We start from the raw sequence: 72,089 nt of genomic DNA, 5'->3' as shown, positions 1-72,089 counted from the left end.
TGAACTTCAAAATAACTGTTGAGTGAAAAAAGTCATACCAAAAAGAGTACATACTGTTTGATTCCACTTATATGAAATTCTAAAAAATGCAAACTGATTTACAGTAACAGAAAAAAGGATCAAAGGTTGCCTGGGAAGAGGACCTGGGAGGGGGTGGAAAAGCAGGATGACAAAGGAGCATGGGGAAACTTGGGGGCAATGGATATGTTTATTATCTTGATTCTGGTGATCGTTTCATTGGTGTATACACATGTTAAAACCTACCAAAATGTATACTTTAAACATGACCAGCTTACTGTATGTGAATTTACCTCAATAAAGCTATTGAAAAAAAATTTTATTACCAGAAAAATTAAATTTTTATATGAAAAAGATATTAAAAAATACGGACTGGAATTTTTTACTTTTTCTAAGAAATTAAGAAAAGAGAATAAAAAAACATATTTATGAAACTCTAGAACTAAAATTGTAGATACTACAACAGCAGTGGAGAGAAGGGACCCAAGGCACGGGAGAGAGTTTATCTCAGTCAGGGTCCAGTCAGAAGACAGAATTGGTTAATAGAGAGAACTTAACAGCACTGTTAAAGAATCATTAACCAAGTTTTAAAGAACTGAAAACTCAAAAAAAATGAAACACTACCAGCCCAGTAACCCTTCTTCTCCCTGCTAGTAGCAGTTTGTTCCAGTAGCAATAGTTGTTTACAGTGTTTCCAACATTTCCAGAACCAGCCTCAACACTTCTTTCAAAGAGCAATGCCCCCTCCTCGGAAGTCTGAATCCCAGCTCTACAAGGCTCCTCCTCTAAGCTTATAAATTTTAATAATTTCAATCTTGTCTAATATTCGGCATCAATGTTGGGGAAATGTGAACACCATGTATTTAAGGGACAATTCGGGAATTTTCATTAATTTTTTAAGCGAGATAAGAGCACTGTTATGTTTTCAAAAAAGAGTCTATCTTTTAAAGATACATACTGAAATCTTTACAGAGTGAATTACATGATGTCAGTGATTTGCTTCAAAATAATGAGAAGGCAACACTGCTGAAGACGGTGGGCTATAGACAAAACAAGATTAGACTATGAGTCAGAATTGACTTGATGGCACTGGGTTTTTTTTTTGAGACATAAATCAAACATTACTACAACTGCAAAATGAATACGTGGGGGGAGCTCATTATATTCTCACTATTTTTTTATGTTTGAATTTTTCATTAAAAAATTTTTAAAGGACATACACAAAATAATATTTATTACATAATAAAAATACACACAAAGAAAAGTATAAATATCAAGCATATTAGAATGGTTGCCATTGAGGGGAGGTGAAGGTTGGTAGTGGAGTGAACGAATGAATGAGAATAAGGAGCTCAGCACAGATGAATAGCCAAAGTATTACGAACTAATTACGAACTATTACGAACTAATGGGCACAATTAGCTCAACCTTCGGGATCTGAAAGGAAAAAGCAAATAAAGTCCTAAGTCTTCAGAATGGCATTTAAGACCTTCTAATTTTTTTTTTAAACTAGACTTAGTCTACCTTTTTAAACTTATTTTTTATCATTCACCTTCAAAATCTAATATCCTATCCAAATGAAATACTTCCTGTTAACCATGTATAGCCTACTATTCTCTAATCCTATGTTCCAGTTCACAATAGTTTTGTTGCCCCAAACCCTGTGTCCACACCCCGCTCTGCACAACTTTTCATACGTCCTTCAAGGTCTAACCTATATTTTGCCTCCTCATGATGCCTTCATTAATGCCCTGCTCTCTCGTCTCCCAGTGAAACATAATCTATGTATAAAAATATGCATATACAGCACTTTAACAGAATTTTGCTAAAATGTTTATCCTTTTCTTATTTGTACTAGAGTTGTGTTTCTCGTCCATTCTAAAGATGCAGTTCTTTGCAATGCAGTGCCACAGGAAGGGTAACAGCTGTATTCACCTCTGTATTTGTATAATGCTTAGAATTCTTAGTTACCTAGTGCTGCCATAACAGAAATACCACAAGTGGATGGTTTTAACAAAAAGAAATTTATTCTCTCACAGTCTAGTAGGTTACAAGTCCAAATTCAGGGCATCAGCTTCAGGGAAAGGCTTTCTCTCTGTCGGCTCTGCGGGAAGGTCCTTGTTCTCAATCTTCCCCTGATCAAGGAGATTCTCAGGCGCAGGGACCCCATGCCCAAAGGACGTGCTCTGCTCCTGGTGCTGCTTTCTTGGTGGTATGAGGTCCCCAATTCTCTGCTTGTTTCCCTTTCCTTTTATCTCTTCAGAAATAAAAGATGGTGCAGGCCACACCTCAGGGAAACTCCCTTTACCTTGGACCAGGGAGGTGACCTGAGTGAGGGTGGTGTTACAATTACACCCTAATCCTCTCAACATAAAATTACAATCACAAAATGGAGGACAATCACAAATCCTGGGAATCATGGCCTAATCAAGTTGATACACACATTTTTAGGGGGGATATAGTTCAATCCATGACACACTGTGTTTCAAATACTGCAAGTATTTCCTAAATGATAAATGAGGGAAGAAAGAATAGACAGGAATGAATGATCTGGATTTCAGTATGTTGAGTCTTTCAAGGGTGAAAATTGATTAACAAAATACTGGAAGTCATTTAAAAACGTAAAAATTATTTAATAACAAAAGATGCCATGAAGTTTATAACTTTTCTCAGCTGCCTGGAGCTTCCTTTTTTTAAGCATTTAAATGCAAGCATCAAATGATAGAAAAGTAAAAGCTGAAAAATAAGTTCAGAAGCCTTTTGATGGGCTTCTCTGCCTTGTCCAGAGACTTTAATAATCTTTAGAAGACATTTAAATTGAATAAATGAGTGATAAAGCAGTTCAACATCCATCAACGGCAGTATGGGAATATGTTAAGAGTTTTGGGAGACAAGAAGATGAATTTCCTTTTCCGGGCTCATTATATAATTGAGAAGTTAAGTAGTCAAGTCTCCAATAGGAGAGTGAGAGAAAAACCCAAGGTCAACTTGGAAGATCTGAGTGGAGTCCCAAGCCAGAAAAAACAGAACCAAAGTAATGAAAATTATTTGATCATCCAGCCTGGGCTTTGGCCTGCAACAAGCAAAGGGTAGATAGGACAGAAAGCTGTCTGCTCTGCTTGATTTTCTACAGAAAAAAAAAAAAAAAAAAAGACTCCAAAATCTATCTCCAGGAGTCCATTCTAGCATGTAATCCTCCCTAAAGTCAAAAATCATTAAGCCCATTTGTGTTGGCTCCTTAAGACAAGCTAGTACGTTGAGAATGTGACATTAACTTTTTCCTCAAATAAACATATTCTAAATTTAAAGAAATTAGCAATGCCTTCATTTGGCATTCTCTCTACTCCAGAATTTGGAAAGAAAAAAAAAGTTCTTATTTTCTTAGGGCCAATTTTTTTCATCATCTTGATCTCTTTTCTCTGACCCCTCTATAGTTTCTTCAAATTATTCTTCAACCAAATACATTACTGGAGCAAAAATTACATCCTTTAATTGTATTCGGATTACATCCTTTAATTGTATTCCTTTGGACAAACCCTAGAATCAGCCACACTCCCATTTTGCATTGGGTACCAGGTGTTATTCTTCATGAGTTAGGCTCTTCAGAAAGTAAAGCAGTTGAAATGTTGTACTGTACTGTCTAAAAGGGCAAGGGAAGAAAAGTGGGAGATACTGATTCAACTAAAGCAAGTTGGGGGTGAGATTGACGTCTTAGTGAAATACATAAAGGAAGCAGCACGTGTGCATTAATATGACTTCTGTTATGATTTGGATTGTGTTCCCCCAAAAGATATGTTGAAGTCCTAACTCCACAAACCTCAGAATTTGATCTTATTTGGAAATAGCAGTTTTGCAGATGTAATTAGGTTACCCTGAGGTCATACTGGACCTAATCTAACTGGTGTCCTTACGAGAGACACAGAGGCCATGTGAAGACAGAGGCAGATATTGGAGTTACACTGCCACGAGTCAAGGAAAGCCTGAGGCTACCAGAAGCTGTAAGAGACAAGGAAAGATCTTGCCCTGGAGATTTCAGAGGGAGCATGGCCTGGCCAAGGTCTCTGGGTGGCACAAATGGTTAAGCACTCAACTACTACCCAAGAGGCGCCTTGGAACACAGGACTGGAAATCTGCTTCTGAAAGGTCATGGCCTTAAAAACCCTATGACGCACAGTTCTACTCTGCACATGTGGGGTTGCCATAAATAAGAATCAACTCGTTGGCAATGAAAAATGATATGGCCTGGCCAATACATTGATTTGTACTTCTAGCCTCCAGTACTGTGAGAGGATAAATTTCTGTTGTTTTAAGCCATCTACTTTATTGTACTTCGTTAGGGCAGCACCAGGAAACTAATACATCCCCTATTGTGGCAGCTCTGGAAATAATACTGCCACTCTTTTGCCCCTGCTGCAACAACAGCAGTAACATGGAAGGAGTTTTTCAATGCGTGCATTTAGCAAAGGGGTGTGTTCCCACAGTCCTTTTTCTGCTTAATTCAACTGACAGATTCAGAAAGAGGCTGAAATACCCACAAGAACAGAAGACAACTCAGGTGTTTTATAGGTGGTGTCTTTGAAGACAGGCAGCCGTAGGTTCAAATCTTAAGCCTGGTTTTCCTAGGTCTGTCACCTTGGGCAAGTTATTCGATCTCTTTGATTTTCCTGTTGAGTTTCATAATTTAAAAATGGGAGTAACAGCTACTGTGACTGCCACTGTTATTACTGATTGTCCTCATTTAGCCTTTTTTTAACCGACTTGATGCCTTTTTTGGAAAAGGAAGGCGGTGGCTATATTAGTTTAGAGTGAAGTGGGTTGGAACCACCATTGAATTCTGTGGAGACTGGCACCTGGAAGGGAAGGTCTACAAGAAAATTTGAGCAGTCCAGGCAGGCGATAAGGCAGGGAGGTAGTGGCAGAAGCTTCCCTGAAACTTGGAGAGAATCTGATTCCAGCAGGGCTATTTCCAATCCCTAGAAGAGCAACTGTAATTCTGAGTTGTGAACACAGACCTTCTTACCTTTCCACACTGCAGCCTTCACACCGTACTCTTCCCACCTCTGGACAACCGAGCAACGGTGGGAGGGAGTGTCTTGACAGCGCCCGCCTCCCGCCCCCCGCCTCTCCCCCTCCACCAGACTCCGGAAGTCTTACATGATATTCCTTCAGGCCACCGGAAGTGCAGTGGACACCATGGGGAAGCTGAAGGACAGACATAACACATGGGTGCACCACTGACTTAAATAAGTTTTAGAGGTGGGGAAATGTTTACCCATAATGTTAATCATAAAATGATCATAAAACACATCCTGATTTCAGATATCATAAACTGTAATAAGAAAAAGCATCAGAACTGAGGAAATACTATTATACCACTTGACAAACTTCCCCGTTATTCACCAAATAAAAAATTAATGATGTTTTTAATGCTTTGATAATTGTAAGGCAACCTACACACCTTACTTTTACATTTTGAAATAACCATACACGTTTTTACATAAAATTTTGCACAGCGGTAGAGATGTTAAGAGGTAAAATGTTTTGATCAACCTTCTTCCCACTTTATTTTTAATGTAAGCTATTTAAAGAGTAATTTTAATTAGAAAACAAGTAATAATTCATACCCAAAATGTCGGGAGAAAAGTGCATATTTTATTAAAAAAAAAAAGTTGCTAGTTGTTTCATTCAGCACTATTAATGGTTGCCAAAACACCAATTTTTTCTCTTAAAAAGTAGGTGTGTCCTAAACCAAGTATCTATATAGCAGTTTTTGGATACAAACACTATGTGGTTACATAAACAGGCTTCAGAAATGAGAAGCAGTCTACATACTGTGGAATATTAATATTAAAAACACAGATATATGAAATGGTGAGAAGATAATTCCTATTCCTATACGTATAGAAATAGTTCAACCTTGGTTAACGGAGGAATGTGAGAAAAAGAAAAACTCCTTAACAAAACAATAGTTATTTTATCTATAAAGACTGGTGATTATTACGGTTTTGTCCAGGTAACATGAAGATAATGTGACAACAGTTTCTTAAATTTGATAATTCAAGCATATGTATCACTTACAGTTCCAATTTATTTTTTAAAACTCTCGTTAAAAGATGTGTATGTAATAAAGGTAAATGCATTTCCTACTAAATGTTACCTATAGCTTCCATCAAAGGTTAATAGTTGTGTTATTCTAGAATTATCAATATACAGGTATTTCAATACTCATAGTTTACAAACTTGTCATTTTAAACATCAGTTTCTCAGAGAACCCTTGTCTGAAACGATGCCCTCCACCAATCTAAACTATATCCTCCCTCCCTTAGTCTTTGTCGTAACACTCTTTTGCTGTCATAAAATAGTTTTAAATTCTGCATTAATTCATGTAGCTGTTTATTTAACACCAGTCTCCTCCCACCCAACTAGGCTGTAAATTCTGTGAGAGCGCTACCATGCCTTTTGTTAACTATTTTGTCTCAGCACTTAACATAGTGCCTGACACTTAGGCACTTAAGATTCATTAAATCTATTCGTATTACCAGGGGTGGATTACCCAATAAGCAAGTACAGGCTTACTTGTGCTTATTTACTAATCTGTGGTGAAAATTCTGCTATAGATTGGTAAGTGATGTGGTGAAAAGCATGGAACTGGTCACTACAGATTGGTAAGTAAGCACAAATAAACCCATGCTTATCTTGCTGACTGTGTAGTCCGTCCCTGTTGGGGCTGTAAATTTGAAAAGAGGCTTTGATTCTGTAGGAAGGAGCTGTGGATTGGGAAAGAAACAGATGCCAGCCATACCTAAAGGCAGAATCTTTGATGTGGTGAAAAAATGTGAAATTGTTCACTGCAGATGATCTGGTAAACAAGGTAAGCACTGCGCTTACCTTGCCTATGGGATAGCCTGCTCACGTATATTCCCCTGGTACTCTTGCTTTATTCCTTTTCCTGTCACTTTCCCTTTATTGAACACTCACACTTCCCAGCTCCTCCAGTTTTTGTTATTTTTAGCTGCCATCAAGTTGATTTGGACTCATAGCAACCCCAGGAGATAGAGTTAGAATTGCTCAATAGGGTTTTCTAGGCTGTAATCTTTACAGAAGCTGATTGCCAGGTCTTTCTTTCATGGAGCTGCTGGGTGGGTTCAAACCACCAACCTTTTGGTTGTAAGTCCAGGGCCCAGTAACTCCTCCATTAACCCCTGCAAAGTATTCACTGAAACTGGAACCAGGAGAGCATCACAGGCAAGCAGAAGGCGATCAACCTAACTAGACCAAGAGCTACCCTCCATAAGAGCTGAGGAGGAACACCAAGCTGTCTGGAAATGCTACAGGTAATAGGCAAGAGAAGGTTCTGTGTCCTCAGAGCCAAGAGCTAACTTCAGAAAAGCCTTGTGCCCACGCAGGGCAGGGCAGAGGGATACCAGGAGAGCTGGAAGTAAAGAAACAAGGTAATGAAGACCTGGGTTTGAATTCAGATTCTGCCATTTACTAGACATGTGACTTTTAAAAATATGCTTAAATCCTCAAAAGGTTAGATTTTCAACCACAAAATGGGAATATTATTGCCCACCTCATATGGCAGTTGTGAAAATTAAATGAAAGGATGTGTAAGAGTTTGAGCACAGTGTAGGACACACACTAAGGCCTCCATCAATGAAATGTAGCCACCATAATTGTTTGACCCAGGACTGTAAGCATTTGAAAATAGCTTTGCATAAGTTTTGAATTAGATGAACCAGTCTCCTTGATCATTTCCTGTCTTGTAGAATGAATCATCTACCCAACTTCTCCCCAATGAGATAACATATCTTAAATATTCAAAACTATAGTTTCTGTTATTTTACCATAAGCAAATATCAAAGAGTTACTGTTCCACTCCTACTGCTTCATACACCAAACTGGAGAACTGAGACAAGCTTTCCCACAAGATAAAGGGTGTTTGCTCATTTTGCTCTCTGTGCCATTTGGCCTGAGCTTTACAAGGAGGCCACTTGGAATACCTCAAATGTGGTTTTAGAAATAAGGCGGTAAATGGGTCCGTGCCTTTTATCAATAGTCTTGGCACCTTTCTTCTGTTGAGAACTTTTTCAAAGCACTTTCATATATGTTATGTTGTTTAAGTGAGACAGGGCAGGAATTATTATCTTCTCCAGTAACTTTTCTTCCTTTTTTTTTTTTTTAAATCTTTTTCTCTCCAGAAATAGAAACTAAGGCTGAGAGGTTAACTTATTTGCCCAGTCTTATGATTAGCACTGTATATATTTTGAAAGAAAAATTAATGACTTAATGAGCTAGTAAGCATGGATTCCAGGCTACCAATCCACGATGTCCTTCCTTTCTTCTTTCCTCCTTTCCTTCCTTTGTCTTTACTTCCCTTCCCTTCTGTTCTCTTTCATTTTTTCTCCCTCTATCCTTTCTCCTTGTCTTCCTCTCATTCCTCCTTTCTTTTTCTTTTAATTTCCCATAATCTCTACACCAGTTTTTATATCCTCCCTCTGTGACTCTGGAATGTAACACTAATACGATTACTAAACTATAAGCCTCAGAGGAAATAAAACATAATAGCCATTGTTTTATTATTATTATTACTTCAACAGTCTTCTTTCTAAAAACATTTTTTATAAACCCAGCTTTCATTAATCATGTGGCAACTCGTTGCCTGGATTGAGCTGTTAAGAAACCTTAAATGTTGAAGTAAATATTTGTAGGCTTACCTTGGCATTTCTTTTTGCCTTTTAAATAAACCACCTTATAATCACCTGAATGTAACAGCCCTGAAACTGTATAAACTAGCCATAACTTGAAAACTAAAACTTGTAAACCTCGAAATATATCACCCATACCTGTTGCCATGGAGTCGCTCCCAACTCATAGGATCCTATAGGACAGAGTAGAACTCTGCCACATAGGGTTTCCAAGGCTGGAATCTTTATGGAAGCAGACCGCTACATCTTTCTCCCACAGAGCAGCGGGCGGGTTCGAACCGCTGACCTTTCACTTAGCAGCTGAGCAGTTACCCACTGCACCACCAAGGGTCCTTCAAAATATATTACTTCAGTTAAAATATAATGACCCTGAATCTCCTTTTTATATCTAGAAAATACAACAGAAGAGAGGAAAACCTTGGTTTAGGATTCCATCCTCATATAGAATTTATGTTGTTTCCTTATGAGAAAAAAATAAAACTACTTACACGCAACCTTGGGTATAATACAAGAAATATGGATTGTATTACTTATTTCCTACAAATATGACACAATCAAACTTGTCAGATTTCTGAAAAGCAAGACTATTTGTACTTTTTCCCTCTTCTTTATCATTCTAGATGCCTTTTGCCACCCTGTGTCAGAAGCCTTATATCAATATCGTCTGCCTGCAGATATTATAGTATAATATTAGCAAAAGTGTGCCATTATTGTTTCATCTGAAGTAAATTTTGATAAAAAGAAAAGAAAAAAAATCTTTACCATTTAACAACGTGTGGATTTAATCAACAAATTTAAAATATCAAATTAAATATTCATTGACATTTAACAATGTTTTGGCTTACTGAATAAATCCCATCATAACTCTCTCATAAACCCTAAAGATCTATAAATCCATAATAAATTAGAGAATGTCAAACAGAACAAAACCATCTGTCCTTGAATAGCAATTCAGACTGGGTATCCCCTTTGTGTTTAAGAAGGAAGCAATATGCCCTACCTAGAATAAAATGGAAAAAAAAAAAGTATCTTTTTTTAACTGTCAGATTTTATCCTCAGCTGGAGCAGAGGACAATTCCCTAAGAGATGGCAGATTTTTTGGCCTGCAAAATCACAGCACTCGTAGCTAAATCCTTAGCAAACCTACTACAAGACAGCCTGACACATACAAATTGACACAATAACAATAGGTGCCCTCTATTATTTTCTCCAAAATGCAATCTAAAATTATCAAATTTATTTTCTTGTTTATTTTCTGTCTTATTCTAGAAGAAAAGCTCTATGAGAGTAGAAATGTTCTCCTCATCCACCCAGTATCTCCAGCACTGAGAACGAAGGTGGATGGTTAGCAAATATTTGTTAAGTAAATGACCACAAATTTAATTCAACTGGCAGAGAATTTCCTTAGTTACGTAATCATAATACTTTATATATTCTCCAAACTTCCAAGCTAAGTTCTCTGTAGGACTAACACTGGTACTAATTTCACATGCAGTTTAAAAAAAAAAAAAAATTTTTTTTATGGACATATTTAACCCAAGTTATTTTATCTATTTAGTGACATCTATAAAAGAATTTCTTAATTATTTGCTACAAAGAAAACAAAAAGATAGTGCCTAAATGTAATCTCTACAATAAGCTTACCTTCAAGGACAAATTCTCATTTTATTGCTATCGCTTTCAAGGTTTTAACTACTGCTATCCCCACTGCAATCAAATGACTTAGAAAACCCACAAAATGTTCTTCTCATGACACATGCTTGTGACTACACAACTGTGCCCCTGATTATGAAGCCATCTTGAAACTAAACAACAGATTAGCTCATTTAATAAAGAATGTTTGCCTAGGACATTGTGCTCTTTAAAAGAATTATCTATAGGAGATTAAATTCACAACAGGAGCTCCAAAGCACAGATGAGAACCTAAAGGGGCAGAGAGTCTAAGTTAACGGTGGTAAAACAGTATGCGTAGAGATCTGGAGATTGGTGACACAATGTGAGGTATGTAACCATTATCACTGACCTCTACATGCAAACGTTGTTGAATGGGTGCATGTTTCGTTGGGTATACTTTCTCCAAAAAAATTTTTAAAAGACCACACACGTGGAAAAAAGAGGTTCATGATCTCTCACAAAAGTTACATTCTGTTTTCCTGAAAATAGAAAAAGGGGCTTTGCTGTACATTTAAGAGGTTGCTGTAGACAAATAATTTGCATTTTCAGTATCATCATTTTTAGTAAATCATATTACCTAATGATCCTAAAAGCAGTAGTCAGTTTTACCTCTGTGGATTTACCCTAAGGTTCATACCCAGCAAAGATTTTCCTTTAAAAAGAAATCATCTGTTTAGGGTCTTCTAGCTACCTAAAAGCCAGTTGCCATTGAGTTGATTCTGCCTTACGGTGACCCCAAGTGTGTCAGAGTAGAACTGTGCTCCACAGGGTTTTCAATGACTAGTTTTTGGAAGTAGATCACTAGGCCTTTCTTCCAAGGTGCCACTTGGTGGACCTAAACCTCCAATCTTTCAGTTAGCAGCTGAGCACGTTAACTGTTTGCACCACCCAGGGACTCCATATATTAAGGGAACCTCTGTTTAATGCAGACAGTAGGTCAGATGAGGGTACCGCCAGGAAAGGCTTTGTGAGGAGGAGGTCGGGTGAGCCTAGGCAGAGTCAAACCATCACCCAAAAGAGGGACAGTGACCTCACCACCTGCCACAAGCCAGCGACTCCTCTTCTTGGAGAAGAAGGTCATCTCCTGGCCAGCTTTCCTTTTGTATTGGTTCTTAAAAGCAGTTGGCTGAGGACATTTTTTTTTTAATTAGTAAATAATAGGGAAAAGGAAAAGAAACTATCTGCTAAACGTCAACTCTTGAAGGTCTGGGATTGCCATGAAATACACACTAATCAATGTCCACTGCCAAGTACTGTCAGAGCTGGAGCAATGCTGATGTGCTCTAATCCCGGCTCAATCTTCTTCTAGTGGGGTGACTTCTAAGTAAGTCAAGTAACTTCTGGGTCTCAGTTTCCATCCCTGTAACATAACCCTATTTCACAGGTTTTATCATAAGAATCAAATGAGATAATGTATGCAAAAGCTACACTGTACCACACAAACGTGAGCTATTATTGTGATCGTTCTTTGAGTCCAGTTTTTAGAAGTCAAATTCTATAAGGAAATTAAATCTGTAATACTGTACCAAGGTTATCTATTATAAATTTATGCATAACAAATTTTAAATGTTTCGAAGATTAAATAAGACAATGTTAGTGGTAAAGCATAAGGTGCAGCATAGGTATATGATAAATGTTGGTTCCTTCATCCCATTCCTCTCCCTTCCCTCTGTCAAAGCATTCCATAAGCCCTAAAAGCCAATTCAGACTTGTCTTAGTTACCTAGTGCTGCTCTAACACAAACACCACATGCATTCCTCTTTCTTTCTGCAGCCCCACTTTGAGGTAACTACCTGAGATCATACTGCAGGAGTGAGATTTGCTTTAAAATAATGGGTGAGGTTAATAACTGAAAAGTGGTGAAAAGTGATGAAGCTGGGTAATGGGCACATGAAGAGTATTTACAATATTTCTCTCTACTTTTATGTTTGTTTGAGAATGTCCATGATAAAAAGTGGCATTATCTTTTTCTTTTTTTTTTACCATACTCCACTGAGAAGAATGAGCGTATTGGACTCAGCTATCACCCTATCACAACACATCTATCTTGGTATCCTTGTCTCCTTCCTTAGCATCACACAGGAAGGCACCGATACTATCACGTGTGTTCTGGATCCCATCAGGTCATGTCTCCTGAGAGACCCTGCTCCTGAAGACATCCTTTCTCTCTACCAAATCTTTCATCTCACTCCCTGTTGATTCGTCCCCATCTTCCTTTAGCACACTCATGCTTCTTCATCTTAAAAACAGCCCTTCACTTGACTGCACTGTCCTTTTGCAACTTTACATTTTTCATATTTTTAAAAAACCTGCATGAACTAAAAAGTGGCTTAATGAAAACAAGTTCAAAAACATTATTTGCTTTTTTGACTTAAAGTCTGGCTTTTTTCAACTAATTTGTGAAAGAAGTATAATTTTATCATCAGAGAATATTTATGCTGGAAGGGATACTTCATTCTTCCAGGCTCTCATTTGAATAGGTGAAGAGGCTGGGGTCCCAGACAATAAACACAACTTTGCCTAGATTGAACCTGCAGGTTACCTTCTAAAGTGAGATGAAAACCCAGGTCTTTTAGCTACTGCTTGTCTCCTGAATATGATCAAATAAAATTCCAAGTATAATTCAAACGCGGGAAGAAAATCCCTCTGCATCCTTTGTATTTTTCCCAGCAGAGTACCATATAGACTTAAGAAAGAACTGCATTTCTTCCTACCAGTTGCCGCTGCGTCACAGATCACCAGGCCTTTTTCCTAAGGCGCCTCTGGGTAGGTTCCAACTGCCAATCTTTCACTTATTAGTCAAGCCTTAACCGATTATGCCACACAGGGACTCCTGTATTTCTTTTTACCAGTTAAGAAATTAAAAGAAAAAAACAACAGGCATGCCAGAGGGGGCAGTGGTAGCTCACTGACAGAACTCACATCTTCCATGACAGAGGCCTTGTTCCATTTCTTTCAATATGCCTCATGCACAGCCACCACCTGTCCCTGGAGCCTTGCATGCTGCTATGATGCTGGGCAGGTTTCAGCTGGGCTTCCAGGCCAGCCTAAGACAGACTAAGAAGAAAGGCCTGATCATCTACTTCCGAAACACCAACCAGTGAACATCCTACAGATCACATCTGTCCATGGGGCTGCCATGAGCTGGGGCACTCCACTGCAGCTAACAAGGCAAACCAGAGGGGTTTGGGGTGTGTGCAGGGAGAAGGAAGGCTGTAGTGGAGGTGGTTATCAATTCCCAGAAGTGTCCCACCGAAAGGAGCCATCAGCTTCACTCAGGCAGTGTGGTGTAACACAAAGTGCACAGGCTTTGAAGTCACACTGCAGGACAAATCCCAGAGAAACCACTACCTGTTATTTAACCTTAGAAAACCTCAGTTGACTTATGTATAAAACGTAGCAACCAGCTGCCTGTAGTAACGAAGGAGGCAGCAAAGGCGGGGTAGCGATCCTCCCAAGGAGGCTTAAACCTAGATGTGTCTCTCTCAGAGTCCCCTAGGGACAGCCCCTCAGCCTTCCGCATTTGATCTTTGCAACGCTCGGCCCTGGCTCTCCGGGGTAAATGGAGACCGCAGGGAAGTGACATTTCTCTTCCCTACCGGGAAGCCTCAAAACCAACATATCTGACAAGGCTACTGCAACACCAACAGGAGTCCAAGGCTCGAGACGTGGACCTATACTTTGCCCCCGAAGCAGGGTTCCCGGGGTTGACCTACAGCCAGGAGCCCGCACAAAGTGCTGAGTCACGGGGAGGCGGGCCCGACGCAGTCACATGGTGGGGGTTGTATCACAACAAGTGCGCGGCGTGCAGCGCCCAGGCCCGCGCCCTTCCTCCCGCGACGGACCTGCCCTCCGAGCATGCTCAGCTCGGGCGCGCGAACGCAAGGCATCCCCAGTTGCCAGGCTCCACAGTCCGAGTTTTCCGGGCCGCCCTGGAGGCGGGGCTTACAGCGGTCCCGGGTGCCGACAGGCGAGGTTGCAGTACCTGGAGCGCCTCTAGGCAAGCGTGGATTGGGGCGGCCTGCAGAGCGAGTACTTAACTTTTTCTGCGGAAGAAATGACCAGAGAATCCTTTGTCCATGGCGTTAGGGAGACCTGATTCTGCCAGATATGGGCGTCAAGTTTCACCTTCAGCAATCGTTTAGCCCTAATTGACTGTCCTCTAGAAACTTACTCCCAAAGCTGGAAACCCAGTCGGAGGGTGCAGTCTGCAGAATGAAATTGGGAAGTAGACTCACAAATTCAAAACACCGTTAAACACAGTGGAAATGACTGTTGTTGAATATTATTTCTTTTGACCCTTGTTATCGTTGCTGTTTTCCTTGTAGCAAAAGTCGCTAAAATGCATGGCTTAAATTTGACGTGACTGTCGGGTAGTGCCACTATGCCTGCACCCGACTGGGATTGTCCAGAGTCCAGGGGCAGTCGCTTGAGTTGCTGGTTCAGAGTTTGGGGGTAGAGAGGGAAAGGCTCCCTTCTGTGAGTGTGAATCAGAATCTGGAGCAAAGTAACTTAAAAAAAAATTAAGTGTTAAATTTTACAATGTTCACTACCACGTAGGGCTTTTGCTAGACTGGAATTTAGTCTACGACTGAAACGCCCATGCACCCGTTTCTCACTAAAATGAAGCAGACGCTTTCAAGAGACCAGCCTCATGGTATTGTTAAGGAAATATAGCAGGCGTACGGGAAAAGTGTACACTTTGTAAAGTATAAGGATCTACACCAGCGCTGTTGAATAAAATAGAATGTGAGCGATATATATCATCTTAAGTTTTCCAGTAGCTGCTTTTAAAACCTGAAAAGAAATAGGTGAATTCATTTAAATAACAACTTATTTAACCCAACGTATATTTAAAATTTAAGCATGCAATCCAAAGTAAAATTATTAATGAGCTATTTATATTATTTTTTCATACTAGGTCTTCAAAATCTTGCAGGCATATTACACTCATAGGACATCTCAATATGGACACTAAATTTTCATTGGAAACACTATCTGTATTACAATTTCATAAAATTTACAGTTGACAAAGCAGATTCATATACCCAATTTGTTCCAAATTTACTTAAAAGTTTTCTGATAACTGAATGGAATGTCAATCATGACATTTAAATTGACTAAAATGAAATAAAGCTAAAAATTCAGTTTCTCTGTCATGTTAGCAACATTTCAAGTGCTCAATAGTGGCTGATGACTATCACCCTAACAGTGCAGGTCTATATAAACATGAGATGTGATTATTAGAATAACGAAATTGTCCTTTGGCTGCCTTGCTTGCTAGTGAAACAATAACCATCATGTCTCCACCCAACTACCTGCTTTCCACAGGGAAGCTAACATTTATTAAGTTCCTACTGTACACCAAGTACTTTTCTAGGACTGAAGGTACCAAACACGTAAATCATCTCTACCCCAGAGAAACTTACTGTCTAGTTTGGAGATGTGTTTTAAATATTCTATCACAATGTTCGGAGCCCTAGTGGCATAGTGGCTAAGAGCTTGGCTGCTAACCAAAAGGTCAGCAGTTCAAATCCACCAGCTGCTCCTTGGAAGTCCTATGGGGCAGTTCTACTCTGACCTATATAGGGTTGATATGAGTTGGAATCAACTCAACAGCACACAACAACAACAATCACAATGTACAAATGATGGGTGGAGGCATGTATAAATGCAACTTGAACACCAAACCCAAAACCCACTGCCATTGAGTCGATTCTGACTCATAGCGACCCTATAGGAGAGAGTAGAACTGCCCAGTGAGTTTCCAAGGAGAGCCTGGTGGATTTGAACTGCCCACCTCTTGGTTAGCAGGCACAGTACTTAACCACTATGCCACCAGGGTTTCCAAGTTGGATACAGAGAGGGGTAAATGGGACTTAAAGGATGAATAGGAGTATGTTAGGTGGAGAATTGCAGGCAGACAAAATGGTGTGTCAGGGCAGAAAGCCTGAACCACACAGGTTTGGTGGGGAGGGTATGACCTACTCGGAGCAGTAGCTGAGGCTGTTGAGGTCGGCTTCGGACAAATTAGAAATGGCTTTGTGTGTCAAGCCAACAGGCTTGGTTTTTATCCTGTCTGAGCACTGAGGACTGAAATGTCTCCTGAGCTTCAAATCCCACTCCCACTCCCCTCCACACACACATACACACAACCCACTGTGGAAATGACAGCCAGACCTGTGGAAATCACGGCCAAGTCCTGTGACAGGTACACTCAGTACAGAGGGTGTAGGGAAAGAGACTCCCACTATCATATGTTCATTCAGCAATTAATAAGTGCTTGCTAAATGTTGACCCTGTAGTGTGAGGAAAAGAGGCACAAGAAGGACAACTGTCTAACCTTGGTACCTGTATGATCTCACCGCTGTCACTTTTCCCCTGGCCTGCCATGTCATCATTCTGTCAACGTATATTTATTGGACAATTATTTGGGGGCAAGGTATGTCCTTCCTTCTTTTCCCTACCAGGATAGGGCCAACCCTAGTTGTTCTTGCTATCTTCTGCCCCCATGGTAAGAGTCCACAAGAACATCATGAGTACCACTTTCATCATTAAATGGATGAAACTTAAGCTTAGATGGAGGATAAATTTTTGGAAGTGGTTCCTTCAAATGGTCCACCTTGATATGTTGACAAAGTCCCTTTTGTTGCAACGGTTGGGATATGCAACATCCAGAAAGCACATGCCATCAAGTAGTTAAAGAATACACACATCGTTATAATTATACATGTCTAAACACTTGGAGACAAATTGATTCCTCTTAATAACCGGGTTAATTTATCCAGTATCTATTGTGTGCACATGGGCCTTGTGCACATCCTTACAACGTTAATCTCATTTCATATAATGGGGAAATAACTTGCCCAACGTCGCACAATCAATATGTGTTGGAGCCAGGAGTTGAACAGGTGTTTCATTTGACTCAGTTTAATATTTTTCTCACCCTACCCTTTTGCTTTCACCACGGTTTTATACATGTGAAGCTCTTCTCACCTAAAAAATAACGTGGTGAATTCTTCGGTCAATCTTTCTTCCCCAACCTGCAGTTTATATTGGATTAAAAAAAAATTTGATTAGGCAAAAAGAATTCTTACACATCGTATTTCCTTAAAGTGAGGCCGACCTCACTCCCCCGCCCCCCTCCCGACCCCGCCCTAACCACTCCTGCGCACGCCCCCTCCGCAGCCCCCTTTGAAGTCCCTCCAGGGCGCTCAGCCACGCCTCCTCCCCTGCACCGCCTCCCTTCCCCGCCCCGCGTCCGTGGCCTATAAAATCCGGAGCGACGGATCGCACCGGGAGCGGCGAGCGACCGAGCGGAGAGGCGGACTGGGCATGCTCCGCGGCGGCGCAGGTTTTGGTCACAAGTAGGAAGAAGCCAGTGCACGACACCGGTACAGAGAAGCGGGAGCCGCTGCCGCAGCGCGACCGTGGGATCCGTCGCCGCCACCTGGGAGCAGGAGCAGAGCGGGAGACGGCGCAGGCCAAGGACGAGGCCGCCGGGACAGGAGCCTCCCAGCCTGTCCTCCAGTCTTCTGCCTCTGTGTCCGCGCGGTGCGCCGGACCCCTGGGTCCGTCACCTGGGCGGCGGGGAGTCCCGCGCCGGGGACCAGGAGCGGACGAGACCCTTCCTCCATCGGCTGCGGCCCGAGGGCGCCTCCACGGGACGGAACAGCCTCTGCCGTCATCTCCTACGAGTGGCTGAGTGTCCGGCGAGCGACCGGCGCCCCGCGCCCGGAACGAGCAGCAGCGGTCAGAGGAGGAGGAGGAGGAGGAAGGGGCGGCCATGGGGCTGCTGTCCCAAGGCTCGCCTCTGAGCTGGGAGGAGACCAAGCGCCACGCGGACCACGTGCGGCGGCACGGGATCCTCCAGTTTCTGCACATCTACCACGCCGTCAAGGACCGGCACAAGGACGTACTCAAGTGGGGCGATGAGGTGAGCGTCCGCGGCCCCCGCCCCGTCCGGAGCCCCTGCCACCAGTCCACCCCGCGCCGCCTTTGTTCGTCGAGGCCTGGGCCACCTCCCCCGGGCCCTAAGTCTGCCCGCGTCCCGCACGGCTCCCCGAGGGTCCCCGGCGCTTCCCGGTGCCGGGCGCGCAGCCCCTGTCCTCGCCCGGCCTTGTGGAGGGTCAGACCTCCCTCCCTTTCTCCCTTATTCATTCATTCATTTGGGTCTTCTTTGGTTGACAAATGTGAATTGGGCGCTGGGAGGGCGTAAGCATGAAAAAGTGACATTTGGTGCTGGAGTAGTTTTCAGGCTGGTTCATCTGCCGGCCGTCTTTTGCAATTCATTCTCTTGTTCCAAAACTCGCTTTTGCGATTAACATAAAAGGGGCTAAGTTGTCCTAGAAGGCTCATTGCTGGTTAGGAATCAGGTGTTCAGGATGTTCGCTTCTGCCCCACCTGATCCGGGTGTCTTCCTCTTAAACCTCTCCAAATTCTTCTCGTCACTCCTACACATACGCACACACACACACTATAGGTATAAATTGAAGTATGGTTTCAGTTTTCCTAAAGGAGTGGGTGAGGAGAGGGAGCTTTCCTGATTCTGTTTAATCCTAAATGGGAACGCTTAGAGCTTCAAAATCGGGATTTATTAGTGCCTTTCCGTGGCGTAGTTCTTGGCGTCTGAACTTTAAAAAAAAACATCATTTCCACATGTGTACATCCTTGAGGTGAAATGTCTCCGGATTCTCAGTATGTTGGAACTGTTGTTAATTGGAATGGTCTGGAAAGCATCGTCTCCTGTTAAATTTAAAGTTTTGTCTACCAAAGCTTTTTGTGCCCTCCCCTCCCGTTTTAAAAAGTCACATGTGTTTGTATTGCCAAACTTAACCCATTGACTTCCAGGCAATTCCAACTAACAGCAACCCTATGGGATAGAATAGAACTGTCCCATAGGGTTTTCAAGGTTGTAATCTTTATGGAAACAGATTGCCACTGCTTTCTCCCTCCCAGTGGCTGATGGGTTCAAACCACCCAGCCTTTCAGTTAGCAGCCTAGTGCTTAACCACGGTGCCATCAGAGCTCCTTCACAAGTGTGTAGAGTGTAGGTAATTAAGTGATTTCTTGGGAAGTGCTTGCTGCCACTGGTGTAAGTAATTCTACTGGTCAGCATTGTGATCACTCTGTGATCAAGGTGCTACACCTGTGCAGAATATCTTCTCGGAAAAAGTTTTTTCTTTCTAAGATTGGAAGATCTGCCTTCTACAGCTGCAGGACTTGTGCTGTTTTAAATTGTTACATGCTGTCCAGTCAGTTCCAACTCACAGCGACCCTATGTACAACAGAACAAAACACTGCCTAGTGCTGTCATCCTCAGAGTCATTGCTATGTTTGAGCCCGTTATTGCAGCCACTGTGTCAGCCCATCTCGTTGAGGGTCTTCCTCTTTTTCCCTGACCCTCTACTTTCTCAAGCATGATGTCTTTCTCCAGGGATTGGTCCTTCCTGATAACATGTACAAAGTATGTGAGATCAAGTCTCACCATCCGTGCTGCTGGCTGTACTTCTTCCAAGACAGATTTGTTCATTCTTCTGGCAGTCCATGGTATAGTCAGTGTTCTTCACCAAAACCATAATTCAAAGACATCAATTCTTCGGTCTACCTTATTCATTGTCCAGCTTTTTCCATGCATATGAGACAATTGAAAATGCCATGGCTTCTATCAGGCACACTGTAGTAGTCCTCAAAGTGACATCTTTGCTTTTTAACACTTTAAAGAGGTCTTTTGCAGCAGATTTGCCCAATGCAATATGTCCTTTGATTTCTTGACTGCTGCTTCCAAGGATATTGATTGTGGATCCAAATAAAATGAAATCTTTGACTACTTCAGTCTTTTCTCTGTTTATCATGGTGTTGTTTATTGGTCCAGTTGTGAGGATTTTTATTTTCTTTATGTTGAGGTGTACTTCATACTGAAGGCTGTGATCCTTGGTAAGTGCTTCCAGTCCTCTTCCTTTCAGCAAGCAAGGCTGTGTCATCTACATATCACAGATTGTTAGTCTTTCTCCAGTCCTGATGCCCTGTTCTTCATATAGTCCAGCTTCTTGGCTTATTTGCCCAGCATACAGATTAAGTATGATGAAAGGATACAACCGTGACATACACCCTTTCTGATTTTAAACCATGCAGTATCCCCTTGTTCTATTTGGTCTGTGTAGAGGTTCTGCATGAGCACAATTAAGGGTTCTGGAATTCCCATTCTTCGCAATATTACCCATAGTTTATGTTTTTAAATTAGAAAAGTATAATTACTAGTAAATCTCCATTCCTGAAATAAGTGGTTTGTCACAATAGTTTGGACAGAAAAGGGTGATGTGTTTGGTGATGATTTCTCAGTTTTAGTTTAACTAAACTTAAGTTCATTGTTTCTTCAAACATCTGAAATTTTATATATTCATTTGTATATTGTCTGTCACTCACAAAAATGTAAGCCCCTGAGGGGCAGGGGTATTTGTACCTTTCTTTTTTTTTTTAATAGCTTACTATTCCTCCTTTTCCCTCCAGCCATTAGGCACTACTAATCTACTTTTGTCTCTACGCATTTCCCTATTTTAGATAAGTAAGATCGTAAAATATTTGTTCTTTTGTGCTTAGCTTATTTCGCTTAGCGTAATATTTTCAAAGTTCATCCATGTCCTAGCATATATCAGAATTTCATTTCTCTTTATGGCTGTATGTATATATCATATTTTCTTTATTCATCCATTGATGGACTCAGTAGTTTCCACCTTTTGGCTGTTGTGAATAGTGCGGCTGTAAATATTGGTGTACAAGTATCTGCGTTTCTGCTTTCAATTCTTTCAGGTATATAACTAGCAATGGAATTGGTGAATCATATAGTAATTCTAAGCTTAACTTTTGGAGGAATTGCCAAACTTTTCCACAGCAACTGCACCATTTACATACCTACTAGCAATAGATAAATGTTTAAATTTTTCAACATCTTTGCCAAAACTTATTTTCCATTGGCTGTTGTGCATCTTTTTTACCCCTTTCACTAGAACCTAGACTAGTGCCTGGTACAGGAGACATCAAGCAAGTACTCATGGAATGATGAAATGAGTGAACTGCTGTTTAAGTAAAAAAAAAAAAAAGTATATATATATATATATATTTTTTTTTACTGTTTAAAGTAACTAATAATTAGCCCTGCTAGAGAATTAAAAGTTAGAATTTCATTTGTGCCTGTTTCGATATTTAACTAGGTCTGCCTAAAAAAACAAAAACAAAGGCAGTTAACGTCTTCAGTAGTAATTGTCCGAGACCCTGCTATAGGGTTGCTGTGAGTCGGAACTCTACGGCTGTGGGTTTGGTTTTTTGGTTTTACTGTCATCGGGAGACTTGGCCGCACAGTGGGAACACAGCAACTTACTGTAGAGACGGCTCCTACCTCCCCTGCAGGCCTCCTCCTATCCATCTTTGGCCCATTTGCTGTATTCACACAGGATTCTCCAGGATTCCTTATTCTTTCTTCCTCTTTAAAAATGTTTTCCTCCATTTCTCCTATTGGTAAAAAGGGCATTTTAGTGATATAAAAATTACCCATTTTATTTAAGTGACTTTTCTATTTGTTAAGTAAACTGAAGTGGGTAAGAGATGAAGAATAGGACCTTGGAGTATGTACTGTCCCCAATTTTAGCAGACTGTGGCAGAGAGGGTTACTAATAGGTTTAGGCCTTTTTCCCTTTCTTAAAGGGGAATGGAGAAGAGTGGCGATAATGCAGACTTGTATTACGCTTCTCAAGGGGAAAATTGGACTTGTCATTTCATTCAAGTAACAGCCCTCCTTGAAAACACCATACTGATCATATCTGTTGAGTATTCGACTCCTGCGTTGTTCAAGACCTTCGTAAGTTGGCTGGACTAGCAAGTTGGCTGAACTAGTGCTGCTCTTACATTAAAACGTGTTAAAGATGTTCTCTGAAAAGTTCGTCAGTAACTATTGAGAATAGATCTTTAAATTTCTTGTGACAGATATTTGGTGTCATAAATGAAATACAAAGCTATAAATTGATTTTTCTCAGCTTGATTTAAGGGATGCTTCTTCTGTTTCAGCACCATTTTACTTTTTATGATCTGTCCTCCCTATCCTCCTAGGTTTTTTTTTTTTCTTTCTAAAGTCTGCCCTCCCCTTTACTATTTTTCCATCAACAAATCAATGTCCTGTAGAGTGAGGCATTACTGTTTAACAAAAACCACAGATACGAAAGTTATCTTGGATTTAAAAAAAAAACCTATTGTTTTAAATTCAGGTTCAAGTGTGTCCTTGGGTGAAGTATAGAATTTTCAAGAAGAATAACATATTCCTCCTGGAAGTGTTTATAATCTAGTTGGAAATAAGCACCGGACACAACGGGAAGAATTCAGGTTATAGATACTGCCCAGTTAGTTACAAAAAAAGCTCCACTCATCTCTTCCTCTGGAATGGCCCTGGTCTCTCCTCCAGGGTTCTCAGGCCCATCCTTGACCTGTGAGATGCGTGGTCTTTTTCTCATTGTGTACTGGTACCTCTGCATCCAGAATGGGTAGATAGAAGGTGTGATCTCGAGGAGAGGGGGAGTCCCTCTCACACATAAATATTTGCCAGTGCCTGTAACTATTCCTCCAGCATCACGTCAAAGTAATCACCCTTTTATGTTACTGAGCATTGTTTTTCGAACTGCAGTTGGTGATTCATTAGTGTGTTGAGAAATGGATTTAGAAGATTCCAATCAGGAGTTTTAAAAAAACCTGAAATGAATTAAAATGAAGAGTATCAGTTCATGTTCATAGTAAGAATTTTAAGTAGAAACTTTTGAGTTATTTATTTGAGATGGTGTGTATTAAGTCTCATGTAAATTATTTCTTACTGTGTGTTGCAGTCAAAAGGAGTTTGAAAGCCACAATCTTAGATTTATCATGGAAGGCTTCCTTGATGAGGTGAGCCTGGTGAAGACAGAGAGAGAGAACTCAAGGGTTAGCGCTAATCTTTGTAGTAGTGGGAATTCACTGTTGCACGTACTGAATAGAAGTCTGAAGATACGTCTGGAGGGCAGCGAACAAGCTTGTATGTATGCCAAAGCCTTGGGAAATAGCTGAGAAAGGTGGCTGAACAGATAAAAGTAGAGAAGGGTGTGGTGGGTGGTGTGACCCCTGGAGATCAAGGATGGCCTTGTTAGACAGTAGTGTTTTAGAAATGGTATGTTGGACCGTGTATGCTAGTGTGATACTGAAATACTGTTTTTCCTGGGAAGTTCTGGTGTTGCATTTACAGGGCCATGAACTTAAGTTAAAAAAGAAAGAATGAGCCTTAAGACTATGGTCATAGGTATACTTGGAAGGAGACCCTGCCACTTTAGAAAGGTTAAGCCCTACTTTCTCGAACAGTATTTATCTCTTTTGCACCAGAAAGAACTCTAGATTTGGAGTTTGACTTGTGTTCTAGTCCAAGGCCTGCCAAACTTGTCATGTGATCTCAAGCCTATTTCTTCATTTGGAAAATGGGGGTTGGATTCTTTCTGATCCCTTCTAGCTTTTACAATTTGAGTCCATAAGATTATTAATCATGTGCATATTTTAAACCAGAAAATGTTGCTCTTTGAAGTTCACCTGGAGATAATCTTTAGTCTGCTGAGTAAGGAAAAGGCTGCCACCAATCACTATGGTAGAAATGGATTGTGTTATAAAGCAAGTGTACACTGGGTTTTTGAAACTCAGAAGAGTTTTCCTGTGAGCGCTTTATAAATAGGTAGATTCCCAGATCAACCTACAGATGCCTTTTTGCCCTTAATATGACAGACAGGTCCTATCCCTACCCACCATTTATTATTATGTTGTTTCTGTGGGAAAATAGAAGTTCTAACTCTTACGTGCCAGGAAAATAGCTCATTTTGCCCCAGGGCTGCAGGGGGGCATGTGAGATGGATGTTCCCAGGTGCTCTTTTGCCTACTAAGCATTTTGTATAAACAAAAAAGAAAGCACTTCTCACTTGACAGCTCACACACAACTCTTCAGGTACAGGTTTTGTTTATAACTTGGGATGCACGCACTAAAAGACATATCTAGGAAATCTGTGACGTAAATGGAATGATAAATGTGACTCTTTATTTTTTTTCCATGTAATTACTCCAGTGTTAGCTACTTACCAGGCCTTTTCAGCTAGCAGAGACACTATCAGAATTGAAATCTGCCTGACTTTTTTTTTTTTGACTTCAGGTACATTTCTTAGACATATTATGCTAGGGGTTGGTCAATTTGGATTATTTACAATGTATGAGATTTCATCAAATCTCCTTTTGCAGAGTTCAAACTGTACAGGTTATAGAGGTGTCAGAAAACAACATTTAAAAGCAGATTAAAAAAAAAGTATAATTAAAAAAAATTTTTTTAGTTCAGGGCAGTAGTTCTCAAAGGCAAGAAGGTAAATTGTCCCCTAGTTTGCATAAGAGTTCATGTGAACTTTGAGAGGAAAACACAGTGTGCTTTTAATACTCGAGTGTGTTCTTACGCATAAAACCAGTAAAACTGAGATGGGATTTAATAAGGACTAGTGTTTCATCTATTGAGTTTAAACTACAAATTCATCTGTGCTAGATTAAGAATGCTTAAATGACTATTTAGAAAACTCATAGCTTGTTAATAAATAAGCTTGTGACTCTATAACAAAAATGATATAGTTTTGAGCAGTAAATCTAGAATGAACAAAAGCATAGGCATTTAAGTCTAATTGAAGGTTCAGTGTAGCTTTGGATAAATTGCTTAATCTCGCTTAACCTCAGTTTCGTGATCTGTAAAATGGAGATAATAGCACCTTCCTTTTTATGGGTATTAAGATGGTGTGAGATGTTAGAGAAATGGTTTGCACAGTACCTAGCCTTTTAAGTAAAAGCTCATAAGTGGTAGCTTAAAATGTTTTTCTTGGAAATTGTAAAATATCCAGTATATCTCATTTAAAGAGCCTCTTTGGGAATGAGGAGGCATTCCATGTATGAGGGATTTTATCCCAATTAACTGATATTTGCCCATTCAGATGTAATTATGTCTTGTCAGGTTAATAATTTTTTATTGTATTTCTAGATTATGTTTCTAAAATGTACTGTATGAAACTGGCTTTTTAAAATATTGAGGATTTAATTATTTCTTGATAGTACTTCTAAAGAGTTGGGTTTCTTATCATTCATTGTATATTCTCTGATGCAAAAAAAGGCAAAATTTTGCATCTGTCTTAAAAAAAAACTATTATTTTTTCTCTTCAGCTGTCCCTTGGACATTGGTTCAACAGCATTTATTGATCTTTGTTTAAAGTGCAGTGGTGAAATCAAGGAAAAAAGAGTGAGACGTGGTTGGAACCGTTTGGTGTCCCCCCAGCACACACACACTTTCTCTCTCACACTCAACTCTCTCTCTCTCACACTCTCTCTCACCTTTTTTACCAAGAGGTTCCTTTTGAAGGCTAGGAAACCGGGTACTCGATCCTATATCTATCTGTATGTTAGGAGATGAGGCTGAGAATTTAAGCTTGGCTTAAGTGTCGGCTTGACTGCTGTTTCTGGTGCTTATTTAATTTTTTTTTTTCTCTTTTTTATGTGTGCATGTGGTTTTAGGTAGATTTTCTTTTTAAGCCAGTTTCATTGGATTTTAATTCACATACAATAATTTGCATCCATTGTTTAAGTGTATAGTTCAATGATTTTTAACAAGTACAACCAAGTTTTTGCCACCATAGTCAAGATATAAAACATTTCCATCACCTCTCAGAATTTCCTTTGTGCCTTTTGCAGTTGTGCGTGTGTGTGTGTGTTGTATTGATTTTGTTTGAGACTTAAAATCAAGTCAAGCTAGGGTTGGAATTTCTGTAAGTCTGATTTTTATCTTTGTCACACCTTAAACGACTGATGCAACCGTAGAGCTAGAAGTGGGTGTCCTGAGGGCATCAGGAACAGGTCAGGGAGCCCCCAAACTCTGCAGCTGGGACTGACGTTCTAGGCACAAGAACAGTGTAAATAAGATGACAGAGTGAGGGAGATCATTGGATGATGTGTGAGGGCTATGCACTTGGAGTCATAAGTGCAGTGACTAGGTATGACCAGTTCGTTTAGTTCTAGATAGAGGTTTTGTTACAGAAAGCATGAGGAAAGTAGAGGGGAAGAAGGTTTATACCTGATTCCCCTTGAAAAATGTTTCTGGACTAGGCATGATTTCACCAACTCATTATTCTAACTCTACTATCTCACTGTAGAAGCCTTCGTGGGAAGACTAGAAGTATTCTAGTCTAGAAATGGTATTAGCAAATGTACTCACTAGTACTGTGTGTGTAGTTCCATTATAAAGTATAAAAAAAAAACCCATTGCTGTCGAGTCGATTCCAACTCATAGCAACTCTATCAGACAGAGTAGAACCTTCCCATAGGGTTTCCAAGGAGTGCCTGGTGGATTTGAACTGCCGACCCCTTAATTAGCAGCCATAGCTCTTAACCACTACGCCACCAGGGTTATGGGGTCACTATGAGTCGGAATCCACTTAACGACCACGGGTTTGGTTTTATAAAGTATAAACCTAGGTTAAATTCAGTAAGACTTCATATCTTGAGAAAAGATGTCAGAATATTGAGCTTCTAACATCAGACTTTGTGCTTCTTAAAATTTTTTTTAGATACTCAAGGCATGTATGTGGGTCATTACTGATGTTTCCCTTACTATTGGATGGACCATATCCTAAATAAGCTTCCTAACTAAGGCTTGTTTTTTTTTTTTTTTTTTCATTTTAACAGCTTTATGGAGGTATAATTGACGCAGTAAGCCCTGGTGGCACAGTGGCTAAAGCACTCAACTGTGCAGTTCGAACCCACCAGCTGCTCTGTGGGAAAAAGATGTGGCCGTCTGCTTCTGTAAAGATTTACAGCCTTGGAAACCCTATGGGGCAGTTGTACTTTGTCCTATAGGGTCGCTGTGAGTCAGAATCGACTCGATGGCAGTGGGTTTGTTTTTTGGTTTTGGAAACTGCACATAAAAGTGTGCAATTTTTTTAAATAATTTTTATTGTGCTTTAAGTGAAAGTTTACAAGTCAGTCTCTCACATATAAACTTATATACACCTTACTACATACTCCCACTTACTCTCCCCCTAATGAGTCAGCCCGCTCCCTCCTTCCAGTCTCTCCTTTTGTGACTGTTCTGCCAGTTTCCAACCCCCTCTACCCTCCCATCTCCCCTCTAGACAGGAGATGCCAACATAGTCTCAAGTGTCCACCTGATACAAGTAGCTCACTCCTCATCGGCATCTCTCTCCAACCCGTTGTCCAGTCCAATCCATGTCTGATGAGTTGTCTTCGGGAATGGTTCCTGTCCTGGGCCAACGGAAGGTTTAGGGACCATGACCGCCCGGATTCTTCTAGTCTTAGTCAGACCATTAAGTCTGATCTTTCTATGAGAATTTGGGGTCTGCATCCCACTGTTCTCCTGCTCCCTCAGGGGTTCTCTGTTGTGCTCCCTGTCAGGGCAGTCATCGGTTGTGGCCGGGCACCATCTAGTTCTTCTGGTCTCAGGATGATGTAAGTCTCTAGTTCATGTAGCCCTTTCTGTCTCTTGGGATTATAATTATCTTGTGACCTTGGTGTTCTTCATTCTCCTTTGATCCAGGTGGGTTGAGACTCATTGATGCATCTTAGATGGCCGCTTGTTAGCATTTAAGACCCCAGACGCCAAAGTGTGTAATTTTTCATAAGTGTTGATGTATGTATGCACCAGGGAAACTGTCACCACAGTCAGGATAATGAACAGATCCATCATCTCTGAAAATATCCTCGTGCCCCTTGGTATTCTCCTCCTTTCCTCTTCCCACCCCTCCCCCGGAAATCACTGATCTGCTTTCTGTCACTGTGGCTTAGTTTGCATTTCCTAGATTTTTATATCTAGGGAATCATACAGTATCTATTCTTTTTTTTTTGGTCTGGCTTTTTCACTGCAGAAATTCTTTGAGACTCATCCATGTTGCTGCATGTATCAGTAGTTTGTTCCCTTTAATTACCGAGTAGCATTCATTACATGGATGTATACCACAGTTGGTTTATCAGATCACCGTTTCAATTCTATCCAGTTTGGGGGCTCTTAAAAATAAAATGCTATGAACATTATTATACAAGTCACTGTATGGACTTATGTTTTCATTTCCTTTGGTTTGGGGTAGGTTTTTAAGCCAATTTCATTGGATTATAATTTACATACAGTAATTTGCATCCATTTTAAGTGTACAGTTTAGTGACTTTTAACAAATATGTACGAGGTATTTGCCACCATAGTCAAGATATAAAACAATTTAATAATTTGTTAAGTAGTAATTTCTTTTGATTATTATCTAGAAACAATGTATGTTTATGGAAACCTTGGTGTTTTACTGGTTAAGAGCTACAGCTGCTAATGAAAAGGTTGGCAATTTGAATCCACCAGGTGCTTCTTGAAAACCCTATGACGCATTTCTTCTCCATACTGTAGGGTCCCTATGAGTTGTAATCAACCCTACAGCAATGGGTTTGGGGTTTTTTTGTTTGTATGTTTTGGTGTATATATAACTATTTAACAAAACTACCAAACTTCTGCAAAGTGGTTGTATCATTTTAAATCCCCACCAGTAGTGTATGCAAGTGCCCCTTCTTCCACATCCTTTCCAACACTTGAGGTGGTCAGTTTCTTTGTTTTTAGCCATTTTAATAGGTGTGTTGTTTTGTTTCATTGTATTTTTAATTTGCATTTCCCTAAAGACCAGTGATACTCGTATCTTTTCATGTTCTTATTTGTAACCCATATAATTTTTTGTGTGAAGTGTCTGTTTAAATGATTTGCCCATTGGGGTTGTTTGTTTTCTTACTGGGTTTTGAGAGTTCTTTATATGCTCTGGATGTAACATATCAGAGGTATGCTTTGCTGATATTTCCCCTCCCAGTATTTGGCTTGTCTTTTCATTCTTTAAATCATGTCTTTTGAAGGACAGAAGTTATTATTTTGATGAAGTCCAGTTCATTTGGTTTTTTGTGTTTTGTTTTTATGTGTCATGCTTTTGGTGGCATTATCTAAGAAATCTTTGCCTAACCCAAGGTCGCAAAGGTTTTCTATATTTTCTCTAGAACTTTCATAATTTTAAGTTTTGCACTTAGGTCTTTGGTACATTTTGAGTTATTTTTGTATATAATAGTGTGAGGTATGAATTAAGGTTCCTTGTTTTTTTGTTGTTGTTCGTTTTGCATATTGCTTCAGCATCTTTTGTTGAAAAGATTATTCTTTCTCCATTGCCAAAGATAGACTGCTTCTTTCAGAAGCAGATCCCCAGGCCTGTCTTCCAAGGTGCCTCTGGAAGAGTTTGAACTGCCAGCCTTTCGACTAGCAGTCAAGCGTTTAACCGTTTGCGCCACCCATCCCATTGCCGTTGAGTTGATTCCAACTCATAGCAACCCAGGAACTCCTTTTTTGCCAAATACTAGTTGTTTATATATGTGTGGTTTTATTTTTGGATTATCTGTAATGTTCCATTGATCTATTTATCTATCTTTTGATTGCTATACTTTTATAATAAATTGTAAGACCAGGTAGTGTTAGTTCTCCAACTTTGTTCTTTTTTAACTTGTTTTGACTCTTCAAGGTCCTTTGAATTTCCACCTGATTTTAGAATCAGTTTGGAAATTTCTACAAAAAAAAATTGATGGGATTTCGATTGGGATTGCATTGAATCTATAGATCAATTTGGGGAAAAATGACGTCTGTAACAGTATTCAGTCTTCTGACTCAAGAACAGGTGTATCTCTCCACTTATTTAGGTCTTCAGTTTTTTTCAGCCATGTTTTATAGTTTTTAGTGTACAAGTCTTCCATATCTTTTGTCATATTTATTCCTGTTTCATTTTTTTTATTCTATTGTAAATGGTATTTTCAATTTCAAATTCTTAATTATTCATTGCTGTAATACAGAAGTACAATTGATTTTTGTATATTGACCTTATATTCTGCAACTTTACAAAACTCAACTTTTTGAACGTATGGAATACAGTTAAATAATAACTTTTAATGTCTTTGCTAATTCTACCACTTTTGTCATTTCAGGTCAGGTTCAACAGATTTTTTAATCTTTATTATAAGTCATGTTTCCCTGTTTCTCTTTGCATACCTGGTAATCTTTGATTAGATGTCAGACATTGTGAATTTTACCTTGTTGATTGCAGGTGCAATAAAACCTGCGAGAGCTGAAACTTATGTAAGACAAAAACCTATAAGAGAAGAATTCCAAGTATTTTTTACTAATACAGAGCAATAGAAAAGTGGTGACTGCATCTTGTCAAAGACGGATAACTTACGAGACCTGGAAAAATAAGGCAGTCCTGTTTTTTTTTGTTTTTTTTTTTAGAGCTCTGGCTCTCACAGGCTTCACTGTATGCATATTCTTGAGCTTTTTTCTGCACTGTATCTTCAGCTGTGCCTGGCAAAACTCTTTAAGGGCTTTCTTTCCATGATGGATGACTTTTCAGTTAAGGAATACTTATAGAATACCTCCTACGTATTGAACACTTCCTATCTAGGTCGTGGGATTGAAGAGAGAAACCAATAATTAAGAGAGAATCTCTCTGCCCTTGGAAAGCTCCAAAGGGAACCATACTTAGAGAGCCTGGGGACCTAGCAAATGGGGGGACCTTCTAGTAGGATCTTGAAGGAAATGTTGAGGAGGCAAGAAAAGGGCATGTACAAATGTGAGATTACGAAAGTGCCCCAAGTTGCAGGAGTGCAGCTTTTTGTGACTGGAACATAGGACCAGAGCAGGGAATGGCTAGAGGTTGAGGCTAGAAAGGCAGATTGGGTGCAGGTTGTTAAGGTCCATTATAATAGGCCATGTGGGGAGACATGGCATGGTAAACCCAGAAATGGGAAAATGAATTTCTTCTAGATGTCTCCCATTTGGAGAAAAAAAAAAAGCAATTGAAAAGGCCATGGCTTGGGTCAGGCACACCGTAGTCCTTAAAGTGACATCTTTGCTTTTTAACACTTTAAAGAGGTCTTTTGCAGCAGATTTGCCCAGTGCAATATGTCATTTGATTTCTTGACTGCTGCTTCCATGGTTGTTGTTTGTGGATTCAGGTGAAATGAAATTACTTGGCTACTTCAGTATTTTCTCCGTTTATCACGATGTTGCTTATTGGCCTAGTTGTGAGGATTTTTGTTTTCTTTATGTTGAAGTGTAATCCTTACTGAAAGCTGTAGTCTTTCGTCTTCATCAGTAAGCGCTTCAAGTCCTCTTTGCTTTGGGCAAGCAAGGTTGTGTCGTCTGCATATCGCAAGTTGTTAATGAGTCTTCTAGGGTCTTTCAAATCTTGATTATAATATTTAGAAAGAAACAGACTTGAATTGGGATAGCATTCAAGTTTGGAGTCAATTAGGCAGTATCTCAGTGGCTACTAAGTTATCACTGTTGTGTAGTAAAAACGGTAGTGAATTGAGTATATTAGAATGACGGCCCTGGATCTCTACGTAAAGGTTGGGTTTCTGAGATAATGTTGAAGAGGATGAAGGAGCATGTAATAACCTTAGACTTCTAATCAGAAGAGCTAATTTTTTTATATACCTTTATAGGTTCTGGAAAACTTGGTTATCTAGATTGGCATATCCTCGGAGGGTTCAGATAGCTAAAGTTTTACTCTGTGTGGACACGTTTAAAGAACTTTCTGTATTTTTAGGTTTTTTTGTCTGTTGTGGTCAGGATTTGGTGAGTTAAACTTATTTCTACAGTAAGATCTCACAGAACTCCAAAACAGATGTTTCTAATTACATAAATGTTCGCACAGACCCAGTGTTTCTTCTCTTCTCCCCCTAGATTTTTTTTTTTTGTAATTCCTTTGGAGTCATTTAATTATTTTTGAACTGGATGTGATTTGGCAGAATTTACCTCTCCCTCCAAAAAAAATGAAGGCCGGAGACTCCATGACCCTTTTCCTGGAAGATAGTAAGAATCTGGGCTATGAGTCTACTCCATTTGGATTAAGTACAGGTCACATTTTTTTTTAAAGTCTAGCTTGTAAAGTATGCTCTGAGAATGGTAAGCCTCAGATGAACCGAAAGGTTTTTTGGTGTGCTTCTTTCGCTTCCCTCTCTAAATGTACATGTTTACACAAAACCAAAAAAACCAAACCCATTGACATTACGTCAATTCCAACTTGTAGTGACCCTATATCAGGTATTTAATATTTTAGTAGTGGTTAAGTGCTAGTAGGCTGGCATTTTGAACCCACCAGCTGCTTCGGGGGAGAAAGATGTGGCAGTCTGCTCCCGTAAAGAATAGAGCCTTGGAAGCCCTGTGGAACAGTTCTACTCTGTCCTTTAGGGTTGATATGAGTGGGAATTGACCTTACGGCAGTGGGTTTGGTTTTTTTTTTTTTTTTTTTTTGGCCTAGTTATCATCTAGCGTACTTTTTGACTGACAGACGTACCTGTGCTAAGCATGGTAGTACTCTCCAACGTGACCATGAGGCTGGTTGCTATGTTAATCTGTATCTAGGGATCATGATCTCTTGGCCCTACTATTCAAATAGAGGAAGAACTAGGAAGTAAAAGTCCCCTGAGCACAAAGTTCGTGTACTTTACTCCTAGAAGTGCGTCTCTAGCTCTACCCAGAGATTACTTTACCCAATTCCTGCAAGCTTAGTCACGTGGTTTCTCAGCTCAGGATGAACTATGAGAAATTGATTGAGGCAGAAATTAGACACACCAGTCAGGAGGGCAACTGTGAAAAGTAGATCAGACTCTTAGGCGAGGCCTAGAATTTGCCTCTTAGGGCCTTGCTGTGTTATAACTCGTTTAAAAAAAAAAAAAGAAATTGATGATGACGTCTGAAGCCTTAATAAAAAAGTGAGTATGTTTACTAGCTTCCTATTGAGAGCAGAAGAGCATGTAAGCAATTTTATAAAGATTCCTACCATATATACATAAAATTTTTTAAGAAGTCATTTGCTTAAAAGGAATAAACTTCAGCTAACAAGACAAATTCACTTGACTAAAGTTACTTTCCTGGCAATTTAGAGTAAGCATTGTGTTGTATTTGGTGAGAGTAAAAGAAAAATGGATGATCACACTAAGAGAATTCTGGAGAAGTTTCATTATAGAAACAGTACTTTAGAACCAGAAAGGACATTTGCTTTTTCCTTATTTGACACACGATGAAACAAAGGCTCAGACTAACGCAAATTCTGAATGGCTAGAATTGTGCCACAGTGGAAAGGGAGAGAAATTTAAGACCCATGAGGGCAGGGTAATCACAATCACATTGCGCAACTCCAGGAGGCGCTAATGTGGGTGACACCCCCTCGTGGTAGTGATAGGAAGGGGGGTTACAGTGTTAGAGTGGGTCCGCAGAGGTCTCTCTGGGGAGCTGACACATGACTTGAGGTCCACCAGAACCAGCTGTTTAAGGGCTGAGGTAAAATCTTTCGAGGCAGAAGGAACAAAAGGGCAAAGGCCCTGGGAAAATGGTCATTGGAGGCACGGAAAGGCCCAGTGTGGCTGCAACATGGCAGGGAGTAAGGGCTGAAATGAAGGAAGCAGAGGTCTGAAGATAGGCCAGTGGTCTTGGTGGAGGATGTTGGATTTTTTGCTGTGTGTGAGCCATTTAGGAGTTGTGAGAAGGGGAGTCACTTGATCTGCTGGTGAAGGAACCCAGGTCTATCTAATTGCATGAGGCAGTGTTCTACACCAGTAGCTTTCAGTTTTGACAAAGAGTGATGGTACCTAAAACAAATGCTGTGTGAAACAATATTTTCGTGAGATAGTACTTCCTTTCCCATTAACGACGTGTTGTGTTATTTCCATTGTATTCTAAGCTTTTTTTTTGTAATGTTGATTAAACCCCTGGATTATTGCCCCAGAGCTAGAAAATAACATTTGAAGGGTGTTGGCGGTATTAGGTGTCTTCCAGTCGGCTCCGACTCATAGCGACCCTGCGTACAACACAATGAAACATTGCCCAGCCCTTCTCCATCCTCACAATCCTTGCTAATGCTCGAACCCATTGTTGCAGCCACTGTGTGTCTTCCTCATTTTTGCTCTACTTTACCAAGCATAATGCCTCCGGGGACTGGTCCCTCCTGGTAAAGTATCCCAAGTATGTGAGAGGAAGTCTCACCATCCTTGTTTCCAACGAGCACTTTGGCGCTATTTCTTCCAAGACAGACTTGCTTTCTTCTGGCAGTGTGTGTGCTTTTATGTAATCCTTCCCAGTAGCCCCATGAGGGTAGATACTACCTCCATTTTACTATTGAATAACTGAAGCACAAAGAATTTATTTACCAAGATTCAAACTGATTGATTCCAAAGCCTGTGCTCCTAGCTGCTCCCCTACATGCTGCCTCCCAAATAGGCAAGAGGAAAAGAACTCTGACAGTTTTAGTAGACTCCAAGCGGAGAGGAGATTGAGACTAGGAAAGGAAAAAACAAATAGCTTCTTTTTTTTTTTTAATGAAAATGTGAGTATATCTTAGAGCCAGAAACACATACTTAAGTGTTTTCATCACCAGATGGCCAGTAATTTCTTTTCTAGTAAGATGCAAACACTCTTTCCAAACGACACCATTGAATATGCTTGGTAAATTTCTCTAGTCTGCAGAACAAATGATAACAAAGTTTAGTAATGTGACCGAATGGCCTTCCCAGCTAATAATCTTCTGCTGGCAGGCAAACCCTGCAAAAGGGCAGAGGCAGGACAAACCCTTGATATGAAGATCAAGCTGACCTCACTTGGTAGCTATGCAGCCCAGGGTCAGCCTCATCCCAGGGCAGCAGGTTGGGGCGAGAATCAGAGCCTGAAGTCTGTAGCTTTGATTTCTCTTTGAGATTTTGATCCTTCAACTGGAATTTCAAATATAGCCAGGAAGGAGTTTATAGTAACAAGAATCTAAATCTTCCTTGTCCCATCTAAAGCACATTAGAATTCCTCTGTTGGTGGAACCTGCCCTAACATCCAGTGGCACTGTTCCTGAGCAAAGCCGTGATGCTTCTTTTGTAAGATGTGATTATGAACGAGCGAGTTATCTGTGTGCGGATTCTTTTGGTGGTGCAGTATTAACTGGGCAATCTTTAACTATTGTCACCCTATCACTGTCACTTTCAAGTTACAATGCCTCAGTTTTAGCATTAGTTCTTCCTTAACCTCTTTAGAAAGCACTTTTTTCCACCTCTTTGTTGGATGGGTTAGTATGACACCAGTTCCTAACAACTAAAACCTTAGTTTTCTCATATTTCTCATAGATAGTCCCTGTATTTAGGGCAGCCCGACTTATAAACATACCTTACGAGTGAATGTGCTTGCTTTCTTGCTTGCTCAGCTCTAGCAGTCCTACATCAGGCATCTCGCTGGATGTCACCCGTGGAAGCTGGGTATATGCTCTAGCAGTAGACCTATGCCTATGTGAAAGCCCTAGGCTCTTCTGCATCTGGCGTGATCCGCCACAGAGATTCTTGATCATCTTCAACCCTGAGGTGCCCTGGCTCCCTTGCAGCTCTGCCCATTGCAGAACACTTGGCCCAAAGCAGCTTCTATCTTGTCAGTCATGTGGTGACTAGGACCCATGGGGGAACATATGAGTGCCTTTGTTATATTGCTGGCCACTGCAGACATCACTCTTGTAACCTGACTCAGTGCACCACCTTTTCTAAGGTTAATTTGTTTGAGAAGACTGGGTTCTGGTAGACTTGGTTCAGAAATAGATAAGAATGCCTTAGTCTTTATTATTCAGAAAATTAAAACTATGCCTGAAGTGTAGTGGTATGATTTAACATAAAACCCAGCCACAATAAAATCAGAAGCCCAAAATTAATATTATGCTATCTATATGATATAAGAGAGTAGGTCTTTGTGCCAACAGTAATGAATTAGTGCATCTGGGTAAAATTTCAGAGTTGTGGTTTTTCTTGAACTTCAGTCCAATGCTGCCTAATACAACTTTTTGCAATAATGAAAATGCTCTGTTCAGCATTGTCCAATGGTATAGCTACTGGGTACATGTGGCTAATGGGACTAGGGAACTGATTTTTTTATTTAACTTACTTCTTAAATTTAAATAGCCACATGTGGCTAGTGGCTAGCGTAATGAGCAACGCAGTTTTATTTTTTAGTGAATATTGTCATCCCCCTGCCTTTACAAATTCACCAATTTTCCCTGACTTCCCTATTTTCTTTCTTTTAACGTCTTGAAATTTTTCACTGAGGTTTCATATCACTTAATCTAGACATGTGAAGAATTCGTTTTCTCTGTGTGGGCCAAGATAATGATTCAAAGAAGTTATTCTACCTAATCATCAAATCATATAGGAAATTCATTGATCTTATGCAGTGTTAAAATAGAGATTAACGTATTACAAGTAAAAAGCAACCTGCTCTGTAAGCTGAAATCTAGATCCCAAGAGACCAGGTCAGGGTGAGGCCACATTTATTTTGGTTTCTAAAAGTTAAACTTCTCCTAGAGTGCATCACATGTAATCTGTGGTATGAAATGACATTTTGAAAGTAAGGGAGGGAAAGCCCATTTTCTCAAAATATATCAGATGTGATAAGAATTTGATAGTAACTTTAGACTAACCTACTAAAACATTTCTTTTTTGAGCCATGAGGTAGTTTAGTATCACACATCAACAGTTACCAGTTTAAAATGCATCATGTACGTGACTATACAAAAGCACACGTTAGTTTCTACTTCGTACTTACTTTTCCCCAAGAGGTGTTCAAACATTGCCCTGTAAAACAGAGTGGTTTTGCTATTTATAATGCCATCATTAGATGAGTCTTACCATGAGTCCCCCTTAAATCGTATTTGGAGTCAAATTTAATTACATCTGTATTAGAATTTCTTATTCAACTTTACCCATTATTTTAAATTCAGTTGCTTTTTTTGGTCTTATCATTCAGGTATTCCATACTTAACTATGGGTGACTTAAAAAATAAGTAAAACAATGGCCCTGCGTCACCATGGTTTCTGTGTCTCTCCACGTTTGTATATGGAGCCAGATATGGAAAGAGATGGTTGAGAGTGGTCTCTAGAGACAGGCTGCCCAGCTGTGTGCCACTGGGCAAATTATCTTTAAAAAAGGAACTTGCACTGCATTTCTCTCCATGGGTGGTTATAAAAACTAAATAGTGCAGGTAAACCACTTAGAACAGTGCTTGTATATGCTCAACAAATATTGGTCACTAATATTTCTCTGTGTAGGAAAACAGTCTTCTTAACAGAAGGTATAGTCCCTGACCTTAAGCACTTTATAATCTATGTGACATGGTCTCTGGGGGATGAGCCCAGCTAATCTGCTTCTCTGACCAGCCAGGTGGGTGTTTCTGCTGCAGTCAGAATGCTGCAGCACCTCAGGGTGGTCAGAGAACACACCGGGCATTCCCTGGGAGGCTGCATTTATGTTGAAGGAGCAGTAGACAGTCTCTGCCTGGCCAGTCCCTGGGCCAGGAATCAGCTTAAGCAGTGCTTCCTCTGAGACACTTTCTGGTCTCTTAGACTGGATTAGGTCTTCCTGTTACGTTCGCATAGCTCTGTTTGGTCATTTCGAGCATTCACCCAGATAATTTAGCTGTACTGTGTTATTTACTGTGTTATTGGCTGTCACTCCACCAACGGTGTAAGATTGCAAACAGGAACCATGCCTACTTGTGTCTTCACAGTATCTCCAGTGCCTACCCAGCACAGGGTTTTGTTGAATGGACAAAGGACAAGGGGGTGGTCGGGGAGCAGAACAGTGTATTTTGGCACTGATTGGTCATCAGCTCTTTAACTACAGCCTTAACAACCCTCAAAATGGCTGGCGGCTTGTTTAGGAGTTAGTGTAAGGAGATCATTGGATCTCTGAGAAGCAACAGGTGGCTCTAGCAGAAGAGTCAAGATTACTGCCTGGGCCAGTGGAAGACCAAGGGTGGGCTGGAAGAGATGCCCTGAACCTCAAATGGGGCAGTTCTGTTCTGTCCTGTAGGGTCACTGAGTTAGAATCGACTCTGTGGCAGTGGGTTTGATTTTTAATTTTTGGCTAGAGACCTTGCCCTGTACGCCTGCTCATCCTTGACCTTGCCCTCCTCCACCTGACCACTTGGATATAGCCCCTTCCCCAGTGTATAAGAGGCTCATTTTCTGTCAGAGACTTGGTGACAGATTCCTTGTCTCTGGAGGTTGGGCATATGGTGAGTTAAATACTTTTGAGACTTGGTCCAGGGACCTTACCAATTGTATACATTGCATCTCTAGGAATTAAAGAAATTAGTTCTAATTTACACAGTAACTGACAAAGGAACTTTCCAAGTATAATCTCTCTTCTCGAAGTAGGGAACTGCCTGTAACTGCTTCTGAGTCTTATAGAACTAGATTCTTTCCTAATTAAGCACTGTTTTCACCTCCATGGAATAGAAATTAATATTTTATAAAATGTCTATCCATTTCTCAGATTCCAAGCTCCCTGAAACCTTCAGCCTCCAAGATATAGTATCAAAATGATTTAAAAAAAAAAAAAAAAAGTGGAAGGAAAAAGAACATTTTTATTTTATATTAGTAGTAAAAGTCATTTAATGACTTAGGATAAATCCTAAACATTTTTAATATTACCTGTTTCTTGAACTTCAATGCTGCAATATTTTTCTGTCATCTATTCAGCCCTGTACTGGGTACTTACATCACCCTCAATCAATGTTCTTTATTTTTATTGGATTAATTTCAACTGAACGTAAAGCACACCTCACGCTTGTTCGTACCTTCATTAAATGACTTGAGGTGGGTTTGTGTCCACCTCGAGCTACTGCTGTACAACAGGTAAAGCTAAGTATGTAGCAGTCTTCTGCATTGCCTTCGATTTAACAGCTTGGAGATATTAAATAACTTTTATTCCAGTGGGATAAAATTTAGCCTTTTAGCAATAGAAACCTAAGGGTTTTTAAATTTCATTTGCAGAAAAAAGGGTAGTGCACATTTCAAATGTTTTTGCCTGGCAACGTGGATGGGTATTTTTATTGTGCCTATTCTCCCTCATTTAAAAGGCTAATTTGATGAGCACCAGATACCACTGTCCCTAAGTTACTTCTAGGGAGGTGTGATCTGTGTACTTGGGGGAACAGAGCCCAATGGCTATTCTTGGGTTACTAATCCTGAACAGGAAGGATGCTTCTATTTGCACCACTACTTCCAAAATGGTATGTAAATTACATGTTGGATTATTCACTCTGGAACTCATTTATAATGCACTTTGTATATAAGCTTTTAGAATTACGTATGTATGCAGTGTACAAAGAGAGATGTTGCTGTAGCTATGGGTTTATAGTCTGGATACTATTTGAAGTTAGGAAACTTGTAGAGTTTAATCCTTGTAGTCAGTGTTGTACAGGAGAGCTTCCATGTTCTCTTCCATTATTTTCTCGTAGATTTTATCTGTTTCTTTCATCTTTTAGACACAAAAGGAAGTTTAAGATAGGGACAAATATTCAGATATAATAGTAAAATAATTCATATTGGCTGTAGATGTTTTATATTGGGAAAGCATTGTCTTCGTGTATCACTGCTTTTATTGTTATTACTCGTCCGCAAAGTTACTGAGCCAAAGCTAATTTCGGCTCTCTTTTGGTTCTTAAAGATTCATTTAATTATTTGAGTGCTTCTGTGAACTAGAACTGGAACTAAACATAAATGTATGGAGAATGGGAGGAAAGGTTAAATTAGATAACAAAAGCTAAGAGGTTTTAAAGCCATTTTGAAGAAGGATACAGAAAGATCAAGGTGACTAGAGGATGATGACTGCAGAAGGCCTTAAATTTGAGTTTGGAAAATGTTCAGGAAATTCTTAAGACTTCTAACTGAACTTAGATTTTATCCAGAGTTTGTTTCTTTCTCATTCAGTAAATATTTTGAAATTTTTCTTTTTCATTTGCTTAATGAGATCATGGAATGATTTTTTAATTTCAGGGACTTTGGCTCCTTAACATTTTAAACATCATCAATTTGGCTGATATTTAAAACAGCCCTGAATATGAGCTTTTTGTTCCTTTACCCTCCCCATACTTTAAACTTGTGGACTAAGAGTGATTTTGAAAATTGAGGATTTCAATACTAGGAAATTAACAAAAGATATTGTAATTTAGCTTATGTAACTGCCACAGAATTCTTACTTGTTTTGTAATACATGATGGGAACTGAGTAAGCAAAGAAGCATCTTTTCATCTTTCAGGAAACCTGGTTAGATGATGCCAGGCAGATGTCTTGGACCTTGTGAGTGAAGGAGAAAGATTTCTTCTATCTGGGAGAGCTAGGAATGCTTCCTACAGCATCCTGGCCCAAGAGATGGGCTGGCTCATTATTTAAATCATATCTTTTCCTATGACGTAATGCCAGCCCACGTCATAAAATAGAGGCATGATCAATTTGAGAGATTGTGGCCAGTATTACGTAGCCTTTCCCGTCCTCTTGTAGCTTATGTGATATTATAAGAAGCTTATTAGTTACAAAGACTGGCATCTTTTGTAGCTCTTCATCTGTAGTCCTTGTAGCAGGATATTCTGGACCTCGAGACCAGGCAGAACTGGATTTATATCATCGCACTGACAGTGTGACCTTGGGCAGCTTACTCAGCCTGTTTGCCCATCTGTAATAATGGGGTGATCATAACCTACTTTGCATGATGGGTTTGAAGATTAGGATCCATATATGAAAAGTTCATATCATACCTTTTCTTGTTATGCTGATTTGAAGATAAACTTGTTGCCTTTACTTGTGATCAGTCTTCACTTTCTATGTCTGCCCTCAGACTTAACAAGTTTTCTAGCAGGCTCTAGCTGTGTTCAAGAGTCACGGATCTGTAGATGTTCTCTCACAACTGTCCTGGACGTCAGGAGCAGTTCCAGACTCTGCAGCCTGTAGGTTTTGATCAGTTGACAGTGAGTGCACAGGTGCCAGTCTCACATTTCTGGTTCATGTGCCTAAATCAAGTAGCCTTAACCGTTTCTTGAACTAAAAAATTCTAATAGAGAAGCAAGAATGGAAACTTAGACTCATCAATAAGATAGCTAATAAAAGTTAATTAGAAATTTATTTTTTTCTTATTGCTGAAACCTGCCAGGCTATCTCCTTTGGTTAGTAACTGTGTTTTCCCCTTTATAATTACATCTCTTAGCTGAAGGGTGTTAAAACAATCTCTTGAATGTTATGGTTTCCGTGATAGGGGTGGCTGACCCAAATGCCTTCCAAAACCAGGCAGGTACATATAAGTAAACATAAATTCCAGCACTTGTGCAGACATGGGGTGAGTAGGGGTCACTGTAGGCCAGAGCACACGCACCCTCCCCCCGCCCCCACACACACGGCTGCTGGGCATATGTTTGTTTTTAAGGCTGGAAATCAGGATTTACATGTGAATGTCAGGGAGATAGTGGGTATACTGTTGGCTGCCTTTTTTTTTTTTTTTTTTTGCTTTTAATACTACTACAAGCCAAACAAAATACATCTGCGAACTGGTTTGCCTTGTGGGGCATCAGTTTGCCGCCTCTTCTACACAGTAACTGCCTTAGTAGCTTGTGCAAAGGGTCGTATTAAGTGTTTGCCTGAATAATCCAGTTCTATACCTTCTCACATACCCATGAGTGATAATGTTTTTATTTCAGTCACAAACAGTAATTCGTAATCTTCACTATTTACCCAAGAGTCATGATTTAAGGGGGCATTGGTGGGTCAATGGTAGAATTCCTGCCTTCTGTGCAGGAGACCTGGGTTTGATTTCCAGCCACTGCACCTCATGTGCTGCCGCCACCGTCCACCTGGTGGAGGCTTACACCTCGCTACGATGCTGTACAGGTTTCAGTGGTGCTTCCAGGTTTAGGACGGACTAGGAAGAAATGCCTGAGGATCTACTTCTAAAAATCAGCCAGTGAAAACCCTGTGGATCGCAGCCACCTGATCTTCAGCCAGTCACGGGGATGGTGCAGAACCAGGCAGTTTCATTCTTTTGTGCACGGGGGTTGCCATGAGTCAGGCCATCTCGAAGGCAGCTGCCAATAACAACATCACAATTTAAAGTGTGCGATTTCAGTGAAAACCAAACCAAGTTCTAGTTGTACTGTTCAGAAAAGTCTTACTTTTGTATTTAACACTTGATTTTTATCAGAATTCCACCCAGTATTGTAAGTACACTAGTGCACCCTGAATTGTAAATTTTATGTTTTTAGGAGAGGGAAATTGTCTTAAATTATCCTTGATAAACCAAAATTGAATTGTTAAAACGTAAAATAACCTCACATTCTTGTATTTATGATTATGATTTGACTCTAGTGGGATCTGTAGTAGGATTATTAAAGAATCTGCAAGTAAGGATAATCTGCCTTGGTTAGAATGCCTTGATAACTATTTTCTTAAAAGTATACTAAGCCAATTGAGGGGATAAATTTTAAAATGCAAATTATTTTTGAAACTGTTATTTACAGGATCTTTGCTTTGAAACACTTTTGAAGTACGATTTGTCAAAATTGGCATCTTGACCTTTCTGTGGGATATTAAGTAGAATAAGGAGCCCTGCTGGCGCAGCGGTTAAAGTGCTTGGCTACAGCCCAACAGGTTTGCGGTTCGAACCCGCCAGCTGCTCCGCAGGAGAAAGATGTGGCAGGCTGCTCCTGTAAAGATTTACAGCCTTGGAAACCCTGTGGGGCAGTCGTACTCTCTCCTGTAGGGTCACTATGAGTTGGGATGGACTCTACGGCCGTGGGTTTGGTTTTGGTTATTAAACAGAATAGGGGAAAGAAGGAGTTGAGGAGCAAGCGTTCTTGTCCTCAAACAGTGTCGCTATTGATGGAGTACCTTCTGCCGGTTTTCATATTATGCAAACAAACAGTTATTATATATGCTAGTATAAGCAAATGTTGCTGTCTCTCGAGTTAGCCCGTGGATGCTTTCCGACCATCACATTTCCCTGCCTTTTTTTTTTTCCTCTTAAAGGTCACACTGAGTATGAATCTGGGAAAGTGTTAATGTGCCTCTCTCTCCTTTATTTTCGATAGGTGGAATACATGTTGGTATCTTTTGATCATGAAAATAAAAAAGTCCAGTTGGTCCTGTCTGGAGAAGAAGTTCTTGAAACTCTACAAGAAAAAGGGGAAAGGACAAACCCAAAGTAAGCTGATGTACTGAAGATTGTTTTCCTGTTTCTGAAAGTGTTAGAGTTACTGGGATAGAATGTTTTCTCAGATTTACAGGAGGCAGGATAGAATAGCAGTTAAAAGTGTGAGCTGTGGTTTTAAGCTGCCTGTGTGCCAATTCCGATTCTTCCTCTCGATAGCTGGGTGACCTTGGGTAAGTTGCTTTGAAACTGTGCCTCAGTTTCCTTATTTGTAAAGTAGGGGTAGTAATAGTACCTACCTCATAGGGTTGGTATTAAATACATTAATGTATTAAAGTACTTAGAACAGTGAGCTCAATGTAAAAGTCTGTTTGCTGTTGTTAAGAGTTAAAAAAAAAATTTTTTTTTGCCAAATCGTTATGAAACTCACAAACCTTGGTGCCAGATAAAACTTGCAGATGGGTTTTGTTTGGCTGCCACACTTTTGTATATTTCTTCATTTAAGAAGGCAGAGGTGGCGGGGCATGTACTCTCCAGTTCCTTTTCCTCAGGCCCAGCCACTCACAAGATTTTGGGGGGCTGCATTTCAGTTTGGACGCCAGGCGTTGAATAAAAGAGCACTTAAAGCTGTATTTCCTTTCCTGCAAAGTGGATTGGCTTATCTTGGACAGAGAGCACCATGTTGTGCATTTTCAGTTATTTTAAGTATTTTGGACTCATAGTTGAAGAGCTATAGAAAATCAACAGCCTTCAGGAAGCTCCATTTTCACCTAATGGTTTCTGAAGATTAAGCAACTTTTAAAACACTTTTAAAAATTGAGTAGACAGTAACAAAAGAATCCGATGAAAACTAAACTTTTCTCCTGTGTAGCCATCCTACCCTTTGGAGACCAGAGTATGGGAGTTACATGATTGAAGGGACACCTGGACAGCCATATGGGGGAACCATGTCTGAGTTCAACACAGTTGAGGACAACATGAGAAAACGTCGGAAGGAAGCTACTTCTCTATTAGAAGAAAATCAGGCTGTTTGCACTATAACTTCATTTCCCAGGTTTGTTCCTGTGTTAAAAGGCCCCAGCAGATATTTCAAAGCTGTAGGTTATAAAGAGAGCAAATGGTGACCCAAGCACTTCACCCCGCAGTTCTCATACTTTACAGATAGCTCATACTTTCTGCAGCATTGTGATAGCATCTAACACATCAGCACTGGCTGGCAGGCAAATATTCTGTGCCAGCGGCAGTAGGGGGCGGCAGCTGCCCCGAGCACTGTGCTGAGAGCACTCATCTGGGCTCATGGGAAACAGTGATTCCTGACCACAATGTTTGCCACACAAGGGGCAGGGAGCAGCATGTCTGTCAAGCATTTCTGATCCTCTGAGGAGCAGCTGTGTCTCTGCTGCTCACCAGGTGCTCTCCTCACTTGGTGGTAAGGTTGCTTCCTCACACACTTTCAAAAGGAGCTTGCACCCACTGCATGAGGTGGTGTTTTGCCAGATCAGAGGCTCACCTGCTGAGGAGCTGGTGTAAGTGTTCCCAATGTACTGTTGATGCTGTTAGCTTATGAACAGGATGAGTTGTTAGGTCTTATCTGGATGTCATGCTAAAAAGATGTAGAATTGGAGATAATGTCATTAAATCTAGTGAAGACGGAAACTACATAAAAGTAAATATAGTGAAACTGTGTTCTTAGCTTAGAATGAGGCCTACAAATATTAAAGGCATTGTATGTGAAAACTGTACGGAAGAATGCAGTTCTGCCAGATTGTAAATCTGGTTTATCTGTGTCTGTCAGATCTGTGTGATAAGTACGCTTACCTCTTTGGAGTTCAGAAGAGCTTCAGAGATTGGTATCAATGCTCTAGGACACTCTGAACTGTTTGTATGCCTCTCCGCCCCACCGCCCCCATAAATGTCTGTAATGAAAACGGGTAGTCAGATTCATACCGTTGATCTTAGAGGAATACTTACATGGGAATTTTATTTCTTTATATTACCAGTGTAACATCTAAATAGTTGAGACCATATTTAAGCTAATCATCAAGTGTTTAGAGAAGCATCTCTTATTTTCTGTGTTTCATTAGTGCAGGCCACCCTCCCTCTCCCGGCCAGAAGCAAAAAAAAAAAAAAAAGAAGCCAGGTGAGAGTGGACAGGTTCGTTTTAAAGAAAGTTTTCTTCTTCTTTTGTGTTAATGATTGAAGGAGGAGGAAAAAAACCTTTGATTCTTTGCCATTTACTCAGATACTTGAGCTGCTCCACGCCAGACCCAGACAGTCTGGGAATTACTCATGAGTGAAAACTGTGTTTACCTCCATAGAGCTTATGATCTTGTAGAGAACACAAAGGTTAATCAGATGCCCACAAGTCTAATATAAAATTGGGGCTGTGCTATGAAGAAGAGATGTTGTGTAAAGAGAGTGTAAGAAGGATAGCCGAGAGGTTTTGGAGGGTTGCAGAAGGTTGATTGGAATGGTGTCCAAAGTATTAGACAAAGTTTAGTAGGCATATGGTGGTGTTTTGGCAGATCAGGGGCTCACCTGCTGAAGAGTAATGATTCGTGTGCTGCTGTGATACTGAGCAGATTTCAGTGGAGCTTCCAGGCTAAGGTGGACTAGGAAGAAAGGCCTGGTGATGTATTGAAAATCAGCCAGTAGAAACCCTATGGATCACATTTGTCTAATGTGCAACTCTTTGTTGTGGATTTGTCCATCACGAGTCAAGGGCCGACTTGATGGCCGCAAACAGTGTTCCTCTTGGACGCTCCTCAGAAGAAAGGCCGGGTGATCTACTTCTGAAAAAGTAGCTAGTTCTACTCGGACACACATGGGGTCGTCATGAGTTGGAGTTGACTCAACAGCAACTAGTTTTTTAATGTGCCTCTTACCTTAACTGAGAATGGCTTCATATGGAATAAGTTGTCTTTATTTAAAGATCTAGCTCCTTTTGATTAAGATATTATGAAGGGAGAGTTGAGAAAGAAAATAAATTTTACTCTAAAAATCTGATTTTAAACAATAGCCCAGCTGTATATTTTAGGATGGGAGGGTATTTTGGGACTTGTAAACCAAACAAGAATAATTATCAATTTAGTTGGTAGAAGCCTCCCCTTACATCATAGTAAATGATAAAGTTTTAGTATATTATGGGATCAAGAGGGAAAGGAGTGCTCTGGGATCTTAGTGTATAAACAGTGTGATTTCTGTTACCCTCTGTAAAGAGGCAAAACTCTAGTCTTAAAATGCTACTGTCTCAAAAAACAGTAGTCACCTGGCTATTTAAATTAAAATTACATGAGATTAAAATTTCAGTTCCTCAGCACACTAGCCTTATTTCAAGTACTTATTGCCATCATATTGGTGTTGAACAGTGCGGGTAAACATTCCTGTCCTAGCAGAAGGTTCTGCTGGAGAGCACTAGTCTAAAAAAGCAATGCTGTAGGAGTCTGAAGACCCGAGTTCTGACTCTGCCTTCTCCCTGTCAAGGAAGCACATTCCCATTTGATTCTGTTTAGCTAGGAATCCCCCATATTTAAGTTAGGCAGTCTCATAGATAACTTTTACTAAGACTGCTGGCTCACAATAAATAATGCACTTAACTGCAAGAGTTCTCAGGAACCCTTATTATCTCTGGGCACAGGTTCCCAGATAAGGTCAGCAAAATCAGTTGTTATTTACAAGGGCAATGTGGGCTGCCAACAAATACTTTATTTTGTAAAACGTAGGGTTGAAAATAAGGCATGGGTTAGTCTTGGCCTTGAAGCAAGTTTCCAACCATCCATCTAAAATCCTGGCAAGGACCTCCCTTGTTTTGCTTTCACTGTTTGTGTGTTCTTTCACAGTACACTTGACAACAACCTTAAAATTCTTAACCTGGAAGGACTGGTGGCGTCATTGCAAGTGATCTGGAATTTGAACTTTTACGTTTACGTGCAAATATGGAGCTTCATTTTTCTGTGTTGGAATTAAAATTCTTCTTTAGGTCAAGTTGGGTAACAGGGTTGGGTTTCAGACTTCACCTGGAGAGACAGTACTTAATCTTAAAGGGACTTAAATGAGTTGACCAGAAGAAACAAATTCTAATTGTTTTCAGATTCTAATAAAGCCTGTCAACAAGTCGGGGGTAGTGGTGATGATGTACAGGGGTCAAAGGTAATCCAAGGATTTAGAGCTAGTAAAGGAGGACTCCTTAGAAGCTGTGTAGAGGGAAACCAATAACCTGAGACAACTGTTGTGACTGAGACGTCAGCTCCTGAAGAGACGGGAGGATGTAGTAAGTGTTCAGTAGATACTGAGTGAATGGGACTTTCTAATCAAGTCGGTAAAGGGTTTGAATCGTAAAAGTGGGTCTTGGTGAGCCAGATACCGAAAGTGCAAGGGAGTGGTTGCAAAGGGTGCAATATTTACAAAATGTTTGTGTCACAGATCCTCTGAGAAGGGAAATAATAGAAATGAGGTATTTTAACAGGTGCAGTGATGGTGAGAGACAATTAATTCCTGAAAACAAATCCCATCTATTTAGTTCTGCAATTTGTTGTAGATTAGGCTGTCCTGGGTTCACGCTGCCTGAGTATAAACCCAACCCAGTGGAAGGAGGAGCTTCCAAGTCCCTCTTCTTTCCAGATGAAGCAATTAACAAGCACCCCCGCTTCAGGTAAGTATGGTTTTGTGTTTAGATGTGGATGTACCTCACTCAGATCCGTGCCCTCGGAGTGTGTAATATTCCTTTTTGAGCATTTACTGCATTCTGGCTCCTTTCCTAATTAGCCAGAGAAGACAGCAAACATACGTATTCACATCCTCAGCACCCCAGGGCTCCTTGGTAATTGCTTCTTTCATCCAGGCTTGACTTGTCCATTTTCCAAGTCATTCTAAAGCCATTAGCTTGGCTAGTGTCCTGCCCTTTAATGAGCAGATTATTTGTGGTCCTAGTTCTGTATATATCTGTACGGACAAGCTTTCCCTTAGTTATTCCTGCCTTGTTTTTCCATTCTCTGAATCACCACTAGTATCTATAGTATATTCATCCCACTCTATATACGTTGATAATAAGGTAAAATGTGTATATAGCACTAAGTGTAGTGGGTACTCTCTACCTTCTGTTAACTTCTAGGCCTGTTGGTTTGTAGTTTAATGCTTAGGTTTTAAGTTGCTTCAGGGCCCTAACCAGTCTGATCTTGGCTTTGTACCTTGGGTGCTCACTTATCATCCTAAACCTAGGCTCCTGACCTAGGTTACACACCTTGGGACTTCTGGTGTTCACTCCTTTAGTGCATGTGCACACCTGCTATGTGCAAAGTCTTTTTGGAGAGACAGGTTCATAGACAAAGTTCCCAACTTTAAATAATGCAGTGTGTTAAGGGAAGGATAAAGATATTCAGCTGCAAGAAGAGATAGATTATGACAGGTGTCAAAAGATAGTAGTGCCAGACACCCTTCTTGTATGGAGAAAGGGAGGGGTGCCTCTGACTGAGGGGATTTCAGCAGGCTTCATGAGAGAAGTGGTATTTAAGCTGAGTCCAGAGCAGCACTGTCCAATGAAAACATAACGCAAGCCACAGACATAATTTTAAATTTTCTAGTAGCCACGTTAAAAAAGGTAAAATACAGGGGAACTAACTTTCATGTTATATTTTATTTAGCCCAGTATGTCCAAACTATTATTGTTTTAACATGTAATCAATATTGGAAATTTATTCATAGGAAATTTCACTTATTTTTATACTAAGTCTTCAAAATCTAGTGTGTCTTTTACATTTAGAGCACATTTTAATCAGGACCTAACCGTACGTCAAGTGCTTAATGGCTGCAACGTGGCTAGTAGCTCCCAAATTAGACAGCGCAGGTCTAGAGGATAAGTATTAATGCTGCAGGTTGTGAGAACAGAGGAACGAGGCAATGGGGCTCCAGGGATGCTGGGCAGAAGTGAGGGCTGAAGTTTGACTAAAGTCTTTGGAGTTAACATGGGAGGTGTTAGAAACATGGAGTGAAGCCAGACCATGACAGACCCTGGACCGCTGAACTTTGGTAAGTCAGCAGGGTTTGAGCAGGGGAGAGAATGACATTTTCAAGCAAGAGTCAAGGAAGTGGTATTAATGGAATGCCTTCTTTTAAAAACTTGCCTCAGAGTATCTTGATATACATGTATTTTCTGTAGGGTTGTTTTAGAGAATTAGCTTGAGGTCACTGGATTTTATTCTGATTGTATATGATTAAATTTTCCTTTTACATGATGATTCTTAGGTGACCAATTTATGACATTTGGTTATCTATTTTAGTACCCTAACGAGAAATATCCGGCATAGGAGAGGAGAAAAGGTTGTCATCAATGTACCGAGTAAGTCTACAGTGAGGTGGCAGGGGTGGGATAGATCTTGTTGAGCTATTTAATCCTTGACTCTCAATCACTACCTTTTTCTTTTTAAATAATGCAGTATTTAAGGACAAGAATACACCATCTCCATTTATCGAAGCATTTCCTGAGGATGATGAGGCAGCAAGGGCTTCTAAGCCCGATCATATTTACATGGATGCCATGGGATTTGGGATGGGCAATTGCTGTCTTCAGGTATTGTTTCGAATATACAGGGAGACAAAGTGTCCTTATTTGCTTCTTTTTGCAGACTTCTCCTTATACATATATGTTATATACATATGTTTCCTTTTTAAAAAGACACATTTTAATCAGGTTGAAAATGGTAGCTGGTGTGCCTTTCTAAAAATCAACAGAGTTATTTTAATAAATTCATTGGAAGCTATGTCTTGACTGAGGTTTTTACAGAATTTGCATTTCACCAGAAAAGTTTATAGCTGTTAACGTAAAATGTATACTATTCTGTGGTCTCTTTTCTGTTTTCTACATGCAGAATTTTTACTGCCATCCGATGACAGTCTAGCTTTGAGGTTGTAAACATCACTCAAATCTCTCATTATTTCTGGAAATGAGCTCTGATGGACGTACTCCAATAATGTTGGGACCCAGAGGAAGGATTATTTGGACTTTAAACTTTTATATTCATGGAAGGCCATCTAGTGGTATAAAAAAAATAAATATTTAGCAGCCCATGTTTGCCTTGCCTCTGGCCTGAGCTGGGAGAGCACAGAGCCCATCAGACAGGGCACAACCTGTATTCTGGTGTGGGTTCTCTGTCACTCTGTCACTACTCAGGTATTTGGACAACTCCCCTCACTTGTTTTGGCCTCATTTTTCTCATCAGTTAGAAAAAGGGGTTTACATTTATGGTCCCTTCTAAATCTGACCCTAAGCTAATATTTTATTCATTCCTCTTATTAACAGAAGTACTTGTTTTCATCCTTAATTTGATGAAAATCATTTTAAAACAGGTGTAGGAGTTGCACAAAATATACATTTTCATAAAAGTGTTCATGCAAGGTGTCTTAGTTATATAGTGCTGCTATAACAGAAATACCACAAGTGGATGGCTTTAATTTTCTCACAGTTTAGGAGGCTAGGAGTCCAAATTCAGGTTGACAGATCAAGGGGAAGGGTTTCTCTCTCTGTCTGCTCTAGGTAAAGATCCTTGTTATCAATCTTCCCTGATCTAGGAGCTTCTCAGTGCAGGGACTCTGAGTCCAAAGAACATGCTCCAGCCCTGGCTCTTCTTCATTGGTGGTGATGAGGTCCCTCTCCTCTCTGCTTCATTCTTTTTATAAAACTCAAATGCTATAGATTGTGTCCTGCCTAATTAACATAACTGGCTCTGATCCTACCTCATTAACATCATAGAGGTTAGGATTTGCAACATATAGGATAAATAACATCAGATCACAAAATAGAGGACAAACACAATATAGGGAACCGGCCTAGTCAAGTTGACACAAACGCATTTTGGGGGGACACAATCCAATCCGTAACAACCTGTTAAAAAAACCCATTGCTGTTAAGTCGATTCCGACTCCTAGCGACCCTATAGGACAGAGTAGAACAGCCTCATAGGGTTTCCAGGGAGCACATGGTGGATTCAAACTACTGACCTTTTTGGTCAGCAGCCGTAGCTTTTAGCCACTACGCCACCAGAATTTCCATAACACAAGGGTAAATGAAAATGATAAACTTAAAAGGATACTTGGCAAAAAAGAAAACAAAGAACTATTTGTTATTGCCCAAGGAGATTTTTGTTCAGTTTTAATTACCTGGGCTGATTAGAAAGTGTCTTTAGAGGCTTGGAGCAGTACAGAGCCTGGTGTACCAGGTTAGGCCCCACTGGGCCTCTGGCCTGATGGCTTTCGACACAGAGGCCAAGAAACCCAGCACCTCCACCCTCAAACAGCTGCAGCATGTACATGTACCTTCTTGGACAAACACCTTGGTGTTCTATTTACTTTTAAAAGTGTATACACAAAATTCAGTGCTAGAGTCAGGTTTTTCCACACTGAGTGTGTTTAAATAACAGGACCGTGGATGATTTTTTTTCCTGCATTTCATGACTTAGAATAAAAAAAAATACTATCAAATACATGGCTTCCAAACAAACATAGGCCAGTAAGTTTCCTTACAGATGGTCACAAGAGACGTTTTGACTTGACATATCTGCTTTCCTATCTTAATTACAGCTATTTCTAAAGAGAACCATTAAGCCCTAGAACTTAAACAGTGCTTCACTCTAAAATTGTATCAGTGCCCTTTGACAACCGATTGCCTTTTCTTGGTTTAATAGTAAAGCAGAGTGTTCTGCCAGGGAGAGCCCAGCTGCTTTAACAGAGTTCCAGCAGGGTATTCTCTCCTTTGAAATTCTGTATTTATATAAACAAATGTGTCTTAATGGTGGGTATAAACACTTTTATTGTCTGTAGATAAAATTTTCTGTGCAATTTACACTTTGTCACGGACTTAAAGTTTTCCATTTCTTAGCTGTATGTCCAGCACTCCAGTTTTAGTACTCTGTACGGTATCGTTAGCACAGATATTGGAAAATGTGTGCCAAATGAGATGAATTCTACAAATCACCACAGAAATCCCAGCTTTGTGTCTTTTAAATGGGCCTCTAGAAACTGATTATCAGTAAAGCAGAAAAAAATAAGTTTTACAATAATTTTTATTGTTAAGAGAATACTTAAGAGTACAAAGTAAAAAGGTAACCACATTCATATTCTTGACTCTTTTGGGGCTTTTCAGGAATCATTTAGTAAGCAGCAAGTTCATGACATGTTATGATAGGTTTTATTCCCCCTTAAAATCATGTGACTTCAAAACTGCTCTCTAGGAAACTTTTAGGTATTTAGGTTTTTCACATTTGTTTTTCATACTTTTTTTTTTTTTTAATCCCTCATCAGTTTCTTGGTGACACTGCTTCTCCTCTTATATGATGCTCTAAAAGAATACCAGAAGCCAAAATTGTTCATATGTTCATAGCTTTTGAAGGTGTAGAAGCTCTTTTTTTCCCCCTAAGGCCATCATCTGTAGCGATATCCTATTTGATTTAGTATCTTGATCTTGATATCTGTATCAGGCCGGATTCAGAAGAGGACATGAAACCAGGGATATCATTGCTGATGTCTGATGGCTCTTGGCTGAAAGCAGAGAATACCAGAAGGATGTTTACCTGTGTTTTATTGACTGTGCAGAAGTATTCAGCTATGTGGGTCATAACAAATTATGGATAACATTGCAAAGAATGGGAATTCCAGAACACTTAATTATGCTCACGAGGAACCTGTACACAGACCAAGAGGTAGTTGCTCCAACAAAAGAAGGGGAGATTGCATTAACATCAGGAAAGGTATGAATCAGGGTTGTATCTTTTCACTATAGTTATTCAATCCGTATGCTGAGCAAATAATCTGAGAAGCTGGACTATATGAAGAACACGGCATGAGAATTAGAGCAAGACTCGTTAACAATCTGCGATATGCAGATGACACAACCTTGCTTGCTGAAAGTGAAGAGGACTCGAAGCACTTACTGATAAAGATCAAAGACCACAGCCTTCAGTATGAATCACAACTCAACATAAAGAAAATAGAAATCCTCACGACAGGACCAATAAGTGACATCATGATAAACGAAAATTGAAGTTGTCGAGGATTTCATTTTATTTGGATATACAGTCAACACTCACAGAAGCAGCAGTCAGGAAATAAAATGACATATTGCATTGGGAAAATCTTCTGTGAAAGATCTTTTTAAAGTGTTAAAAAGCAAGGATGTCTACCTTGAGGACTAAGGTGCACACCTGACCCAAGCCATAGTATTTTCAGTCAGCTTATATGCATGCGAAAGCTGGACAATGAATAAGGAAGACCAAAGAAGAATTGATGCATTTGAATTATGGTGATGGTGAAGAATATTGAATATACCATGGACTGCCAGAAGAATGAAGAAATCTGTCTTGAAAGAAGTAAAGCCAGAATGCTCCTTAGAAGTGAGGATGGCGAGACTGAAAAAGAAGACCCTCAGCAAGATGGATTGATAAACAGTGGCTGCAACAATGGGATCAAACATACAAGGACTGAGGATGGTGCAGAACCGGGCAGTGTTTGGTTCTGTTATACATAGGTTCACTATGAGTCAGAACCAACTTGACAGCACCTAACAACAACAAACAAATATCAGCTCTAGCGTAAGGAAGCCAGTTATTAAATTTGTATAAAATAACTGTCACTTGACTCTGATTCACCCTTGGGACTGAACTATTGAAGTACAGTTGCCAGTTTCCTTAACATACTACTCTCAAGGTTGGCTTTTCCAAGATTACCCTTTGAATTGTCTAGTGTGTACTAGGCCATCTAAAGGAAGCCAACAAAAAAACTGGCTAGAAAAAATGTTAATCATAGTATCTTTTAAAAAACAAAAATAACATGAGTTACAATACCTAAGAGTAACCATAGAAGGGACCTAAATAAACTAAGAGGTGCGTGTTTAAAATAATACATCACTGGACACTTAGGGAACATTTAGATATTTCTAATCTCACCCCAGGTAGTGCAAGTTAAATGCTTGACTACTAGCTGAAAGGTTGGCAATTCAGACTCACCCATAGGCACGTCCAAAGACAGGCCTGGTGGTCTGCGTCCAAAAGTTCAAGCCTTGAAAACCCTATGAAGCAGTTCTGCTCTGCATACCTGGGGTCATCATGAGCCTGAATCGACTAGACTGCAACTAACAATGACAGTCTCGTTCCATGTAAATTTGGCCTTTAGGATCACAGCTTTTCTAGTATCTTACCACCTTTATAAATACAAAATTTTCCTTTGTCCCCCCGTTCTCTTCTTTAGCACCCTCTTTCCTCCAAGAGGCACCCTGGTGGTGCAGTGGTTAAGAGCTTGGCTGCTAACCAAGAGGTCAGCAGTTCAGATCCACCAACTGCTCCTTGGAAACCCTATGGGGCAGCTCTACACGGTCTGTAGGGTCACTGTGAGTCGGAATTGACTCAGCAGCAACTGGTTTGGGTTTTCCTTCAAGATACCCTTGTTCATTTAATAAATATTTATTAAGCATCAATTAGGTGCCAGACAGTGTTTTGGATACCTCAAAATACGAGCCTGGTGAGACAGATCCCTGCCCTTATGAAGCTTACAATTTAGTGATGGGGTCACAATGAATAAGTTTATAAATACTTGGCTATTTCCATTTCCAAAGGCACTGGCAAAAAACAAGGCTTCAGGAATTGTTGGAATACCAACTGAGATGTTTCATCAAACGGATGCAGCACTAGAAGTGCTCATTCATCTATGCCAAGAAATTTGAAAGACAGCTACCTGGCCAGTCGACTGGAAGAGATCCATATTTAGGCCTATTCCCAAGAAAGGTGATCCAACTGAATGTGGAAATTATCGAACAATATCATTAATATAACATGCAGGCAAAATTTTGCTGAAGATCATTCAAAAGTGGCTGCAGCAGTATATCAACAGAAAATTGCCAGAAATTCAAGCTGGATTCAGAAGAGGACGTGGAACCAAGGATATCATTGCTGATGTCAGATGGATCCTGGCTGAAAGCAGAGAATACCAGAAGGATGTTTACCTGTGTTTTATTGTCTGTGCTAAGGCATTTGACTGTGTGGATCATAACAAATTATGGTTAACATTGCAAAGAATGGGAATTTCAGAACACTTATTCGTGCTCATGAGGAACCTGTACATGGATCGATTGGCAGTCATTCAAACAGAACAAGGGGATACTGCGTGGTTTAAAGTCAGGAAAGGTGTGTCTTTCACCATACCTATTCAGTCTGTATGCTGAGCAAATAATCTAAGAAGCTGGTATATGAAGAAGAATGGGGCATCAGGATTGGAGGAAGACGCATTAACAACCTGTGTTATGCAGATGACACAACCTGGCTTCCTGAAAGTGAAGAGGACTTGAAACACTGATGAAGATCAAAGACCACAGCCTTCTGTATGGATTACACCTCAACATAAAACAAAAATCTTCACAACTGGGCCAACAAGTGACATCATGATAAACAGAAAAGATTGAGTTGTCAAGGATTTCATTTTACTTGCCTCCGTAATCAACACCCATAGAAGCAGTGATCAAGAAATCAAAAGACACGTTGTGTTGGACAAATCTGCTGCAAAAGACCTCTTTAAAGTGTTGAAAAGCAAAGATGTCACCTTGAGGACTTAAGTTGTGCTTGACCAAGCATCATGTTTTCAGTAGCCTCATATGCATGCAAAAGCTGGACGATGAATAAGAATTGACGCCTTTGAATTGTAGTGTTGGCAGAGAATACTGAATATACTGTGGGCTGCCAGAAGAATGAACAAATCTGTCTTGGAAGAAGCACAACCAAAATGCTCCTTAGAAGCGAGGATGACGAGCCTACATCTCACGTACTTTGGACATGTTATCAGGGTGGATCAGTCCCTAGAGAAGGACGTCATGCTTGGTAAAGTAGAGCGTCAGCAAAAAAGAAGACCCTCAGTGAAATGGAGTGGCTGTAACAGTGGGCTCAAGCATAGCAACAATTGTGAGAATGGTGCAGGACCAGGCAGTGTTTCATTCTGTTGTGCATAGGGTTGCTATGAGTCGGACTCGGTGGCACCTAACAACAACATCTCTGTTTCCGCACTTCCCATTTAATCTTTAACCATCCACAAACTGATTTTTGAGTCCCCAGCTCTTTGCCGAAAGTCTTTCCTTTGGTTATCACCTAATTGCCAATCCCTCTCAGTCTTTATCTGTTTTAACCTTAGAAGCTCTTTTCCCTTGATGTCTGTGCCACAGCTGGTAACCATGTTGAATTCATTTCTACTGGCTACTTAAATGCCAGTACATTTTAATTAAAATGTCATGCTGACTTAAGCATTAAAATGGAAATTATAGAAAGATCAGGATATTAAATTTTCTAAATAATTGTTTTTTATAGTTAGTCACAACACTGACATGAAGTGCCATTATAATTCACCAGGTAAACTTGTAAGTCTTCAACATGAGTTGTCTGCTGTTAAAAAGCAGAGTTGAGAGCAATGGATTGGGATTATAACAGTAGACATATTCAACTGTTAATTATTTCAAGTCTTAAAAACCCTGTCTTACATGGACACTAAAACTGTTGTGATTGAATACCAATAAAAGAAGAAATTAAACAGTTCCCAATTTAAAGTTTATATTACAAACATGCGTAACACAAACACGATTTGTGCTCTTGCCCTTCCCCACTCCCCAGAGGTCAGGCTTTTTTTCTTTTTGTTTGTTTCTTCCTTTCTTTTGGGTAATGGTTTTAGAGAATTTGTGCTGATCACTTAGTTTAAATCTCCTCATCTTCAGGATACCATCTATTCTTTAAGTATTTCTTCAGCTCTGATTTTTCTTCTGGGCACCAGTCCTGGAGACACCCAGCCTCTCACAGGACTTTTTTGTCTGTCTGTTCCCTGGTTTCATAAGTCCAACTTGTCATGGCACTTCTTTTTCTCAACCCTCTTCTTTGTGTGTGTCCTAGAACATCCCAGCCAAAACCTGAGTCATCCCCTCACTGTGTATAACCTACTCGTCACTAGTTTGCTGCTTTGACTCCGGATGCCTCTTCCCACCAGCACGCCTCAACTTTTTCCTTCCTTTAGTGTTGTTCCCATCCAAGCTATTCCCCATACTACCACCGGTGAACTTTCTGAAACCCACCATTAGCATCCTCAGATTCCTTTTGTACCAAAATCTGTATAGCCCTTTAGCTAACTGAATTAAAAGTGGGAAGCTATACAAGGCAATAAGTCAGTAGAAAAGGGAAATATTTTGCTGAACTTCACCATATATCTTGTGTCTTATTTTTCCTTCCTGACTTAATCTTGATTAACTTAAATTGGAATAGTTATTTATATTAGTTGTCTGTATATATTGGAACATGATTAAATACCATTTTCTAGCTAGGTTCACCTAAGACAGTTTTTAAACAAGGCCTCCTGTATTAAATGTTACTATTAAGAAAATCACCATACATACCTTTCCCTCCCTTTCTCTTACCATCTTCCTTCTCAGACCTCACTGCATAGGAAGCATGCTCATGACCTTTTTTGTTATTGTTGTTAATAACTTACGATTCTTGAACAGGTGACATTCCAAGCCTGCAGCATATCTGAGGCCAGATACCTTTATGATCAGTTGGCCACAATCTGTCCAATTGTTGTAAGTAAAAATTACATTTTATTTCAAATACTTAGTATAAAATAAACACCACGTGTGCAAAAAATTTGCGATATGCTATTTAAGTTTGGTTAAGACTTCATCAAAAATGAACTAATCTAAGCAGTATGCAGATTCAGAGCTGATGAAGTAAGAGTCTACACCGTGAAAGTTTACCTTTGCCAGTAAAACGTTTGTTAAATGTCTTGTTCAAATTTGACTCCCTATCCCATCCTTCATGTCCTCACATTTATAGAAGATAATCTGGGTGTATCAAATCCGAGCATTTGGGTAGTTTCTTGTGCAGGCTCCAGTAGAAGATGTAATATAGTTCTGTGTGGGTTGCATGAACTCTGATCTTTTTTTGACCAGAAAGATAACTGTGTGGTAGTCACACTTGAACCTGCAGGCACTGACTTTTGTTTGTTTTTAGATGGCTTTGAGTGCTGCGTCTCCTTTTTACCGAGGCTATGTGTCAGACATTGATTGTCGCTGGGGAGTGATTTCTGCATCTGTAGATGATAGAACTCGGGAGGAGAGAGGACTGGAGGTGGGATGATTTCTCCTTACTAGCCTTTTTAAATCCAGCAGGTAAAATGGGGCTGTCATAACTACTTGGAATTTTCAAGTCTCCTCTCCTTTAAATTTTTATCAAGTGGATTAGTCATATACGGGAAGAAGCTCACAGGTTATAAACCTGTTTTTGTTTCAGGCCCTTGGCTTCATAGTGTTTGTTTTGGTGCGAATATATGGGAAATGTGATTTGGTTGGGGTGAGGAGTTATTTCCTATTGCTCGTTGAAAGCTATACTTGTTTTAGCTTCTGTAATTAGTAGTGCCATTTTCCTATATTTTGGAAGTCATCGCTGATGGCTGTTTTTACCAGAAGGCTTTTTTGGTGTTAACTTGACTGCTCTGTATATAACGCCTTTTGCTATAGAAGATGTAACCTATTGTCAAAAATCCTTTTAACCCACGTATGGGGGTTGGTTTTGCGTGATAAGGGTTGGTTAATGCCTCTCATTGTTTGAGTGTTGAAATGTTGCATCTCTTCACCCAAGGTGTGTGTCTGAAACTCCAGTGGAGGTCTTCAAAAATAGATCCTCAGGCACCATCTAGACCTAATAAATAAGTACCTCCAGCAACGGGACCTGGACGTTGATGTTTTAACAGGAGCCCCCATGTTATTTGTTGCCAGCTAGGGCTGTACTATTGCTCTGGGCTTTATGTAATTGTTCATAAGCTGCCAAATGTGCTTTCTAAATAGAAATAAACTTTAAAAGATGAATCATTTTGAGGCTTTGTTTTACATTATAGGTTTATTTTTCCTTTCAACCTTGCCATTATTTTCCTAGTATAATCAGTATCTTATGTTAAGGTTGGACAGCTTTCCATAATTATTATATATAAAAATTTATAGCATTTTAATATAATTATTTGGGGTATTAGTTTATTTCCAGATCACTCTATATGGCATTTATTCTCCCATTTTTTTTTTTTTTTCAATTTTAGCCGCTGAAGAACAATAACTATAGGATCAGTAAATCTCGTTATGATTCAATCGACAGTTACTTATCTGAGTGTGGTGAGAAATACAATGATATCAACTTGACGATAGATAAAGAAATCTATGAACAACTTTTGCAGGAAGGTGAGTATTCATCCCTTCTTTCTAGATTTGATTATATGCCTTTAGTTCTTCAGAGCTCTTTTAAACTTTTTTGCTGACTCCTGGTCTGGTTTCTATTTTTAGTGTGAAGTCTCTAACTTTTCTAATGAGGCTGCTTGTTCCTAAAGTTTCAAGTTCCAAATGCTTGTGAGATCTTCTTGATTTTAGCAAAAGGAACTTACTTTGGAGGTCTGTATCTAGGTCCCCACCAGTGCCCCAGCAGGCATTGTATAAGTAGTGAATAAAACTGTAATGCTTCCCCAGTGTCCATAGGATAACATCCTGGGCAAGGTGAGAATACCAAACAAACCAGCTGTTTCCTAAGCATATAGATACCCCTTCTTCAACTGTCCTGAGCTGTCCTGTTTTCTTACTGGGCCTCTAGAACAGTGGCGCCTCAAGCTTTGAAGTGAGTTTCATGTAATCTGTCTTTGCAGGCATCGACCATCTCCTGGCCCAGCATGTTGCTCATCTCTTTATTAGAGACCCACTGACTCTGTTTGAGGAGAAAATACATCTGGATGATGCCAATGAGTCTGATCATTTTGAGGTATCTCCTCTGTCTTAAATGTATTTCACTTCGTAAACCAAGGCATGATGAATTCGCGGTGGTAGAAATCTCAGATGCCTTTCGTTACTCGGTGTAGTAAATAAGAAAAATTAAAAATTGTTTTAAGGTACCCGTATTTTCTGATTCTTACAAGTTATCTCTCAGATTCTAAATGTTTTTGTTCAGTATTTTCTCTTGTTTGCATAGTGGTGAAAAATCCAAACGTGTGCTGAACAAAATAACTCAATCAGTTAGTGCTGCAGATGTATCACATAATATTTGTTTTCCTAGCAAGAAAATCATAAATTGTACTTTTTTGTTTTTTAAATGAAAGAGTATTTGATAGGGACAGTGAACAGTCGTTCCTAATAAATACCAACCCATCTCAATATTTCCTGAGGTGTGGAAAATTGATTTTATTCTCTGCTTTTTTGTTATAGAATATTCAGTCCACAAATTGGCAGACGATGAGATTTAAGCCCCCTCCTCCAAACTCAGACATCGGATGGAGAGTAGAATTTCGGCCCATGGAGGTAAGATAAGGCATCGGCAGGACTTGACCCAGAAGAACCCTTCCTCTACTCATCACCCTTCTGATACTCTTACCAGAGGCTCTTAAGTTGATTATGAGGAGGTAAAAAACAAGTAAATGCTTGTTAAAAGCAAGTCCAGAAGCTATGTAGGGTTGACTTCTGAGGAGAGATTAAGGGCAGAGAGCTTCCAGACTCTGGGGAATGCCTCATAGATGGCCTGGGAATGACATGAGCTGAGGGCTCTGGGTCAGGGAAGAGCACATCATGTGTGGTTGGTCCATAACTTCTCTGGGCTTCTACCTGCCTAGGTTCAGTTAACAGACTTTGAGAACTCTGCATATGTGGTGTTTGTGGTACTCCTTACCAGAGTGATCCTTTCATACAAGTTGGATTTTCTCATTCCACTATCAAAGGTAAGAATGTGTTTCATTATAGTGATGGATATAGATATCTGTCTTTACTCATTTATGTATAATATTTATTCCAAATATGACTTCATTTAAAATTGCTCACTCTTTAGAACAAAATGCTTCTCCCTCCAGCCTATTCTTTTTTTCCTTTAAGTTAAGCTTATGCTTTAGAAGTTGGTACTACATTGGTGGAGTCTTGGGGTGGGGGTTAGTGCTAATGGTAGATCTTTACTCAGTCCATTGAAAAGAGATTTAGGTTTGAATTTGAAAAACTGCTTATTTCTAGAGGCTTTCTCTTAAAGGTGATCATTAGAGTGAGTCCCACAAATTGACTTCATCTACCCAAAAACCCTGTTGTGATTACAATATTAAAATTACAGGGGTGGGGGGGTCGTAACCGCTAGAATACAGGAAAGGTTTTCCTCAATGGAAATTTGAATTGTTTCCAGAGAATATAAATGACATTGGACTATCAGAAAAACAAATCAAAGTTAATCAACCCCCAGCCCAACAAAGACCAAAAAAGGAACTTTCTGGGGTCATTTTCTCAGCAGAGCCTTGGAAAAACTCCAGGCTAAGGTAGCAAAGCTGTGGGCCCCAGGGCAGTAGGCTGAGTAAGTGGGGGCTTTTGGTTCCTGGGCCAGTGGTCCTCTTGGCACAGAAAGTAGTTGGGAAAAACTATTAGACAGAAGGGTCTTCCCAGAGGGTGGGTCTTAGGGCTTAGGGCCAGAGAAAGGAGAAGTGGAGCAGCCCTGTGACAGCAGACATGGGAGGAAGAATAAACCTGCTTAGCCTAGCATCTGCCCCAGGATACCTTGTTCCCTACTCCCCCATGAGGAGATTTGCCATCCTGTACCTTCCCCACCCACCACCCTGTAGGAGGTCCACCTATCAGCCTGTCCCTGCCTGACTACTCATCACACCCTGGGTAAAGCTAACTCATAAAATTCTGTGGGCCCACATTGCCCTTATGGGAATACCTCGTGGGAGATCAGACCTATCTAAGGGAGAGTCCATGTAAGCTACCAGTCTAAGCCTTTGTTCATAAGTATGATTAGATGTCTGGAAGTCAACAGATTATGAGAATAATTAACAGCCTCAAAGAGAAGGCCTCAGCTGGACCTGCAGAGTAAATTATTTTCAGAAACACTTTCAAGAAACTAGAAAGAATTCTTAAAGAAATTCTAGTTAGTTGCCCTTTAAGAAATTCCAGAGAAAGACCACATCCATAAAATAGACAAGCACTATGTACCCTGGTGTGTAGCCCTGTTAGCATAGTGCTTAAGAACTCAGGCACCTAACCAAAAGGTCGATAGTTTGAATCCACCAGCCGCTCCTTGGAAACCCTGTGGGGCAGTAACACTGTCCTGTAGGGTCAATATGAGTCAGAATCAACTCGATGGCGATGGGTTTGGTTTTGAGTATGTACCCTGATGTGGTGCAGTGGTTAAGAGCTCACCTGCTAACCAAAAGGTCCACATTTTGAATCCACCTGCTGCAACCCTATGGGGCAGTTCTACTCTGTCCTATGGAGTCACTATGAGTCGGAATCAACATGACGGCAGCAGGTTTGGTTTTTTGTTTTTTTATGAACAAAGAGTGTTTGTAGAATAGGAGCTCTTAGAAATGAAGGACTTGGTAGCTGCACTTTTAAAACTGTACTCACCAGCTGATCTACTTCCAAAAAATCAGCCATTGAAAACCCTGTGAAGCACCGTCCTCCTCTGACACACATGTCAACTCAACAGCAAGTAGCATTTTTAATACTCACCAGTAGAGCAGGTGTTGAAGATCAAAGTCAGTGATTTAAGAAACCAAATTGGGATTCTCCCAGAATGGAAAGCAGGATGGCAAAGAAGTGGAAATTATGAAAAAACTGAAGCATGGAGAATTGCTCTTTAGAGAAAGATAGGAAAACTACCAGTAGAATAGAAATAAGATTTCTTCTAAACCACTGGCTAAGAAGGATGGGAAAAGGAACCAAGAAAATTGTCAGTGATAAAAGGGGTGAGGGTGTGGGGGGATTGGTAAGACATATAATCCACAGAACATAAAATGGTAAAAATAAGGTGAGACAAATAGACTGAACTCTCCTTCCTATTAAAAAGCAAAAACAGATTGTATAAGATAGCAACTTGATTGTATGTGTTGTGTATACAAGACATACCTAAAATAAGGACCATGTTCAAAATAAAGAGCTACATAACAATCTTTTTAAAAACAAATACAAGAATGAAAAGAAATATCAGACAAAATAAAATGTGAGGTAGAAACATTAAATGGGACAGAGAAAGAAATTTCATATAGTCTTTCAAGATGTTAGCACCGTGGTTCTTTTTGTACCATAAAAGCACAGCAAAAACTTCTTGGACATGTAAGAAGTGTTTAAAGGCAATGTAGTATGGTGTTTAAGATGTGGCTTTGACGCAAGACCTAAATTCATAAGTCAGTTGTACTACTAATAGCTTTTTAACCTAGGGTGAGTTCCTTAACTATTCACTGCCAAAGTTCCTTTGTGTAGAATGGAGATAAGTGAGTTGGTTTGAGGCCATATGGGATTAATAGAGGTAAATCACTTAGCGTACCTGCCACCTTACTCAGAAACTGACAGGTCCTGTAATCAAAAAATAAGAAAAGGCATGGGGAATTAAATGACATGGTTAATAAGCTTTGTTTTATAGCTGTGGCCAAGCCCCATTATTTGCAAATGTTTGTGTACTTGCTAAAATGTATTCATAACCCCAAAATTAGTACCTGCTGCATTTTCCTGATCATCTGTGAACATGTACGTGTACTGAGCAGCAAAAAATTTCAGCTTCACTGAAGTGCATCTTCCAGCTGAGGTCAAACAAGGCTGGTTTGGTATTCGCTAATTCAGTGTCCATGGGGAGCATTCATGGGGACTTTCTGGAACATAATTAACTGTGAATAATGAGCACAGACTATAAAAAATATATATATATATATATATATATATATCAAATCTCATACCTCAGCATATCTTTTTTAAATGTCCTGAGGAAGATTTATAAAAATTAAGGAAAATCCTCAGTTCTTAAAAGTAGATATCATAATAAGTCACCTTCCCACCAAAATGCAACAAAAAGGTATTGAAGAGAAATTTAACACTTGGGAATTTTTAAAAAATTTTCCAAGTAGGTTTTACATTAAAGACTAAGTCAGAAATGACAGTTACAGACTGTGTAGGAAAGCAAAGGGCATAGGATGTTGGCAAAGCTGTTCTTTAGGGAAAAATCATAGCTTTAAATGTTCTTATTAAAAAAACAGATTGAAAATAAAATGCACTTTCTAAAAGGAATTTATGAAAGAAATTTTGTCAAGGCTAAGAAAAACAAGTATTAGAAATGAAATCAGGTGTTCACAGCCATGGTGGAATTTTAGACTATTATTTGAGTATACTCCTAAAAGTGTCTAGATTATTTTAAAGTATCTTTAAAAAAATAAACAACAACAGTTAATGAGTATGAGGGAAGGCTAAGACCTAAAACCACACATCTCACTTCATCCTGAACCTCTAACTTGTGTCTATTTTATGTATTGAGGTTCCACCTAAGATTTCATTATAGAAAATGGGGAATTACTACCAAAAAAAAAAAATTTAGAAGCTCTACTGTGAGGGTCATAAAAAGGTCACTGGAAAAATGAATTCACAAAGGACGACGAGTTTCTCATTCGGCCAGGCTCATGAATGAGGGCTTTTCCCCAGTCGACATGGCCAGAGAGCCACCATGCAGCCAAACACCAGCTTGGTGACCCTCTGCCCTTGGAGAACCAAGGGCCCTGCCACACCTGTCCACCAACCTTATTCCTCATCTAGCAGCCTATTGACACTATCCCTGTTGTCACCAAAGTGAGGAAGTGAAACCCCAGTGGCATGGTGAGAAGAGCACTGATCTATCAGGAGAACTGGGTTCTAGCCCTGCTGTGGCTCCTTATCCCTGGACCTTTGGTGAGTCACCATGCTGTATAACGGGACACTACCTGCCCTCCGATACCGTACCGTAGTCTTATTGCAAGGTTCAGTCACAAAAGTGCTTTGAAATGTAGATGTTGTACACAAATGTAAGTTTTTGTTGTTTTTTAAAGTAAGCTCTTAGAATTCCTCCAGAGTTATTCAAAGCGTATACTGATTGATGGCTGAGTGACACAGACCCCACACAAAAGTTAAATCTGCCCTTCCAACCAGAAAGCATTGGAGGGGCAAGTAAGTAGAATCCTTAAGGGAGTCCTAAATGTAGGAGAAAGGCACTACAACTTTGGTGTTTGGTCACGAATGTATTGACATAGCTGTGATTGTTTTTCTCCCTTAGGTGGATGAAAACATGAAAGTAGCACAGAAAAGAGATGCTGTCTTGCAGGGAATGTTTTATTTCAGGAAAGACATTTGCAAAGGTATTACATTCTCTTGGATTTCTAGGGTCAGTTTATGCTACAAGCCGCTAAGGCTCCTCTCCCCTCTCCTGCAGCAGGTGGCAACGCTGTGGTGGATGGGTGTGGCAAGGCCCAGAACAGCAGCGAGCTCCCCCCAGAGGAGTACACCTTAATGAGCATAGACACCATCATCAACGGGAAGGTAAGGGATGTCCGGCCACCTCCCGTTCACACCACCTGGCAGGGAATTAATGATGCATCCTGCTTCTTGTAGGAAGGTGTGTTTCCGGGGCTGATCCCAATTCTGAACTCTTACCTTGAAAACATGGAAGTGGATGTGGACACCAGATGTAGTATTCTAAACTACCTAAAGCTCATTAAGAAGAGAGCATCTGGTATGGTATCTTTTTTTTTTTTAAATCTCATGTTGTAGGTGGAATCGCACAATATTCAGTTTATTAAAGTACTCTTTTCAAGTATACCATATTTTACTAATGCACTTCTTTCACATTTTGACATCTCTTTAATTGGATACACCTTACAATCTTTGATAGTCACAGTTTTAGTTAGCGGGGCTTTTTTTTCCTCACTGGTTTATAAAATAGCAGTGCATCTTATAATTGGTGGCATCTTAGATAATGAAATCCAGCATCTGGATAGCCTGTCATTTATGGTCACCTGTGTTCATTGTGGAAACCCTGGTGGCATAGTGGTTAAGTGCTACAGTTGCGAACCAAAGGGTAGGCAGTTCGAATCCACCAGGCGCTCCTTGGAAACTTTACTGGGGGGTTCTACTCTGTCCTATAGGGTCGCTATGAGTTGGAATCAACGCGACGGCACTGGGTTTGGTTTTGGGTTTTTGGTGCTCATTGTATATCACCTTGGGCTTTTTAAAATAGGGTTAAGTAATTTTGTAAGTTAAGTAAGCTGCGGAACTAAGATGTTCTGTTCGTTAGTCCGCTTTCTTCACATAGTGGAATGAACTAAACATGCCCTTTGTGAGTTGTGAGATGACATTTATAGCGTCTAACACAGAACGTGCACAGGGTAACTGCTGTTAATAAAAGTAATTGTAATGAAAATAGCATCTGTATTTCACTTGATGCTTCTTAAACTTTCTGGAGTCACAAAGGATGGCTGTAGACCCATCACTCTCCAAACGGTGTATCTGCCAGTTTCCCTCTTCATTCACTCTACTTGCCTTCTGTAGTCTCTCCATCTGCTTGATCAAGATCACTCTGGGGAACTCAGACTCTATAGCCCTCTGAAGCGGTCTTGCCACACCAGCTCATGTAGTCTGCATTGGAACTCGGCCAAATGGGAGCATGTGTGCTCTTGTACACATGTGTACACATAGGCCAGCTCCTGCCTCTTAAGAGCTGGCAGTGTCGGCTTGTGGTAGCATGTAACCAGGTATCATAGCAACTGGTTGTATGTATTCTAATTGCCTGCCTGCAGCCTAAAATTCTTCCCCAGGAGGAATTCTTTAAACACTGTGAAAGACATGCTGTTCTCAAACCCTGCCATGTGGCTACACTGAAAGGTCATATTGATTTTTGTTTGGAGTTGTGTTTATGCTGGCAACTAAATGTCAGCTTCTTTAAAACAAAACTTCTGTTAACTTATGTGGTCCTATTTTTTTTTTTTTTTTTTTAAGGAGAACTAATGACAGTTGCAAAATGGATGAGGGAGTTTATCGCAAACCATCCTGACTACAAGCAAGACAGTGTCATAACTGATGAAATGAACTATAGCCTTATTTTGAAGTGTAATCAAATTGCAAATGAATTATGTGAATGCCCAGAGTTACTTGGATCTTCATTTAGGAAAGTAAAATATAGCGGAAGTAAACCTGACTCTTCCAACTAGACATTCACAGAAAGAAAAACACATTACTGTGCTGTGGCAATACCATGACTCACTCAGCCCATGGCACGGTGTAAAGACCAAATGATAGAACTGCAGTCTTGCCCAGGCCAGTGGGCCAGAAATTGATTTAGAGGCTTCTTTCAGTAGGTAAATCTAGAGTTTATACAGTGTACATGTACATAGTAAAGTATTTTTATGATTAACAATGTATTTTAATAACACTGTATCTAAAAGCATTGTGAACTGGCTTGTACATTTTTTAAATCTTACTCTAGAGGAACTACTGTCTGAGCAGTTTTGTAAATGTAATGGACTGGTCACTGTACTATACTGGCATTCCAGAGCTTAAAATGTTTACTGTAAATTTTTGTTCTTCTAAAGACCTGCCTGGGACCTGATTCACTGAAATTTACCACTTCACTTGAAAAGCAGTTTCTTGTTAATCTTCCTTTGAGTCATTTTTTTTTTGTTACGTACATAAAATCGTTCAAACCCATTAAAGTGCATCCAGGATAATCTTGGATTTCCAGCACCTTATCCATGATGTTTCTTCTGCAGCGGGAATAGCTAGCCCCTTGGTCGCCCTGCCCCAAGCTTTCACCACTGAGTAACACCCAGTGAACCGATGGCTGTTATAAAAGATACCTTCCTTCTCCTCTTGTTTAAATTTGCTGATTCAGGCATTAAGTCTAAAGACAACTCTGTAGGAGCTGAATTCACATGTATCGATTATTGAAAAAAAGGAGAGAATTGTTTTTCATGCTGTACATTCCAAAAGTATGTTAAAAAAAAAAAAAAAAAGGTGGGGGGCCTCAGCTCTTCTGTTGTGGCCCCTGTTTATTCTGATTGCCACTGTGCACTTCAGTTTGCAAAACAAATGCAGTTGCTGAAGTTCTGTTACTTTTTCCTCAGCTTCCAGTGAGCATATTGACAGGCTTTCTAATAAAAGCCATTAACTTCAAATTTTAGCTGGGGAGTATTCTATGTACTGCTTACTTCCCTATAAAACTCATAAATCATGAAATGCACTAAGTTTTGTGAATCAGGACCCTAAATGTTTAATTGTAAATAATTTTAAGTTTCAAATAATTGTTGTCATAACTTTATGTTGAAGTCTTTTTTTTTTTTTTTTTTTTTACAAATAAGTTAAAACTCTCAATTGCTTCTGAAATAACTGTGTGTTGTAGATTATGCAAACATTTACAGGCATAAATATTTAAACAGTAATGCTGATTTTAAGAAATTGCAATAAAGCTGCTTCAGGTAAACCTGTTTATGTTTAAATTCTAGGGTTTGTGCTATATTTCACAGATGCATTTTGCAGGATTAAAGAATGCCTGTTTTTCATTTGCAATTTGCTTGTGTAAATCAGGTTGTAAAAAAATGAACTAAAATGTTTGTGGTATAAGGAAATAAAAGAATGGAATTAGCATTGTGGAGTCTCTTAAATGTGTATGAATTCTACAGCGAAAAGGATTTAGGAAGGGTATTGGGGTTTTTGTTTTGTTTGGGGTTTGTTTTTAATTAGCCCAGGTATTACATGAAATGATTTCTTCATCACTGTGACCCTCAGGCGTTTTTAGAAAGAAGCATACTAATGTGAAGAACCTCACCTCTTAGTAGTGGGAGTGGGGCCGGTGGTTTTTGAAGTGTGGCTGGAAGGCCATGTGCCACTGGAAGTGAATTCGTTTACTCCACGCTCTTGCTGCATCAGGTCAGGGTGACATGGTGACAGTGGAGTACCATGGGTGCTGTGTGCACACCAGTCTAAGCTGGAGGCACTCAGACTGAGAATCACCAAGTCCTGCAGGGAGCTGGTTTCAAACCAGGTCTTTTGATCCCTGTTCTATACAGACACACACTCTTCATGTAAAGACTGTTCCTCTCCCAGGCAATCCACTTTTCTTGGGGCTCTAGCCGCTTTATCTGAATGATCTTGGGGCGGTGCTTTTTAAACTGCCCTCTGCAGATGAATCCTTTGGGGTCTTACTAAAGGGCACAGTCTGACTCGGGTCTGGTGTTGGCATTTCTAACAAGCTCCCAGGTGATGCAGATGCTGCTGATGTGTGACCCACACTGAGGAACAAGGATTTAGATCACCGTGTCCCTCAGTTATAGTCAGATCAATTTTAAGTCTCAGACTACACTTGCTCTTAATTCTAATGGGATGGGTCTGCATAATCTCTTACTAAAAACCAGATTAAGGGTACCTTCCCCATGGCAGGAGAAAGTAAGCAGCATAACTTCATGAGCTTTACCAACTAAACACAGCTGAGAACTCTGAGTTTTTAGAGCAGAGCTATAAACATTGAAATAAGCACAAAAGGCATTCTCCTTGGAATAGCTGTGCCCAAGCCCAGGCTCTCAGGCCCTCACTTAGCCAACACTTAACCCGCTTCTATCCCAAGGTCTAGTTGCCTGCTCATTAAGGCCGCTGGATTAGTAAGAGGTCTCCTGCTGGGCTCATCTCAGGCTGCTAGGAGCCTTTGCATTCAGAGTGCAGGGTGCTTGCCTTGGCCTCTCCCTTCTAAACCCCCACCTGACATGTTATCAACCAAGAGAATGTGTGGAAACCCAGGATGTGGCTGGATTAGGCCATGTCTGAGGAGGGGAGGACATGAAACCTCGAAAAGCGAAAAGGTGGAAGTATCCTTCAAGTAGCTTGTGCTCCAAATAGGGGAAGTGGGCCTGTGATGCCAGGCCCTTTCAGAGTACTTGGAGATAAAGGGCCCTTTTCAAATCTAAATTGCTGCTTAGTTGCAAGGTTTTCAGAGGTCCTGCTTGTTGCTAGAAATGGCCTGAAACTAATGAGCTTTCCACTCAGTTTACAGCTCCCCCACTTTCCCTGGAGATAAGCTACAGATTTCTACCAGCTGCTCTCTCTTCTCCATTATACTTTTGTGTAAATATTTAACATACCCTATAAACACTTCTGAAAACATGTGCTAAGTGATATTTAGAAAGTAAATTAGTTGAGAATTGGTGAGGCCTGGCCTGGCAGTGAGGAGACCTTGATGGACCACCTTGGCTGGGAAAGACCCTCCTTGGGCATTGTATTTTCTTGGTAAAGTGTAGGCCAAATTAAGCTGGATAATCCTGAAGGCCCCTTTTAACTCAGTCTATGAAATGAAACATCACAAAGCTAAGTATATGAAAAATACATTAAGAAAGAGCAATGGACTATGTAACACTGCAATGGAAAAAAATGCAACTCACAATAGGATGATCTCACAAGTGAGTGAAAGAAGCCAGATATGAAAATCATACTGTACAATTCCATTGGCCCCTGGGTGGCACAAATGGTTTGCACTCAATTACTAACCAAAAGGTTGGTGAGTCAAACCCACCTGGTGGCACTGAGGAAGAAAGACCTGGCAATCTGCTTCCCTAAAAAAGATTACAGCCACGAAAACCCTACGGAGCAGTTCTACTCTAACACATGGGTTTGCCATGTGTCGGAGTTGACAGCAGTGGGGGAAAAAAGGGACGATTCCATTAGTAAGTTCAAGGACAGACAAAACCAAGCAAGAGCAATTAAAGTCTCACTAGTGGTTACTCCTGGGTGGAGCTAGACACACACTGACTGGGAAGAAACAAAGGAAACTTCTGGGGTGCTAGACGTGTATCTCAATCTACGTAATGATTCGTGGATAGAAACATTTGAAAAATCACTGAGCTGTACATTTAAGATTAATGCGCTTTACACATTTGGTGTATGTGATACCTCTAAACAGGACAAAAAATGGGTAAAAAAGATTTGGAAGTTAAGGGGGAAGAAAAGAAACTTTTCTGAGCAGATGCTAGCTATCTCCCCTGTGTTGCTGGGTTGGATAACTGTGTTTGTTATACCCTTTCAATTTTTTTTTTTTCAATACATTCATTATGCTTCATCACGGCATTTTTTTTCTTTTTTTTATTGTGGTATAAATACATGTGATAAAACATTTGCCATTTCAACAATCTTCATGTGTACAGTTTAGTGATTTAATTATGTTCGCCATGTTGTTCAACCTTCATCCTAATGAAAGCAGGTTAAAAGCTAACATCTCAATTAAAACTATTGTGTTCTGAAGTTCTAGGAAATTTATCAGGACTGGGCTCTGAAGGAGGCAAATACTTCCAGCATAAAAGCAAAAGCACAGACGAGTTTTCAGGTCCTAATCCTTACATATTACTAGTTGGGTGACTTTGGACAAGAGACCTAACCTCTGCCTCTCTAGTTCACCTGTAAGACAGATGTAAGAATCCTTTGCAGAGTTGCTTTGCATTTGAAATGAGATGTTGCCACATAAAGGCAAAGTACGTAACTGAGTTCAATGTACGCAAAGTAATTTTTACTCCCTATTCTGCGCATAGAGAATCAGAAGACACTATTGTATTACAGGTTATACAACCTGCATTTATTTTCCACCAATGTAACATTTCCTTAACAATCTTCTTTGAGATAGCTTACACTTTTGAGAATGCAATGCATTCACCTTAAACACAATAAAAATAAAAAAAAAATTTAAATGAAATGGAGAATTCAGCAGTGAAAAAACAATTATACCAATAACTTAGGAACTAAAATTACTGAGGAAAAGATGAAACTTGAGAAGTTACTC

General features: G+C 40.0%; 1 protein-coding gene across 2 annotated transcripts; it reads left to right on the top strand.

The window, feature by feature from the left end:
- The first annotated feature begins 17,689 nt into the window (after positions 1 to 17,689).
- GCLC (glutamate-cysteine ligase catalytic subunit) lies at positions 17,690 to 68,917 on the top strand. Of its 2 annotated transcripts, XM_010587031.3 has the most exons (16): positions 17,690 to 18,336; positions 43,424 to 43,536; positions 44,354 to 44,536; positions 48,020 to 48,133; positions 49,758 to 49,816; positions 49,914 to 50,047; positions 57,992 to 58,066; positions 58,497 to 58,613; positions 59,575 to 59,713; positions 60,169 to 60,281; positions 60,722 to 60,814; positions 61,123 to 61,227; positions 65,556 to 65,637; positions 65,712 to 65,818; positions 65,891 to 66,011; positions 67,274 to 68,917. In XM_010587031.3, exons 1-16 carry the CDS (start codon positions 18,187 to 18,189, stop codon positions 67,483 to 67,485), a joined length of 1,917 nt encoding a protein of 638 aa, XP_010585333.1. In that variant the 5' UTR covers positions 17,690 to 18,186; the 3' UTR covers positions 67,486 to 68,917. The 2 variants fall into 2 exon arrangements, with proteins under 2 accessions (XP_010585333.1, XP_064143525.1); XM_064287455.1 differs by lacking the exon at positions 58,497 to 58,613.
- The last annotated feature ends 3,172 nt before the right edge of the window (positions 68,918 to 72,089 follow it).

The sequence above is a fragment of the Loxodonta africana genome, chromosome 1, assembly GCF_030014295.1.
Source record: "Loxodonta africana isolate mLoxAfr1 chromosome 1, mLoxAfr1.hap2, whole genome shotgun sequence".
NCBI lineage: Eukaryota > Metazoa > Chordata > Mammalia > Proboscidea > Elephantidae > Loxodonta > Loxodonta africana.
This window is presented reverse-complemented; position numbering and strand designations above follow the sequence as displayed.

Excerpts from the sequence above, each read along its gene's own strand:
- GCLC (XM_010587031.3), top strand. The coding sequence starts at position 18,187 with ATGGGGCTGCTGTCCCAAGGCTCGCCTCTGAGCTGGGAGGAGACCAAG. Across the intron at positions 50,048-57,991 it reads TGGGCAATTGCTGTCTTCAG|GTGACATTCCAAGCCTGCAG; the intron begins GTATTGTTTCGA and ends ATTCTTGAACAG. Across the intron at positions 60,282-60,721 it reads ATGAGTCTGATCATTTTGAG|AATATTCAGTCCACAAATTG; the intron begins GTATCTCCTCTG and ends TTTTTGTTATAG.